The sequence below is a fragment of the Dasypus novemcinctus genome, chromosome 2 (assembly GCF_030445035.2).
Source record: "Dasypus novemcinctus isolate mDasNov1 chromosome 2, mDasNov1.1.hap2, whole genome shotgun sequence".
Classification (NCBI taxonomy): domain Eukaryota; kingdom Metazoa; phylum Chordata; class Mammalia; order Cingulata; family Dasypodidae; genus Dasypus; species Dasypus novemcinctus.
In genome coordinates this window covers 46,914,855-46,986,943 of record NC_080674.1, presented here as the reverse complement: position 1 = coordinate 46,986,943, position 72,089 = coordinate 46,914,855, and the positions used below count along the sequence as shown (strand labels likewise).

Here is a 72,089-nt window from a genome sequence, read left to right as displayed (position 1 = left end):
CATTTGGCCTTTCCAACCATAACAGCCCTCACTCTGCAAGTCAGGGATCCAATGTGGGGATTCTGCCAGTTACTGATTATGTCTATTCCAATTATTCATTCTGGAACTAGGAAAATAACCACAGAATTGTAGCTGGCTAGTAAGATAAGGAATCAATAATGGATCTAGAACCTGGCAACAGGTTCATGTGGACATCAATAACCCCAAGATGGCTGCTGGAAACCCCTCCACAAGATTCTGCCATTCAGAATAAGATTTCCTCTGGAAGCCAGGTGAAGCCCCAGATAGTCCCAAGGACTTTATCATTGGACCCTTCTAGGGGATTGATAGTTGGGGTAATTAATCAAAACAGCAAACAGCTGGAACTCTTCCCCTGCCATTAGCAAAGGGGTGAAATTGTTGTAGAAGATGGCATAGGTTCAATTATTTACAAATAGAAAGGCTAGTACTCAGGAATGATTTTGAGAAGGAAAAAATGATTTATTGATGGCCGGCTGGACTCAGGAGCTTTCTGTTTCAAACCCGAGACACGAACAAGATCTTTGAGTTCCTTTTACACAGAGAGGAAAGGCCAAATGGTTCTTTTGTTTCAGTGCTCAATAGGCTTGAATTAACATATATCTTCCACATCCTAGGTAAGCTTTTAGCATGGACTGCATACATCCAGATAAGCTTTTAGTACATTTGGTTGGCATTTTCCCTGAATATTTAAAGTTTATAGAGTTTCCATTGACAAACTGTTTCTCCCAGACTGGAGTCATTGCTATGGTCACCAAGGGCTGGGCTGCAGCCTCTCACTGTCCCACACCCACAAGTCAGGACACATACAGGTTATCTATGAAGAGATGAACAGCCTCCCACCCATAGCCCACATCAGAACAATTAACGGTTTAAAATGATATAGCCTGTGCATTAAATCAAAATTATTTCCAAGACTACTTAGTCTCCAAGATGGCCAGATAAGTAATATAGGCCCTACAGTCTTTGAATGTTCAGAAGGGATGTGAGACTGAGTGTGTATTCAGGGCTGCCTCCAGACTATGTGGAGCTATGCTAATCCAAACTGGCTTGGATGTGGAGAATATGTAACTCACCTGGAGGAAATAACATATCTGATACTAAGATCAAACACTGAAGATCCTAACCAAAGGTCTGTTTACCATCACTGTTAGTCTTCCTAATCCTATATCCTCTGTATAAAAGGGTCTGGAAAAGGCTGTTCGGGGCTCGGTTTTTATTAGGACAAGAGTCCGCCGAGCCCGGCCGGTTGAAATAAACCAACTTCCTTCTCGGTATTCTTGTGTCCTGGCCTTCGAAACCGCGCATACCCAAATTTCTCCACTACAAAAACATAAGCAAAAAGCCTGAATCTCTCTCTTGCCTTTGGATCCCAATTCTGTCCACTTTCTCCCCGGCATGGATCAACATGAAAGTAAAACCTGAGCATTTATAATCTATAATGGAGAATTGTAGTCTGTAAATCAGCCCACATTATCACTTTTCAGCCCCTTCCTCTCTACCTGGGCATGCATGATCTGTTTTTTTCTCCCATTTGTCTTCCCTCCCTAACTTAATAAATCTGTTATTTTCTCCCATTTCTCTTCCCTCCCTACCTTAATAAACTACTAGCCTAACTTACCCGACATGCTCTTGAAATTCATTTCTGAAGTGTAGTCAAAGAACCTAGACAAAATCCAGTAACAAAATGGGTCCAGGGACCCAGTGTACCCACTGTGAGAAAAACCTGAGCTAAAACTCCATCAATCACCTGACTTCCACAAGCCGCTACTCTTACTGGTGGACCACAGTGATGTTTTGGGTCTCCTGGAATTAACGTCACTTCTGAGCCAGTGTCTCATAATCCCGGAAATGTGTGATCATTTTCTTTTCCCCAGTGCACAGGTACTCTGGTAAAAAGGCTGTAGGTCCCTTGGGGAAAGGTAGGAGGAAGATTAACAGTTAAATTTTTGTCAGTTGAACAGGATCCTTGCCCAAGGGGACCTGGCTTTCTCCTCATTCAAGGGGCTCTAGGTCTGTAAACAGTCTCAAATCTAGGAGTTGATTAAGGGGCCATGATTCTCTACCTTTGTGATTTGAGTTAGAGTTTTTTTCACTCAACCTAGAACTCTTCTGCTTATACAGATCCCAAAGAAATTGAGTAGACAGCCCATGTATTTCACTTCTAGGTACCCCATGATCTATTAGCCAACGCCATAACTCTCCAGACTATTTTGGGTGCTTTTTTGAACCTGCCTCTCATTGCAGTAGCCACACCCGCCTTGTTTTTGGAGATTAACTGCCGATACTTGGCTTTCATCAGACTGAGATCGGATCATCCCCATAATGTTTAAGGATTATAATTCCATCACAGCCCCCCTATTAATATCTGTAAAAAAAGAGAAAAGCAACCACAGGGCTCTTCAGGGAAGGTAATCTTACAAATTTATTCCTCACAGTCCTGATTAAAGGCGTGTCCTCTGGACATCCTGGGGGGTGGGTGGGCAGGTTTCAAATTGTAAAACCATTTTAGCATTCCAATCTCTCTAAGCCTTTGTATTCCCTCTTCTACTGTATACCGGGGCAAATCAGGCATCTCTCAACCTCAGACATGCTAGGTCATCTTTTGGACCATGTTTTAGTCAGCCACGCAAACTGTTAGAGCCCTTTCTAACCCCTCAACCTTGAATCGAGAATTTCTCCTTAGTGGGCCCATATCCATAAATTCAGTCTGATACATCTTTACATTCCTTCCACTGTTATCACAAACTCTTAGTATCCATTTCCACACATTTCCCCTGATTTCTGTCTAGATAAGTGGGAAAACTAGTGCAGTTCTTTCAGAGTATATCTTACTTCTCCCTGAGTCATGCTTTTGTATTTCACCTTTGGGGACTTGCTGTGATTTTAGTTTAGGAACAGTTCTGGAAGAAGTGCGATGGTGGGGGTGGGTGAGGAGAAGAATTAGAATTGTCTTGCAAGCTACTGACCTCAGGGCATTCCTTTGCATTTTCTTCTGGTGAGCTGAGATTAATTCTTCCGGCAGGGTTGGAAGGAAGATTCCTAAGGGCAAAAAGGAGGCTGGGCAGTGCATACTGGAGTTTGACTGGTTCCTGCCTCAGGGCTGGGAGGAGGTCCAGATTCCTTGGGGCAGGACAGAGGCCGGAGAGTGCAGGCTTCAGTTTAGCTGATTCCACCTCAGGGCTGGAAGGAGGTCTGGACTTCCTGGGGCAGGCTGGAGGCTGGATGATACAAGGTTGACAAGGTATGGTCTGGATAGGGCAGGCATGGCAGGCTTATCTGGTAAGGTCTCAGCAGAATTCAGGGTTCCAATGTCTCCACCAATATTATCATTATCCCATAAGTCTCCATCCCAATCCTCAGGGTGTTCTACTCCTTTCTAGCCAATGCCTTCACTTTAACAGCAGAAAGCCTGCAGGGCTGAGATTTTAGTTTCCTTTGCAACACTGCTATGCTTACACTGAGGGTTTGAGTTTGGTTCTCAGATATCTCAAGTCTGTGGCTACCGGAGACAAGATTTTCTTTCAGAGCACATAGAAACTTTCACATCACTCATGTGGTGTTTAGGTTTGAAATTTTTTTTTATTTTTTTATTTTTTATTTTATTTTTTTTATTTTTTATTGACTTTGTAATAATATTACATTAAAAATATATATGTGAGGTCCCATTCAACCCCACCCCCCCACCCCCCCTCTCCGCCCCCCCAACAACACTCGTTCCCATCATCATGACACATCCATTGGATTTGGTAAGTACATCTTTGGGCACCTCTGCACCTCATATACATTGGTTCACATCATGGCCCATACTCTCCTCTATTCCATCATGTAGGCCCTGTGAGGATTTACAATGTCCGGTGATTACCTCTGAAGCACCATCCAGGGCAGCTCCATGTCCCGAAGACGCCTCCACCTCTCATCTCTTCCTGCCTTTCCCCATACCCTTTGTCCATTATGTCCACTTTTCCCAATCCAATGCCACCTCTTCTATGTGGACACTGGATTGGTTGTGTCCATTGCACCTTTATGTCAAGAGGAGGCTCAGATTCCACCTGGATGCTGGATGCAATCCTCCCATTTTCAGTTGTAATCACTCTAGGCTCCATGGTGTGGTGGTTGTCCTTCTTCAACTCCATCTGAGCTGAGTGAGGTGAGTCCAATAAATCAGATTGTAGGAGCTGGAGTCTGTTGAGGCTCAGGGCCTGGTTATCATATTGTCAGTAAAAAGATTCAATCCCCTAAATATATCTGAAACCCCAATACCAACTACAATTCCAGTAAAGTAGCATGATAGTCTTATGAAAAGAGATCCCCTCTGGGTCCAGTTTCATCACGCAGAAACACCAGCTCCAAAGAAGGGCCATCTGACATGGCAGTGAACCCTATCTGCCATGACCATAGAACCCGTGGGTCCCTTTAGCCCTCAAAGGAACCAATACCTGGGGATTGTATCTACCTTATCTGTCTCTTAGATTCTGCTCAGTTGTGCATAAGGGCAATCCTTCTGACAGCCTCCAGACTCTTTTTTTTTTTAGAGACTCATAGCCATATAAACTCATTTCTCCTTTCTATTTCCCCCTTACATTAGATCAAACAGCATTTTAAAGTCATATTATTCTATGTAGACAGGGATATTCTACTGATCTGCATCGAACCTTCAATTCAAGGTCATTTTCCAGTTGCATTATCAGTTGTTAGTTGATAGTGATCCCTCGGTGCCAGGGAGGCTCATCCCCGGGTGTCATGTCCCACGCTGGGGGGAAGGCATTGCATTTAGATGCTGAGTTAGGCTTCGAGACTGGCCACATTTGAGTAACATGAAGGCTGTCAGGAGGAAATTCCCAGGCACAGTGCTGCTCTAGGCCTTGTTCTTATTTCAGGCATATAGGCTCACAAGCATAGTCATTAGTATCAGGGGCTCACTGTTGGACCCTCATTCCTTCTTGGTCCTTGCCGCTGCACTTGGGGGACTGCCGCTGCTCCCCTAGGGACCACGGCACAGCACCCCCGGCCAGGGACCCAGTACCCCCCCAGCTTTAGTTTTTAATTGTTGCCACTATGAGTATATCCAAACATTACCATGCACCCTGGACATATGCCCTGTATAGCTCCCTGTCAGCCATATATCCCCTGTCAATAGTATCCTATACCAGTATTCCTCCGCTGCCATTGTTGGACCACTCTGGGATCCAGAACTTCCTGAATATTGAAGCCCCAATATCATGTCAGGATCTCTTACTAGCAAAATGGGATATAGCGATGGGTTTAAAGGTTAGATATAGAATACGTGTTGACTTGGAAAAATTCTACATCCTATCTTTTTCTTTTCCTTTTTTTTCCCCCCCTAATTATTGAACTTCTCTTCACAAGAGCCCTAGACCACAGCAATTCATGTATGCAATATACAGCACTCCCACACATCCACCACAAAACCTTTTCCCTTCCACAGCGATACTGTAACAGCCTATTCACAACATATTTACTTAAAGTGATGTACAGAGTCTGAGACAATAGCTTTCAAACCAGGTGACATCTGTGCTTACATTGTGGTGCATACTTTAGGACACGCAGTTTTCTAACATTTTTAGTTATCCTATGTTTTACATTATGGTTTACATTATCATTCTGTCATCCCCTATATGTTTATGATGTACTATTACATATTTTATATCCATCCTTGTGTACTCTCACGAAACTCCTCTCTTACCCCACATTTACCTTGGTTTCACACATTTAACATCCGTTTTCCCATCCCCTTGGTGCCCACAGTGACAGCCAACCTCCGTTTCCCGAGGAGCCACGTCCAGAGATACTTGCAACAGTGTTCAGGTCCTAAATTGCTCAGCTGCCCCAATGCCCTGGGAGCCACCCTTTCTCTTGAGAGATACAGTTCCCTCTATTTGATGGCATTAGTCCTCCCCAGGATGTGGGTCCACCCCCACTCTCACTACCTGGGTCTCTACCCAATGGTATCACCCACTCTGGCAAAATGAGCATTCAGACATTCCCCAGGAGCCCGTCCCGCATCGGACCATCCCTTCCGAGCATCCTAAACAGGTAACCCTCTTAATTATATTTTGATACGATTTTCTCAGCATTTTACTCTCAACCAACACCTGACACTCTCCTGTGTTCATATGCTACTCCTCCCTCCCCCCTTCTTGATGTCATTTATCTCTTTAGCTACGTTGTCTTTCAACTCATTAATTTGATTTTGGAAATTTGTGCACATCTTGCTAATTAGTTCTCTCAAATCCTGTGTCTCTTCTGGGGCTTTGATATATTCCTTTTCTTGGTCCATGTCTTCCAGTTTTTATTTATTTTTAAATTTTTAAAATTTTTTAAAATTATTTTTTATTTATTTCTCCCCCCTTCCCTGCCCCCCCCATTGTCTGCTCTCTGTGTCCATTTGTTGCATGTTCTTCTGTGTCCACCTGTATTCTTGTCAGTGGCACCTGGAATCATGTCTCTTTTTGTTGCATCATATTGCTGCATCAGCTCTCCATGTGTGTTACACCATTCCTGGGCAGACTGCACTTTTTTCACGCTGGGCAGCTCTCCTTATGGGGTGCACTCCTTGCACATGGGGCTCCCCTATGCAGGGGACACCCCTGCATGGCACAGTACTCCCTGCGTGCATCAGCACTGCGCATGGACCAGCTCATCACACAGGCAGGAGGCTCTGGGTTTGAACCTTGGACCTCCCATGTGGTAGGGGGGCACCCTATCTGTTGGGCCAAGTCTGGTTCCCCCAGTTTTTATTAATAGTATGGTTTGTAATTTTTTGCTGATGTCTAGGGATCTGCTTAGGACATAGTTTACTCAGATGCTCAATTTCTTTCTCTTTTGCAGAGATGTAGTGGTGGGAAGTTGTGTGTTAACACTGCTCTTTGATTCTTGGCTAGACCTGTATTGTCAGGATTGTGCTTGCTAGTGGCTCAAACCTGGGCTATAAACCCAGTAATTGGTTGCAGACCTGCTTCCTAGGGCCTTGGAGAGGGAAGTTATAAAGGCCAGAAAAAGCCTTTATTACTTATTTTTAATTTTTCCATGTGCACTTCCTTGGTCTGCCAGCAGATGGCACTCTCCGGAAGCTCTCATTTCAGTGCCTGGTTGGAGTGTGTTTGTTGCCACACTGGTGGAATCAAGGAGATAGAGCTTCCTGCCTGGAGGCTAAGAGCCTTGTAATTCAAATTTCTCAGAGACACTTCTTCAGCCTTCTCTAGTAGCTCCCTACCTTTTCCGGGATAGGAAATAATTCCACTCCCTTCGGAGTCCTCAACAATCAGTTCTGATCAGTAGAGAAGGAGATTAGGAGGCTTGTATGTCTTTAGTCCCCTGCTGGCTCCCAAGGCAAACAACGGTGTGGCTCCACCCATCCTGGAAAGGCTCCTGGGACACAGCAGACCAAATTTGGGAGTCAAAAGCTGAGTCAGCCTTAGTCTGTGCCCCACTTTCTCCCCTTTCCTGGGGTGGTGGATGCCTGGAGCCCCCTTTGTCTGTAGTCCCAGGTCTCTTCTAAAGCATCTTTAGTGTGAGCAATGGTGCTGGCAGCAGTAGCTGCTGCTTTCTACTCACAGGTCTGTCCTTGCAGTTCCCCTCCTTTGTCCCTTTCTCCCCTGGGTGGTGTCCAGCCTTCACCTGGTGTCCTAAACCCGAGGAGATCTTTTTTCCAGGCTGTTTCAGCCTGTCCTCTAGCTATTTTTCTGGTTGCGAAGAGAGTCCCATGTGTTTCTAGTTCACCATCTTCCCAGAAGTTCTGGATAGACTTTTAACTAAATAATTTGATTCTCCCTGAAATAAGACGACTCAGTCTCATTTCATAAGGTGACATTAGATTCAGAATAGAGGCAAAGTGTTTGAATACATTTTGAACCTTTATTTTAAAGAAGGGAGCAGTAGAAGAGGAACAGGAATTACTTGAAAAACAAAGAATAAATGGAGAAATATAATTCAGCATTTCTCCCCTAGTTCTAAAGACTGCAAATTAAGCTCTGTTTTCACCCCAATCATTATTACTTTTGTTACTGCTTTTATTTTGTATTGAAAGACCCATGCAGAGTGCTTAAGGAAGTTTCATGTTCACACAGTACTGAAATGGTCTGTTTTGTGTGTGTGTGTGTGGTATCCTTTTTTGAAAGCAGTTTTATTGAGATATATTCACATACCATACATGCCATCCGAGGTGTACAAATCAATGACTTTTACTATAATCACAGAGTTGTGTGTTCATCACCACAATCAATTCTAGATCATTTTCATTGCTCCAAAAAGAAAAACTCCATATCCCTTCGCAGTCACCTCTCAATCTCTCTATCCTTCCCCAACCCTATATAAGCACTAATCCAATTCTTTCTCTAAGAACTTATTTATATTTATGTTTTATACAAATGGAATCACACTATATGTAGTATTTTATGTCTGGTTTCTTTCACTTAGCATAATGTGGTTTTTAAAAAATTATTGTATCATTGATTTTTAAAAATTTATTTTTTTAATTGTCCTTTTTAAAAAGATAAATAGTTCACACAAAACGTTACATTAAAAAGCATAAGAAGGAAGTGGATGTGGCTCAACTGATAGAACGTTTGCCTACCATATAGGATGTCCAGGGTTCAAACTCAGGGCATTCTGGCCAATCTGGTGAGCTGGCCCATGTACGGTGCTGCTGCGTGCAAGGAGTGCCCTGCCACGCAGGGGTGTCCCCTGTGTATGGGAGCCCCACGTGCAAGAAGTGTGCCCCAAAAGGAGAGCGGCCCGAGCAAAAAAAGCACAGTCTGCCCAGGAGGGGCGCTGCACACATGGAGAGCTTAAGCAACAAGATGACACAACAGAAAAGACACAGATTTCCAGTGTCACCGAGAATGCAAGCAGACACAGAAGAACACACAGTGAATGGACACTGGGGCAGGGGGAAGGCAGGGAGGGGAGAGAAATAAATAAAATAAATCTTTAAAAAAAAAGAAAAACCAGAAAACATAAGAGGTTTCCATATACCTCACTCCCCACCCCCCATTCCTGCTTCTCCCACATCAACATCCCCTTTCATCAGTAAGGCACATTCACTGCATTTGGTGAATACACCCTGGAGCCTGCCACACAGCATGGACCACAGTTTACATTGTAGTTTGCACTCACCCCCAGTCCAGCCAGTGGGTTATGGCACGATATACAATGTCCTGTATCTGACCCTGCAATATCATTCAGGACAACTCCAAGTCCTGAAAATTCCCCCACATCACACCTCCTCTTTCCTCTCCCTGCCCTCAGGAACTCCTGTGATTACCATCTCCACATCGATGTGTATCATTGACTTTGGTTAAATGGCTTGTTGATGTGCCTGTTTCTCTTCTAGAGGGTAGTTTCTTAAGGACAGGGACGATATCTTATCTTTGTCCCTCAGAACTAATAAGGGCAGGGCCACTTTCACCTTTGGAGGTTAATTATATATTTTTTAAAAATCAGGAAATACAAAAACAAGGTTCTAAAAATTATGGTTTGTTTTACTTATTTATTTATTTAAAGATTCATTTTACTTATCTCTCTCCCTTTCCCCCTCGTTGTTTGCTCTCTGTGTCCATTCGCTGCACGCTCTTCTGTGTCCACTTGCATTCTTGTCATGCAGCACTGGGACTCTGAGTCTCTTTTTTGTTTGCGTCATCTTGTTGTGTCAGCTCTCCGTGTGTGCGGTGCCACTCCTAGGGTAGACTGCCTTTTTCGCGAGGGGCAGCTCTCCTTGTGGGGCACACTCCTTGCACATGGGGCACCCCTACGCACGGGCGCCCCTGCATGCCACAGCTCTCCTTACACGCGGCAGCCCTGCACTTGGGCTGGCTCACCATAAAAGTCAGGAGGCCCTGGGTGTTGAACCCTTGCACTCTCCACATGGTAGGTTGATATCAGTTGAGCCACAATCTATCAGTTGAGCCACAATCACTTCCTGTTTTAAATATTAACACAACAAATTTCTGCCTTTTTACATACCGAAATACATAATACAATAACTATGCCTTTCAAAAGATAAGTGACAAGATATATTAATATCTTTAGAAAGAATATATTAATTCATAGTGCCCTATAAGGACAAAACTTTGAAGTTGTAGAATTTCCATCTTTCAGTCCATCCCCCTGGCTCGCTATGTGTTTGACGCCATACAGGTATATGATGCCTTTAGTCCGAGACTTTACTGACTCTCCTGACCCCAACTCTTCAAGTGTATTCATCTTTAGAGCATGAGCTTAGCTTAGATTTTGGTTCATAGCAGGCATTCAACAGATGTTTGTTGACATGTTTTTTTTTTTAAGATTTATTTATTTATTTAATTCCCACCCCCACCCCCCCGGTTGTCTGTTCTCTGTGTCTATTTGTTGCGTCTTGTTTCTTTGTCTGCTTTTGTTGTCGTCAGCGGCACAGGAAGTGTGTGCGGCACCATTCCTGGGCAGGCTGCAATTCCTTTCGTGCTGGGTGGCTCTCCTTATGGGCACATTCCTTGCGCGTGGGGCTCCCCTACGCGGGGGACACCCCTGCGTGGCAGGGCACTCCTTGCGCGCATCAGCACTGCGCATGGGCCAGCTCCACACGGGTCAAGGAGGCCCGGGGTTTGAACCGCGGACCTCCCATGTGGTAGACAGATGCCCTATCCACTGGGCCAACTCCGTTTCCCGACATATATTTTTAAACTAAATTCTTTTAAGAAGAATTCATTTGAATTCTTCTGAAAAAATCAAAATACCAGATTGATATCTTATACTAAAGACTACTAAACCTCTATTTCACACATACTTTTCAGGCTTTGCAATTCTGTTACTACACTTCTAATGCACGATTTTCCTTTGAAATGCTTTCCTAGCATGATTCAAATGTCTTATATGGAAAAATCTTAGCTTAATTCAAGGGATATGTGTGTGTCAGTATGTGTGTATAAACTTATTGAAAATCAGTATATCAACTCTTGACCCCATTAACACATTTTATTAGAGGTAAACTCAGGGCTAACTCACTCAGAGACTTCTATTGCATCTCAGGTATATGCTTGAGTAGATGAATGCCCTTAGAATATCCTAGAAACATCCACTCCATCCCAGGGCCCCCAAGATCAGGAAGTCTCCAGCCAAGTTTTTGAGACAATGGGAGTTTCCTCTCATTTGTGACCCTCTTTTTATTCCACTCACTCTAGCTAAATGGTCTCACCTATGTTCTTGCTTAATCAATACAGATGTATATCTCCAGCTCAGACACTGCTGTGCAGCTCTGGGTTGGTGGCTCTTTTGAGATGCTCCTCAGGCACCCCAATACCATATCTTCTGTACATCAGATTTACTCCTCTTACTGAGATCTTAGTCTTGGTTATTGGTACTACATCGAGCCCAAGTCAGAAATAAGAGAAGCATTCATTTTCTTTTTATGCTCTCATTTTTTCTCTCTCAAACACATACACCTATTCAGCATATTACCAAGATCTTTTGATTTTAACCCCTTAATAACTCTCAACCCATTGGCAGCCAATCTGTTTGGAAAGCAATTTGATAATTTTTATGAAGAAGATTTGACAATTTCATATCCTTTCACAAATCATATAACATTACATAAAACAAGGGTAAAATTGCCCCCCAAATTTGTAGACAGTATAGATGTGTGAGTGTATGCATAACAAAAAGTGGGGAAAAAAGTATTCCACAATGTTAACACTGACTTTCTTTTGGTGGTGGAATTGATGTGGGCGATGGGTGGGAGGCTGTTCCTCCCTTCATAGAAAACCTAAGCCATCTGTGTCCTGATCTCTGGGTGTGGGACAGTGAGAGGCTGCAGCCCAGCCCTTGGTGACCATGGCAATGACTCCAGTCCAGGAGAAACAGTTTATCAATGCAAACTCTATAAACTTTAAATATTCACGGAAAATGCCAACCAAATGTGCTAAAAGCTTATCTAGATGTATGCAGTTCAGGCTAAAAGCTAACCTAGGATGTGGAAGGTATATGTTAATTCAAGCCTATTAAACACTGAAACGAAGAATGATTTGGCCCTTCCTCTGTATAAAAGGAACTCAAAAATCTTGTTCAGGGCTCGGGTTTGAAACAGAAACCTCCTGAGTCCGGCAGGATGTCAATAAATCATTTTTTCCTTCTCAAAATCATTCCTGAGTCCTGGCCTTTCTATACGCAAATAACTGAACCTCTCTCATCTTCTACAACAGAATGACAATGTTTTATTTTTCTTACTTAAAAGGTTTAGCATTTTCTAAACATGCTACACCAAGCATGGATTATTAGTGTGGGCTCCATGAAGACCAAGATGCTTGTTTTGTTGACTTATGTATCTGAATGGCTCTGGACAATGCCTCACATATTGTAGGAACTCAATAAGTATTTGTTGAAAATAATGAATCTTTATAATGTAAAAAAAAAATGATCTTAAAAGTAAAGACAGATTAAAATTCACTTCTCCCTATTCCTGGATTGTATTTTATTTTAATATAATCCTCACCCGTTTCTTTAGACTGCTGCTGATAGTGGTTAAGCCAGTCCCAACTGCAGAAGTAACCTTTGGCTCTTGATTTTTTTTGGCTGGACCTTACAAATATTCACTAGCCCTTCTTTCATCTTTCCCATCAGACATGGTCAGGCATACCAGTCTAAAAATGACAATTTTCATTTCCACTTTTTTTTTTTTTTTGGGAGGGGGGCGGTGGAGACAGGGAAGCAGCTCCGCCTCCTAGTACCTGAATTTAGAAAGGCGGCACGGATCAATCCTCTTACTCCCCGTGTGCTGCTTCAGACTTGGCGGGATGCTGCCCCCTAGCGGTGCACTGGCCCCTGTAAAACCCAAAATCTCTACTCTAGAGGCTGCAAAACTTCCAGCCAACAAGTTCTCACGCACTGAGAGTGGTTGGTATTGAAACCAACCAAGTCCACCGTCCTCCCACCAGGACAACCGAAATAATCCAGTCCGGCGGAGAAATCTCTAGGCTCTGTACTGGAAGAGTGGACTGAGACTGTGGTACCTCAAACTGAGATGTGACTTGTTAGCATCTTTGCGCTAAGAAGACCTGGGAAGAAGATAAACCAATTCCCCTGGCCTGCGACCCAGGGCCAAAATGTCTACTTTGCATATTTAGAGGACCGGTGGGGAGGAGGTGGTAGTCTCTGGTGCCTAGAAGATATGTCCATCTTAGTTATTTGACCTCAATTCTCCTGGTTTTTGTTTTGTGTGTTTTTACTTCCAGACACAAGTTTTCTTAACCTCTTGCTTTTTCCTCTTCCAACTTTTTTTTTTGAGAAGTTGTGGGTTTACAAAACAATCCTGCATAACATATGAGATTCCCATATGTCACCCCACCACCAACACCTTGCATTGTTGTGGGATATTTGTTACAAATGATGAAAGAACATTCTCAAAATTACTGCTAAGTATAGTCCATAGTTTACATTTGGTATATTTTCCCCACTAACCACCCTATTATCAATAACATGTATTAGTATTGTATGTTTGCTATTGTTCATGTGAGAACATCCACATATTTTTACTGTTAACCACAGTCCGTCACCTACCACAGGATTCACTGTGCTATACAGTCTCATGCCTTGTACAATTCATCCAAAGTGTGCACTCAGTGGCTCTCAGTTTCACCACAGAGTTGTTCTGTCATCACTTCAGTCAATTTTAGAACGTTTTCATAGCCCCAAGAGCTATGAAAATCCTACAATCCCTTATACTCCCCTATTACTGACCCTTCACATTGACACAGTACCTTCTCTTCAATTGCTGCAAAAATATTATGATTACAATATTACTGTGAACTATAAACCATATGTTAAATAAAGATATGTTTTCCCATGTTATCACATTCTTAACACTTTGCAATAGTGACATACATTTGTTTTAGTTCATAGAACATTCTTCTATTTGCACTATTAATCACAGTCCTCACCCACCACTGAGTTCACTGTATTATACAGTTCCTAGACTATCCTCTAGCTTTCTTTCAATTTACATTTATGTCCAGAGACTACCCCTTTCAGCTACTGTCACCTTCAATCATCAGCAGTTATACTCACAATAATGTGCTACCATCACCTCTACCCATTTCTTCATATTTACAATCAACTTTATTAAAAATTCTACATACATTAAGCATCAGCTTGCCCTTCTCAAAACGCACTCTATCTCTTAGTAACCTATACCCTAGAGTTTAACGCCATGCGTTTACTCAGCATATTTAGTTCATATGGTTCATTAGTAAGAGCATACTGTATTTGTCCTTTTGTGTCCAGCTTATTTCACGCAACATTAATGTCCTTAATTTTTATCTATGTTATCATATGCATCCTAACTTCGTTTCTTCTTACAGCTGAATAATAGTCCACTGTATGCATATACCACATTCTGTTTATCCATTTATTGGTTGCTGGACACTAGGGTTGTTTTCATCTTTTAGCAATTGTAAATAATGCCACTATGAACACCTGTGAGCAAATGTCTGTTGGTGTCCCTGATTTCAGTTCTTCTGAATTTATTCCTAGTAGTGGGATTGCTGGATTGTACGGCAGTTCTATATTTAGCTTCCTGAGGAACTGTCAAACGGTCTTCCACAGAGGCTGCACCATTTATATTCCCACCAACAGGGGAGGGATGTTCATATTTCTCCACAGTCTCTCAAGCACTTGTAGTTCTCTGTTTTTAAAAAATAATGGCCATTCTATATAGAATGAAATTATATCTTATTGTAATTTTGATCTGCATTTGCTAATAGCTAGTGATTTTGAATATTGTTTCATGGGCTTTTTGGCCATTCATATTTCCTCTTTGGAAATATGTCTGTTCAGGTCTTTTGCTCTTTTTTTATTGGGTTGTGTAGCAGTTTGATATAGTTATGAATTCCAAAAATAGATATTGGATTATGTTTGTGAACTGGTCTATACCTGGCCATAATTAAATTATGATTAGGGCTTTGATTGGGCCACTTCAGTAGGGTGTTGATAAAAAGACAGAGTTGGAGGGTTTTTAATGTTGGTGTTTTTGATGTTGGAATTTGATGCTGAAGTCTTAATCTGGAGCCTCAGGAAGTAAGCACACAGAGGAAAGAAAAGTGAGTCCCAGGAAGAGAAGAACTCTGAGCCCAGAGAAAAGCAAGCCCTGGGAAGAGAGCAACCCTGAGCCTGGAGAGAAGCAAGGCCCAGAAAGAGAGGAACCCAGGAAAACTGAACCCTCGCAGACTTTAGCAGTCATCTTACTCCAACACATGAAAATAGACTTTGGTGAGGGAAGTAAATTATGCTTTATGACCTGGTATCTGTAAGCTCCTACCCCACATAAATACCCTTTATAAAAACCAACCAATTTCTGGTATTTTGCATCAGCACCCCTTTGGCTGACTAGTACAGGTTGCTTTTCTTTTTATCATGAGCTGTATACTCTCTTTATATAACATGGATATCAAACCCTCAAACCCTTATAGGGTAAGTAGTTTCCAAATATATTCTCCCATTGAGTATGCTGCCTTTTCATCTTCTTGACAGTCATTTGAAGCACAAAAGTGCTAAATTTTGAGGAGGTCCCATTTATCTATTTTTTCTTTCATTGCTCATGCTTTGAATGTGAGGTTTAAGAAACCACCACCTGTTACCAGATCTTGAAGATGTTTCCCTATGTTTTCTTCTAGGAATTTTATTGTTGTAGCCTTTATATTCAGGTCCTAGATCCATTTTAAGTTATATTTGTTTAAGGTGTGATATAGGAGTCCTCTTTCTTTCGGCTACAGATATCCATTTCTCCCAGCACCATTTGTTGAATAGATGTTCTGACCCAGCTGGGTGAGTTTGACAGCCTTGTAGAAAATCACTTGATCATAGATGTAAGGGTCTATTTCTGAACTCTCAAATTGATTCCATTGGTCAATCTGTCTATCTTTTTGCCAGTATCATGCTGGTGGTGTTTCTTTGTTTCATTTTGTTTCATTTTACCACTGAGGCTAAGCAATATGCTTTAGAGTCAGGAAGTGAGAATCCTCCAACTTTGTTATTCTTTTTAAAAAACATTTTGGCTCTTCTGTCCATGTCCCTTTCCCCTCCAAATGAATTTAATAATTGGCTTTTCCATTTCTGCAAAATAAAGGCATTTGGAATTTCTTTTGGGAATTGCATTGAATCTGTAAATTAATTTTGGTATAATTGCCATCTTAATGCCATTGTCTTCCAATCCATGAACACAAAATGTCCTTCCATTTATTTAGGTCTTCTTTGTTTTGTTTTGTTTTTTTTAACAATGTTATTTACTTGTATTTTTCTCTTTTTGCAATGTTATGTAGTTTTCTGAATAGAAGTCCTTTATGTTGTTGGGTTAAGTTTGTACCTAAATATTTGATTCTTTTACTTGCTATTGTAAATGGATTTTTTTCTGACTTCTTCCTGTGATTGCTCATTAGTATTGTATAGAAACACTACTGATTTTTGCATATTAATATTACATCCCACTGCCCCGGACCGGCGGGGGCGAGTTCTAGGACCTGTGGGGAGGAGCGGGGCAGGGGACGAAATAAGAATGGAGGCAATATAGGTTTCTGATCAAGCCTCGTTTATTGGGGGTAAAACATGGGGATATATAGTGAGGGAAGGGAACGTGTCTATAGGTGATAGGCTGGTCTTGTGGGTGGCAGACGTCCAAGGAGGGGATTGGCCGACAGTTCGCACTGGGTCTGCAGAGTTTCGTGCCTTGCGCATGCGTATTGCTGTGGTCACCTGAGTTGTGGCAGGAAGGGGAGAACAAAGAAGCAGAGAGGAAGAAGAATAAGGAAATGACAGGGCAGATTTGTGAACTCCGCCATGTGTGAGATCCGCCATGTTGTGGGAGGCTGTAAATAGGTCTCACAGTGGGTGGCTCCCTACAGGTCCCCCTTTTCTGTTTAATGTGTTATGAATTGAAGAAAGGAACAGCCGGCGACGGCTCACGATAGAGCAGGGCTTATTTTCAGTAGTGGGATGTGGCTGCAAGGTGCTCCCATGCTGAAAGGAGGGCTGTGCCTCTCTTAGGTCGGGGCTGCACCCAGTAAGCGATTTGTCTTACCCGGTATGCGATCAGTCTTACCTGTCATTGGGAATTGTGGCAGCAAAAGGCCATGTCCCTGTCTTAGGTTGACTGATGGGTTAGCCCAGTTGCCCGTCTTGGCTAACCAGTCCAGCGCCTCAGTGACAGATGGCTTGCAATTACAGCAAGCTATAACAGGGAGCCCTCACAGACCGCGTATGACAAGCATGATGTACTGAGATTGGTGGGTGTGGCCACACCCGCCCTGGTCTTGTCAGGCCAGGGTGCCCGTTGCTTGTTCGAGCCGCTGGATCTTTGTCGAAGCCGTTCAATGATATTGATTAAACAGAGAAGGTTAAGCCGTGATAGGGGACGTGGTGACTGTAAGGGGAAAACAGGCAAAGAAATGCTATTAGGGTACAGGATAACAAATGAGACAACATAAGAAATTTGCATTTTCAAAGGTTGTTTGTTTGTTCTTCGGTCCAGATAGGCTGGTATTGATGAACAGCGGCAAGAAACATCACGTAGGCCGAGATTTGCTTCATCCTTTCTTGGAGAAATTTAAGGAGGTAAGGTGCAAATGCACAGATTAAAAGGAAAGTGATTAGGGGGCTGAGGAGGGGACCTAGCCAGGTCACGAGAGGGGAAGTGAGCCAGGCAGATAAGGAGGAGGTTGATTGGGAGGGCAGTATTCCTTTCCACCATTTTCGCAACTTCTTAACATTTTGCTCAACAATACCAGATTCATTTATATAGTAGCAGCATTCCTCCTGGAGGAAAAGGCAGGTACCCCCTTTTCTCAGCTGTGAGTAAGTTAAGGGCCCTGCGGTTTTGAAAGACTACTTAGGCGAGGGATGTTAGTTGCCGCTGCAGAGAGTCAAGAGACTGCGCACCGGATTCCAGGCTAATTTGTCGTTGTTGTTTAAAGTATTGCAAGCTGATGAGGCCATGACCAAGAGCACCACCTGCTGTGGCAGCTGCAGCGACTGAACTTATGAGGCTAATTTTTTATCAATATAGGGAGGAAGGCGGCTCTCTTTGACACAGATGGGGATAGTAAAAATTTTTAGTTTGCCTTCTCCATAGTATGTTAGTTGCAGGGTAATGGCTACTAGGATGCAAGGTCTCATTTTTATAGAATAGAGCATTTTTGGGTTATAGTTAATTTTCCAACCACAAACACATAAGGATCTCTTACACATGCCTGAAGATGAATTTGATTTAAATGCAGATATTGACCATTCTTACTATTATTTCCAATCCATTCTATAGTAGGAACTATTCCTAGAAAAACTTTCCACAAATTCTTTTGTTTATGTATAAGTGTAATATTACACCATGGAGAAGGGATCCATTTCCCTTTAACATTTCCCTTAAACAAAAATAATATTGTTTCCAAATATTATTTTTAGTAAAAATTATTTTTTGTTGTCCTTTACTATTTAGACCATGCCAAATAAATCTGTCATTATATTCAATGGGACTCCCCATAGGGGCACTTTCCCACACTATTCCATAGGAATCATTAAAAATGACAGATTCTCTTCCTATATGGCATTCTTGCCATCCTTCTTTATCCCTACTGTCTTTTTGCGGACAATCATAAGTAGGATTTTTAGTCATGATTAAATCGTAAGAGGGAAATAAAGTCACAATAAACTGAGTATTATTATTTATAAAGATAGTTATGGCCCGATTTTTAACATACATACAGGAAGGATGGTTACCAATGCATAAGCGTTGATAATCAAATGGTAATATGAGATTATTGATTCTTAATCTTTCTTTATAGGGTTTAATTGGCAATCAATCATCAATTGGTCCAGGGAATATATGGGTTTTATTCAGATATATATGAAAGAATGAATCTTTCCAGGTTAACACTTTAAGTAATGGGGGTTAGGTATATAGGCCTAATAAGTGTAATTACTGGCAGGTTCCTTATTACTTACGATCACCATCATCAGAAGTTGGAGGAGACCCCATCTCTTCATTCCGGGGTTTAATCCTCTTCGCAGATAACTAAATTCGTTCTCCATTTTCTGAAATGATAAGAGCATAGCCTCACCCCCTTACTATAATCCTGCCCTTTTTTCCATTCATTGCTTAAAATATCTTTCCAGAATATTGGTTGATCTTCATTTCCTTGTCCACTGTAGATAATTGACATTTTCCAAAGTGACATTCCGCAGGTGTTAATGAATTATAAACATTAAGAAAATGTAAAGTAAATAAAGCTTTTGCTAATTGATCTTTTGGTGTTATAATACCATTATTTCCCCCTTTTTGTTTTAAAAGCGTAGTTTTCAGGGTATGATGGCTGTGTTTAACTATGACTTAACCTGTAGGATTATAAGGAATATTAGCAACATATTGAATACCATATTTTAAAAGGAAAGATTCAAAGGATTTACTAATGTAAGAAGGTGTATTTTCAGTTTTAATTTTCAGAGGGCATCTCCTTACAGCAAAAGCAGACCAGAGGTGTGAGTGAACATGATGAAACCATTCCCCACTTTGAGCAGTAGCCCACAAAAAATGAGAATAAGTGTTAATATAAACATGAACATATTGTAGTTTACTAAAGGATGGTATGTGAATAACACCCATCTGCCATAATTGATTAGGAGTCGGGTCTCTGGGATTAGTTCCAGCCTGAAAAGGCACCGCTGTTAGTGGTCCACAAGTAGGACAAATGTGAATAATTTCTTGTGCCCGTAGTCTTGTTAACTTTTGATATTTATTTCGCAGGCCTTTAGCATTAATATGAGTTAAAGCATGGTAATCATGAGCACTTTGTAAACACCCTACTAATAAATCAGCTTGAGCATTATTTGCTGTCATAGGACTAGGCAAAGAGGTATGAGAGCATATATGAGTAATGTAAATAGGATGCTGCCTTAACTTAATGAGATGTTGCAAGTCAGCGAAAAGTCGAGATAACTTATTAGTAGCAAAGATATGAGCTGTTTCAATATGCTTAACAGTAAGGCATATGTATTCAGAATCAGAGACAATATTCAAAGGTTCCTTAAATATTGTTAACACCTTAATGATGGTAGCAAGTTCATACGCTGAGCAGACATCAATGGAGTCTGCCAAGCCTGTTCTTTTCAAGAAGTAGCGTATGCTGCTTTTTTATTACTATTACTATCAGTAAATACTGTATGAGATGGTTGGGCTATGCACATAGTCCTGAAAAGTACTGCAAAAGTTTATTGTTGGGTTTTTTTATAGATAGAGGAATGCAGCTAGCTTGATTTGTGTAAGAAGAAACTAAAGAAAGTCTTAGCAAGTTTTAAAACAAAGTGATAGCAATACAGCTGGACTTAACTTTTTGCAACAAACTAGCAGTGTTTGGGATTGCTGCATACTAGTGTTGTTAATTTAATCTATGATAAGAGGTTGTTTCTGTGACACATACTCTTTTATAATAATTAAAACTATAAATAACCACGGTGTACTTTTCTTAAATATTATGCTGAAATATTGGTAACTTTATACACTCTTAAGCATTTATAGAAACCTTTTACTGATACAACTTTAATTAACAGAGGGTTAAAGGAAAGAAAAACTTGTTAATTTTGTAACACTTTTAAACACCTTTCATTTAACTTATAACATATTAAATGAACTCAACCATCACTTTAATTTTTCTTTCAAGGTAAAAGAACAAATCTCTTATAATTAGTTTAGAATAAAAGGCTACTGTTAGATGCTGAACACAAGAAGCTATTTTGATAAAACAGACTTTCTTTGTATACTGATTATTGAGGATAAGAACTTTTACCAAAACAGAGTAATGATGAGAGGCCTTGAGAAAGAATAAAAATTTTCAACTTTGCATCAGCATACTGCTTGATACTAAAGCCTTTAAAATTTTATAGATAGACCCATCAAATCTTATTCAACTTTAACTATAAAATTATTTTTCCACAAACCTTTTGCACTTTTAGTATTCACTGAGGTTTTTTCCCACACTCTACTCTTTCCAATAATCAATCATTTTATCTCAGGACAAAATCATCTTCTGTTTCCTTAATAATAATAAAAACACATTCCATATAGCCTACATACAAAGTTATCAAACAAACCTTTTATAACATAATACCGTGAACACTAAACAAGCTTGTTAAAATAATGAACTTTTCTTTACTTAGTAGCATACAATATCAGAAACAGTTTTCTAGAAGCAAGTTGTGAAGGGAGGCTGGCTGCAGCCAAGCTTCCCTGTTATAAAATTACCTTTTATTGTTATTATTTATTATTATTATTATTAATTCAGGTTTGTTTAATAATGACCTTTTGGAATTAGCCACTTAAACACTTTAATGTAAACGATGCTTCATAAGACTTTTTATAATTATTTATAAGCATATAGACTATAATTATATCATTTTAAGACAAATTTTACCTTTACAGAACACATTCCCTTACTTAAAGTTATTATAATACCTTCTACAATTTGCCACATGCAAATTAAGTTCCAAGAGTTTATGAAAATTAGCCATCCTACTTTAGGACAAAACACCTTTTTGCAAAAACTTGTTAAATTTCAGTTAGCATTGTCACAAACTTTTAACTTTTTAAATATTCATTTAAGTTTTGCATCCTTCATATTGTCCTGTGAAGAAAAATAAGTTATTCATTTCAATCTAGGCAAGAACAACCTTTTATGAAGACTTATAGGTAATTTTGTTAATCAAGACTTACAATTTTTATTATTGTAGATATCTTATTAACATTTAAACTTATGTATTAATATAATAAACTTAAGTATTAATATAAGCACTTATTTAATTTTTGGCCATTTGAATAGAGCTCTTTTAAAAATTTTTACTAATTTATATTTACTAATTTATATTTATATATATGAATATATAAATTCATATATTTAATGAATTTATATATTCATTAAATATAATGAATGAACAGACAGACGTTGACATTGAATGAACAGACAGACGAACACAAAACAATTACAACACATTAACAGAAACATACAATTTATTTACAATCGACTTATAATTCTTACTTTCTTGGTATCACTGCTTTTAAATCATCTGTTATATAGCACATCTTAGATTATACCTTTCAAGATTTCTTCTGGAATTCATGTTGCCTGTAATATGCAAGCTTGTGCTTGGAAACATTATTAGTTATCAGCAATCAGTTAAAATAACTTGAGCAGCATAAATGTAGTTAAGTTTTTATTTTGCAGTTTAGACAGACCATCAACACACATTTTTGGATTATTACTGTAAGACTAAATTGAGACTTGAAGTTCTGGAGAAAACTACTGATTCAAAACCGAAAACTTCCTTTAGACCTTGATAAAAACTTGGTACCAATTTTATTATCTTGGTCAAGCAAGCCCAGTCAAAACTAGAATGGAAACAAAACAAAACACAAATGTTGCCACATTTCTCTCTCTTTCCAGTGGATTAACTATATTAGCATTCACTAGCCCAGAGCTACATTGTCACGTAGACAGCAGGGAGCCTGAAGAGTTGTGAAAGGGGTCGGCGTTTGCCAGAACAGAGTTGATTGCCTTATAAGCTTGTTTGGATTTTGGGGCTTGTGGCTGGCCTTGTTGATAGGCAGGGCCAATTTCACAACAAAGCCTGATGTAACCAGACAAATTTTCCTTCTTTCTATAAGGTCTCACTGTGGCCTGACAAGCTGCATTTGCATTATCAAAGGCAATTTGCTTTACATAGTCTGTTTCTGTGTTGGTATCGCCAAACAGTCTTTCTGCAGCTGTGCACAATCTGCCTACAAAATTTGAAAAGGGTTACTCTGGCCACTGCTTAATAGTAGTGAGGGAGGAAGCAGGGCAGCCTTTTCCAGGCTCTAAGGGCTGCAGTTTGAATTTGGGAGAAAAGGCTGGGGTCATATTTTGCTTGTTGCACAGTGCTTTCATAATCTCCCGAGCCTGTTATGGAGCAGTGGGCCCATAGGTGGAGGCAGCGGTTTTAAGCTCTTTTAAAGATTTAAAGGGGAAAGTGGAATGCACACGAAGTACCTTCACCTCACCATCTGCCTCATTATCTGTCTCATTGTTTTGCCCCTCGGTTTGCCTCTCGGTGGCCGGATATGCAAAAAAGGGGTTTTTTTTTTCCACCGCAGGGGATGCACGCCTGGGTGGCTTTTCTAGGCAGGCGCAGGTGGGCGGGAAGTCAATAAAAGGATTGTGGTTAATTGCCTTTCTGCATTTGTGGTGTTTTAATTCTTTTAGCTGGTCTAGCTCCTTTATGAGTTGTAAATGCTCCCTTCCTGTGGAAACCAGGGACAAACTTCTTTTAGGAAGGCAAAGAATTTAGAGAGTTCTTTAGCATTAACCTTTATTCCTCTCATCTTAAGCGCGGCCTGCAGGCCAGATAGGAAAAGGGAACTATTACTAGAGGAGCCCTGCCCCATGGTAAAGTCGACACTTACCGAGGCCTCGGAAGATAGGCGGTCTCCCAAGGATCTCTATCACATGTGCCCAAGCTGAAGCTCAGGTCTTCTGCCCAAGTCAGTTGCTCAGGTTTTCTGCCCAAGTCAGTTGCTCAGGTCTCCTGCCCAAGTCAGTTGCTCAGGTCTTCTCCCCAAGTCAGTCGTGCAGGGCCTCTGCCCTAGGCAGTTGCTCAGGTCTTCAGCCCAAGAATTCCCAGGTCTTCAGTGTAGTCTCAGATCACCAGCGCTGGCTTTTTCTGCAGTGCCAACTTGCTCCTGTCCCGGGTCCCAGCCCCACGTTGGGCGCCACTTTCTCTGGACCGGCGGGGGCGAGTTCTAGGACCTGTGGAGAGGAGCGGGGCAGGGGATGAAAGAAGAATGGAGGCAAGACAGGTTTCTGATCAAGCCTCGTTTATTGGGGGTAAAACACGGGGATATATAGTGAGGGAAGGGAACGTGTCTATAGGTGATAGGCTGGTCTTGTGGGTGGCAGAAGTCCAAGGAGGGGATTGGCCGACAGTTCACGCCAGGTCTGCGGAGTTTCGCGCCTTGCGCAAGCGTATTGCTGTGGTCACCTGAGTTGTGGCGGGAAGGGGAGAACAAAGAAGCAGGGAGGAAGAAGAATAAGGAAATGACAGGGCAGATTTGTGAACTCCGCCATGTGTGAGATCCGCCATGTTGTGGGAGGCTGTAAATAGGTCTCACAGTGGGTGGCTCCCTACATCCCACCACTTTGCTGAACTCATTTATTAGTGCTAGTAGTTTTGTTTGGATTTTGGAAATTTTCTAGGTGTAGGATCATGTTATCAGCAAATAGTGAAAGTTTAACTTCTTCTTTTCCTATTTGGGTGCCTTTTATTTCTTTTTCTTGCCTAATTGTTCTAGCTAGAACTTCTAGCACAATATTGAATAACAGGTGACAGTGTGCATCCTTGTCTTGTTTACAATCTCAGCAGGAAAGTTTCAGTCTTTACCATTGAGTACAATGTTAACTGTGGGTTTTTCGTATATGTACTTTATCATTTTGAGAGTTTCCTTCTCTTCCTATCTTTTGAACTACTTTATTAAGAAAGTATGCTGAATTTTGTCAAATGCCTTTTCTGCATCAATCAAAATTATCTTGTGATTTTTCTTCCTTGATTTATTAATGTGATGTATTACACTGATTGATTTTCTTGTGTTTAACCCTCCTTGCATAAGTTGGATAAAACCCACTTCATCGTGATATATAATGCTTTCAGTGTGATTTAGGATCCAGTTAGAGAGTATTTTATTGAGTATTTTTGCATCTATATTCATTAGATAAATTGATCTGCAATTTTTTAAAATTATAGTATCTTTATCTGGATTTGGTATTAGGGTGATGTTGGCTTCATTGAATGAGTTTGGTAGCATTCCCTCTTGTTCAATATTTTGGAAGAGTATGAGCATGATTTTATGAAAGCTTCTTTGAATGATTGGTATAATTCAGAGGTAATGCCATCTGGTTCTGAGCTTTTCATTTTTGGGAGGTTTTGATGACTATTTCAATCTCTTTACTTGTGATTGGTTTGTTGAGGTCTTCTATTTCTTCTAGGGTGAGTGTAGGTTGTTTGTGTGTTTCTAGAAATTTGTTCATTTCATCTATGTTGTCTAGTTTGGTGGTATACAGTTGTTCATAATATCATTTAAGATCCTGTGCAGTCAGTAGTAATACCCCTTCCTCATTTCTAATTGTATTTATTTGCCCTTTGGCAAACTAAAACACACATGGATACCTATGTCTTTCAAAAGAGTTGAGAAATTTTCAACCATTATTTCCTTAAACATTTTTTTGACTCTTTTACCCTTCTCTTCTCCTTCTGAGACACCCATGACACCTATGTTTGTGGGCCTCATGCTGTCATTCAGTTCCCCAAGGCTATGCTCAAGTTTTTCTGTTCTTTGCTCTATTCATTCTTCTGTCCAATTGCAGAAGCCCTTCTTCTGGGTCACTATTTCTTCTGCTTCTTCAAATCTGATGTTGTATGCCTCCTGTGTATTTTAATTTCATTTGTAGTGACTTTCATTTCCATAAGATGTTATTTTTCTTTGCATGTTTTCAAATTCTTTGTGCTTACTCAGTGTGTTCTTAATATCCTTAGTATCTTTAGCCATCTCATTGAATTTATTAAAGAGGTTTGTTTAAACACCTATCATTTGTTGCCTCAATTCCTGTATTTTGCCTGGAGATTTAATTTGTTCCTTTGAGCCATATCTTCCTGTTTCTTAGTACAGCTTATAATTTTTTGCATTTTTCCGTGTATGTTCTCTATATGTGTTTATTCTAGGTTCAGGTTTTTTTTTAGCCTTGGACTTTCCTGTTAATAGTTTTTTGCTAATATTCCTCCTTGACTCTTTGTCCAACTTATTTTAGACCTTTATAATAGCTCGTGGTTAACTAATCAGCTTTTTTTAGCCCTTATTCATCTGATTTTTGCCCTGAGTATACTGTACAATTTTTGAGATTGCACTATTTATACCCTAATTTTCATACCTAGGAGAGAGCTTCTCTTCCCATGTTCCTTCTCTGGGAATGTTAATCTGTTCTGATTATTTTTGATTTACTTCTAAGTATTTTTAACACTCCTTTCATTTTCTATAGCTGCTATTTCCTGGAGGGCTAATATTGGCAGTAGGGTCCTCCTGGAGACAGCTTTCCCAGATCCACTTTTCCTCACCAAAACAAGGCCTGGGGTCCACAAAGAGTTTTTTCATAGTTTCCAGTGTACCCAGGGGAGTAGACCTGAAAGGCCACCACACTTCTCTTTGGCTGCTTTCCTGACATACCCAGCAGTGGTGGTCTTCAGTCAGCTGTTCTTATCAGTAATAAGGTGGTGCTGTGCCTTTAATTCTCAGCTGTCTCAGCCCCTGTCAGGGTTGTGGTTGGGACTGAGGCTGCTAACTGAGCCTGGATGAAACTGTTGTACAGATCCCAGCCCTTGTGATCTACTCAACCATCACAACCTTCACTGGGAATTACTTGGGAAAGAGATGCCTGCAGCCAACTGCTCCCCACTGCTTCAAGAAGGTGCTGTGTCTCTAAATCTGCCCCAGACCTTCCTCTACCAGAGGCAGGGTTGAAGCAGAAGTTGCCATTTACTTTTTGGGCTGGGAGGGTTTAATCTGTGCATGTTTCACCAAGAAGCAGATCATATTATACCCACCTTCCCGTCCCTCTGGGGACAGGCTCGGAGGTGCCTTTCTATGATGGGGAGGTTTAGGTGGCCTGTCTTTCTCCAAGAAACTGTTCAAACTTTCACTCCCTCCCTCCCTCACCTGCGTGGGGATGGAACAGGAGCTCCTGGGTGTCTTCTGATCTGGGCTGGCCAAATCTGACTTAGTTGCCCATAAAAACAGTTCATACTCTGCCCACCTACCTCTCCTGCCCAGGGAGCAGACAGAGCAGTGACTGGGGACACCATTCTTCTCTAGATATTTCCTCAAAACCTGGTGTATTAGTCAGCCAAAGGGGTGCTGATGCAAAGTACTGGAAATCTATTAGCATTTAAAAAGTGCATTTATTTGAGATAGAAGCTTACAGTCGTAAGGCCATAAAATGTAAGGTACTTCTCTCACCAAAGTCTGTTGCCACATGTTGGAGCAAGATGGCTGCCGGTCTCTGTGAGGGTTCAGCCTTCCTCCCCCTCCTAAGGCTCTGTGGTCCCAGAATCTTCTGATCTCAGCTGTTGGCTGAAGAGCTCATCTCTCTCCCTGGGGTTCTCCAGGCTCTGCTCTCTCCACAAGGCCAGCTATAAGCTATCAGGCCTCGGCTCTCTCTTCCCAGGGTCTCTGCCATCTGTGGAGCTGTCTTTCTTCCTCTGTGTTCTTCTCCTCTGTGTATTTACACAGGGCTCCAGCATCAAACTCAAATTCTCTCCTCTGTCTGAGTCCCTGCCCAGCAAGGGGGTGTGGACTCCACCAAGGGGGCAGGAGTCAACGTCCTACTGACATGGCCAAATCAAAGCCTTAGTCATAATTTAATCAAGTAAAAGTGAAACCTCTGAATCTAATACAACCTAATATGCCCAGAAAAACAGACCAGTTTACAAACATAACTCAATATCTATTTTTGGAATTCATAAACAATGCCAAATTGCTACACCTGGTTAAAATTCAGCCCTCTCCCCTCTCTGCAGGGGGCAGGGTTGGAGCTAAAGTGACTATGTTTTTCAATGAACAAACTTCTGCTCCTGCTGAGAGAGTAGTTATAATGGAGGATGCAGGCTTCTTTCTGACTCTGTGCTCAGAACTGGAATCTAGCTAGCAGAAAGCCACCAATCAGTAACTGCAGTCTGTATCTAGCCACATCCCACTCCCCTGCTTTTGGTGGATAGAGCTTCCAATTCCAGCCAAGGATTGGCTGTTGAGGTGGCTCACCATGCTAGAGAGGGATGGGCACCAGCCTCTGCAGCACAGATGGACCTAACAAGATTCTTCACTGAGATTGTCAGTCTCTTCCTTCCTCTCTTCCCTGGATGGTGTATGATATTCTTCTGATCTCTGGAACCTCCAAACAGGTGAGTTAGACAGCTTCTGGCTGGTTATTAGCTGCCCTGGAGGACAGGCTGACTTTTAGAGATCCCTACTCTTCTGTCATCTTGCTCTTCTTCCTGCTTCTACCTTTTAAAAATCTCTATCATTCAGGATCTCATTGACTGCCACAGTAAATATTGTCTAAGCAGTTGGGCTTCTGAGGACTCTGGAGACATCCAGACACTATAGGCAGGGCTGGCAGCCTGGGAATTTGGCACCCTGCCAGTGTTCCCTACTTTGGAATTTATGCTCCCCAGTGTAACAGAATTGGGCTCAGTTGTGGTTTCCCTACACATGACTCTTCTACCCCTTATATTTGAATCTATAGTTAGTACTAGAGTTAATAGGTTTATGTCCAAAGGTCTAAAATCTTTGGGCTGTCCATGTGCTAGTTGAGCCCTAGGTCTTGGCAGAGTTGTGGCACCTACTCTCCAGTTTGTTGGACTCGCCCAGGACAACTAAAAAGGTGATGATGATGGATAATGATGACCATCCCAAAGAACAGAGAGAGTCTGCAACTATAGGCATGACAGTCCCATCCATCTGCCCCAGGGGATCTAAGCCCTCTCTCAATTGGAGGTGGAGTGGACATTACCATCCCTGAATCCTCAGGATTGGGGAATGAATGATGGGCTAGAGTAGACTTACTGGTTTTCTACCATAGACTTGTTATTCTAGCAATGGAAGAATATTTATCATTGCTATGGAGGCAGTTGCCACTGGAAGTTCAGAGGGGAGGGAGAGGGGAAAAATAAGTGTAATATGGGGGCATTTTGGGGACACTGGAATTGTCCTGAATGACGTTGCAGTGACAAATAAAGGCCATTATATATCTTGTCTTAACTTACAAAATTGTGTGGGAGAGAGTTTAAACTATAATCCACACTTAGAGGCAATGCTCCAATGTGTGCTCATCAATTGTAGCAAATATACCACACTAATGAAGGATGTTGTTAATGTGGGAAGGTGTGGGAGGGAAAGGGGGTGTGGGGTATGGGAACCCCCTATATTTTTTTATGTAACATTTATGTAATAAAAGTATCTATGAAAAATTTTAGAAAATAGTTTATGATTCTACATTTTTAAAAAAATCTCTGATCCCTGGCTTCACCTGCTCTGAGAGCTCTGAGCCTGTATGCCTGCACCATCTTTTCCAAACCTACAATCAAGGGTCATGAAATCTTTAAGTGATATGGTATAAATGGAGGTGGTATTTAAAATGATTTCCAATCCTCTCTTATTCTTCTCATTCTCTTTTCTTCTCTCACAGATATACTTGAGTCCATTGTCATGAAAGTGGATATGTTCTGTGATATAAATGCCTTAAAAGGGATAGACCAGGGGAGCAGATGTAGCTCAGTGGTTGAACACCTGCTTCCCATGTACAAGGTCTGCGTTTCAATCCCTGGAAGCTCCTTAAAAAAAAAAAAAGGATAGACCAATAGAACAATGGAATAAAACCAACCCACTAATGTGCGAACCAAGGTCTTTCATAGAATCTAAGCACCACTGTTCATAATATGTACTCTGATTCTAAATATGTTAAAATAAGAAAAAGTGCCTTAGAATTCCTCTGTGTATAACCAATCTCCAATCTTAGAGGCCACCTCTTTCCCCTTCCTAATTCCACTGGACCGTAATACTTCATTGCTGGGCCAACCTGCGCCTTTGCATACATTTGGGCTCAGAACCTTGCAACATGAGGTAGGCAGCCTTTGAGATGACCCCAGTGATGTCCTCCTCCTCCTGCTAGTCATGCTCTGGTGTAATCCCCTCCCCTAAAGTGTTGGCTGGACCTAGTGACTTTCTTCCAAATACAGAAAGGCAGTTCCCAGGACTTTATTGTTCTCTCACCACCCCAATGGGAGGAGATCCAGGTTCTTCTCTCCAGGAACTGTGGACGAAAGGTTTGATGCTTCAGATGATCATTTTATGTGAAATGTCCACAAAAGCCTGTGGGCATAAGGACCAAGAGTGCTTGCATATATACCTGGGGGGCATGTGTGTGGCTGGAGGCTTTAGGGAAAATTCAATGTTCTGAGCTGTCTGAAGTTTCCTGGGAGCTGGGCAATGGATTTGGCTTTCTTCCTCTTGCCTTATCTCCTGTTCCCCTTTTTCTTGGTTCCTCCATTTTTAGGCTCTCCCCTGCCCTCTCCACCCCTTGCCTCCTGCATTTTTTTTTCAAAGAATTATTTTGTATTTATTTCTCTCCCCTCCCCCCCTGTTGTCTGCTCTCTGTGTCCATTCATGGTGTGTTCTTCTGTGTCCACTTGCATTATCCAGTGGCACTGGGAATCTGTGTCTCTTTTTTGTTGTCATCTTGCTGCGTCAGCTCCCTGTGTGTACAGCGCCACTCCTGGGTGGGCTGCACTTTTTTCACAGGGGTGGCTCTCCTTGTGGGTGCACTCCCTGCACGTGGGGCACCCCTACATGGGCCCGCTCCTGCATGGCATAGCACTCCTTGGCACATGGTAGGTTCTATCGTGGGCCAACTCACCACATAAGTCAGGAGGCCCTGGGTATCGAACCCTTGGATCTCCTATGTGGTAGGCGGACACTATCAGTTGAGCCACGTCTGCTTCCTGCCTCCTGCTTTTGAAGTCCTACTTGAAATAGAATGCTAAATTTTTTTAAAGTTTTTTTGTTATATACTTGATATACAATAAACAGCATGTATAAAAGTGTATAATTTACAGCATATGATTTAAAATGTATAGTTTGTGAAATTAACACCATAGTCGAGAGACTGAATGTATCCATAACCTCCAAAATATTTCTTGTACTCTTGTAATACCTACATCCTGCCCTTCTCTGTTTCTCTTTCCTCAGTTTAGTTTGATTTTTCCAGTTTTTTATAAAAATGATGTTTTAAAACATTTATAGATTGAAAGTATAATGTCTCTTTAGTTTTATAAAACTCCTCATCTACTTTTTCCTCTGCGAATCAACTTGTGGTTAAATATAGCATGTCCTTCTTGGAAATAAATAAAATTTACCGTGGAATTATGTGAATTATTAAGGTAATATCTCTTAACTCAAAAACCCATTCTTCTCTACTCTGTTTTCTGATGCTGCAGCTGTGACTATTCAAAAACCCTTTCCGCTAGGCTCTTGCTTAGCAGATGCAAGAGGGAGATTGCAAGACTGGAGGGGAGAGCAGGGACTTACTCCTCCCTGGCTACTTCCTGTGAGTTTCCTGTTGGATTGCGCTGAAGCTGCTTTTTTATTTTTTTTTTGGGGGGGGGTCGGACCCAGGACCTTATATGTTGGGAGCCAGCACTCAATGACTGAGCCACCTCAGTTCCCCTGAGTTGGTTTTTTGTTTGCTTGTTTGTTTTCAGGGGGCATTGGAACCCAACCTGGGACCTCCCATGTGGGAAGCAGGTGCTCAATGGCTTGAGCCACATCTGCTCCCTTGAATCTGTTTTTTCATCCCTGAAGTTTTCATTCTCTTCTCATAGCAGTAGCTGAATCCGGTTTGCTCAATTTTTAAATTATGTGTTCAACTAGCTCATGTGGCCTCACCTGAGAGACAACAGCATCAGACAGTGGGTGTCCACTCCTCAGTGACATAGGTCCTAGCTACACGGCCCTTCCTCTGACCTCAGAGAAACCAACACAGAAGAGGCCCTGCCCCAGTCCTCTTTCTTAAGCTTCGAAGTTTAATAGCTCCAAGCATCTTCCCTTTGTACCCCAATTGCTACTGCAGTTGCTATCTCTGTTATTCCTTTGAGTTCTCTTTTTACCCTTTTCAGTTACCTAAGTGATACCTTTGTATTTAGTTTCCAATTCCATATTTTAAATTCTATCTGTTCAAGTAACCGGTGTGATTTCTATCACTTAACCAGATTCTGATTTTGAAAGAAATAAGCAGATAGATTTGTTGGGTTTCTATATTTAAGTTTTCTTGCCTGGAGTTATTTTACTTTCTTTTCTTTTAAAGGAACATAAGGAATTGTATACACAAAGTAGTGGCTTAGTATTTAAGTGGGTTCGTGAAAGACATATCCGTGTCCTAATCCTAGAACCTTAAAATGTTCTTATTTGAAAAACAGGTCTTTGCAGATGTAATTAAGGGTTTTAGGATTTGGAAATTGCCCTGAACTAGCTGAGTGTATCCTAGATCCAATTATAAGAGCTCGTATAAGAGTGAGGCAAAGAAGATGTGACAGATAGAAGAGGAGGAGGCCATGTGACCATGGAGTCAGAGACTGGAGGGCTGAAGCCCCTCGTCATGGAATGCGGACAGCCACCAGAGCTGGAAGAGACAGAAAACAGATCCTCCCCTAGAGCCCTGCTAACACCGTGATTTCAACCAACAGGCTTCCAGAACTAGGACAGAAAGAAGTTTCTATTGTTTCAAGACACCCAGTTTGTGTTAGTTTGTTATAGCAGCCACAAGAAACTAAAACAGGCTATTTCATTTACTATGCCTTGGCCATCTTTTCAATAGTCCATTCCAATTGACTTGTAAGTTGCATAGTATTTCATTATGCACATGGACCATAATCTACCTTTCTAGTGTCTTATTGAACAAATAATCTGTTCACAGTTTTTCTCTAGGATAATTTCTTACTTAGAGCTGCAAGATAAATTCCTAGATGTGGAAGAGCTGGATCAAAAGAGTATGTTCATTAACATTTTAAATCCATATTATTTTCAATTTCTACTAACACTGGGTATGATAAAGATATTGAATCTTTTCTAATCTTCTCGATGAAAAAAGTATCTCAGTATTTTAATTTGCATCTCAGTGATTTAGTGTGATTGGACGTCTTTTTCCTATCATTTTTGAGAAGGAGAAAAGCAGGCTTTAGTGTTGCTAGGAGCTGACCTGGCACTCAAGGTAGGCCTTGGTATTCTTCTGTTTTAATATAAACCGTTTCACAAAACATCAACATCAGACAAGGTCGCTAGCGCCCGTCATGGACTGTGGTGGTTTGAAGCTGTATGTACTCCAGAAAAGTAAGTTCTTAAATTTAATCCATTTCTATGGATGTGGACCTATTGTAAGTAGAGGCTACTTCAGTTCAGGTGTGACCCACCTCATTCAGTATGGGTCTTTATCCTATTACAGGTGTTTATATAAACAGAATGAATAATACAGAGAAAGTAAAAGCCACAGAACCAAGAAGCTGAAATCAACAAAACCTGAAAGAGACCATCATATGCTTTGCCAACTGGCAAGATAGCCAAGGATCACCAGCAGCTGGTCTTCAGGAAGAAAGCATTGCCTTGATGATGCCTTGATTTGGACATTTTCTCAGCCTCAAATTGTAAGCCAATAAATTACTATTGTTTATTAATAATAAGCCAGCCCATTTCATGGTAAATGCTTTAAGCAGTTAAGTAAACTAAAATAGATTTTGGTACCAGGAGAGAGTTACTGCAAATACTAAAAATATGGTTGCAGCTTTGGCATTGGATAGTGGGTAGAGGCTGGAAGAATTGTGTGGTATTTGACAGAAAAAGCCTAAATTGCTTTGAAGAGATTGTTGGTAGAAAATTGGACACTAAAGGTACTTCTGATGAAGTCCTAGAAAGAAATGATGAATGTGTCATTGCAAACTGGAAAAAAGATGACCTTTGTTTTAAAGTGGTAGAGAACTTGGCAAAATTGAGTCCTGATGTTGGATGAAAAGCAGAATTTGAAAGTGACAAGCTTGTATATTTACTTGAGGAGATTTCCGAATTAATTGTGGAAAGTGCAGTCTGGTGTCTCCTTGGAGTTTATAGTAAAATGTGAGAGGAAAGTGATAAGCTGAGAACTGAACTCCTGGAACAAAGAAGCGAGAAATTTATGGTTTGGAAAACTCTGAGCTTCTGGAAAGTGAGTCCCCAGAGAGTAGTGCTCCATCTGAGGGTTTAAATAAACATGGAACCAATCAGTCATTTCAGTGCAAGTCAGGATTGGAATGCAGTTATCCAGAGAGGATTTTTTGAAAGTTTTTTAGTCTGATGGTTTGGATCCCTTGTACTACACGCAAAACTAACACGTTGTTTTTGTGAAATCTATATGAATGGAACCACTGCCAGCCTGGGATAAAAGGGGCAAAATAGGGACAGAGCCAAGGAAAAATCACCCTAAGGACAAAACCATGGAAGTTGTGGTCTGGAATGAAGACATTCTCTTGGGCCAAGAGAGTGGCCCATTCATGTATGTGAAAAAGGTGATTCTTCCCTCTTCCTGGATGGTTGAAGAGCTGGAAGCCTTCACCCCAGTGCTCAGGGAGAGCATGGCCACTGCACACGCACTTGGAAAAGGGTGGGGCTGCCACTCCATCAGGCCCAGAGGATAAAACGTCATTCCACAGATGACTCTCAGACCTTGTAATCTAATGGAGTATGCGCTGCTAGGTTTCAGAAATGTTTGGGATCTGTGACCCTTGTTTTCCTTCCAATTTCTCCCTTCCGGAATGGAAATGCTTATTCTCTGACTGTCCCTCCATTGTATATTGGAAGCATATACCTTGTCCTCTAGGCTTCACAGGTTTGCAGATAGACGGGAATTGTGCCCCCAGACAGACCACACCCATAACCTTTGCTTGCTTGTTTGTTTTTTTGCAGGAGATTCACAGTATTATGTTTAATGTTTTTAAAAATCTGTTTACAGAATAATTTGTAATACATTTCCACATGCCTACATATTTAGGGAATAATATATTTGCATTAAATAATTAGTTTAAGTTAAATATGAGGATAAAAAGCATAGTTTTAAATTTTTCCATACAGCTTTTTCATTTCTTATTCTCTATTCTTCATGAAAAGTGAGTTTCCATCTGGCATTACTTCCCTTTGGCCTAAAAGACAACCATTAATTTTTTTTATTGACAGTATGATGCTAATATCTTTATTACATTTTTATTTCTGTGAATACTTCTTTATTTCAATTTCATTTATGAATAAATTCTTTCCATATGTAATGGAAAAAAAAAAAAAGAATAATTTGTAAACCACAAGGTAATTTCTCAAATATTTGGAAATAAGGAAAAATTTCCTTATCATTAACTTCTTGGTTATTTCTCTCTCACACATACACAATTTCCCTGGCATGCCTTTACCATGTAGCAATAGAGACATGACTTTGTGCAAAGCACAGACATAGAAGGCTGTCCTTCCATCTGACTTGCATCAGGGATTACTGAAACAGTAAGGGCATAGCTGCCACAGCAGAGACGCGCTCAGGTTGTACTCTGAGATGAGCCGACCGAGCCCTTTATCGTCTACAGAAGCAAAGGGGTTCTTTCTCCAGCTGGCTGTTTTTTTTCCTGGAAGAGCCCTTTGATCTAGGTTAATTAGTCATGGAGCCTCTCTCAGTGCAGGGATGTGGTAGCGAGGGTCCAGGATGTTTGTTATTCTGCGCGCCCTCTCTCTCTTCCACATCTTGTATGGGTGGGTGGGAAAACCAGTTGGCGTCTTTCTCTTCAAATCTGTAACTTAATTCCACTTACAACCAACATCCCTCATACTGCCAGGATAATAAAGTCATTAGTTTGAAAAGGCACATTTGTGAAAGCTCTGCGGAAATCCGTGTTGAGTGCTCTCTTGAGTACATTAAAAGTGATGTAGGAAAGGCTTGTGTACATGGAACTGTCAATGACAAATAGGAGCCAATGATTCCACAAGTCAGTATGTTCAGTGTTCTTAGGCAGCCCATGAAAACTGGAATGATAGCAGCTATACAAGAGAAGGTCACCCAGAAAGCACCATCATCACAAAAACCTTCAGGTTTCCCAGTGGGTTGAAGAAAATCAGGAATGCCATGAGGAGGTCCAACACTAGTGCCACACAAGCATGCAGAGCACGAGGAGTCCACAGCGTGACCAAGTGGCCTCCAGGAGAAATCCACCGATGCTTCCAGCTGAGGCTGTTAGAATCAGACGAACATTATTCTTTTGTGTGTGTGTGTGTTTACTTTTAAAATATATATATTTTAAATTTATTTTTAAAAGATACATAGACCAGATAAAATGTTACATTAAAAAATATAGGAGGTTCCCACATGCCCCACTCCCCACACCCCCGCTTTCCCACATCAACAACTTCTTTCATTAGTGTGGTGCATTCATTGCATTTGATGAATACATTTTGGAGCACTGCTACAAAGCATGGATTATAGTTTACATTGTAGTTTACACTCTCTCCCAGCTCATTCAGTGGGATATGGTGGGATGTATAATGGCCTATATCTGTCCCTGCAATATCATTCAGGACAACTCCAAGTCCCAAAAATGGCCCCATATCACACCTCCTTTTCCCTCTCCCTGCCTTCAGCAACTCCCGTGGCCACTGTCTCCACATCAATGATATAATTTCTTCCATGGCTAGAGTCACAATAATTCTATAGTAGAATACCAGTAAGTCCACTCTAGTCCATATTTTATTCCCCCATCCTGAGGACCCTGGGGTGGTGATGCCCACTCCACCTCTCAATTGAGAGGGAGCTTCGATCCCACATGGCTGATGGATCAGACTCTCCTGCCCACAGCTGTAGACTCTCCAGTTCCTTGGTGTGGTGGTTGTTCATTCTCACCTCCATGTCAGCTGACTTGGGTAAGTCCAATGAACTGGAGAGTAGGTGCTGCAACACTGTGGAGGCTCAGGGCCCAGCTGACACCTGGACTTCATAGACATCAGTCTTATAATCGGTATATAAAGGAAGCCTCCCAAGAAGACAGAGAGTATGAAGAATAATTCTGTTTTCCAGAATCTGTATCTGAAAAAACAAACGAAGAGACCAAGCAGGGCAAAAAAAGTGAAGAACATTTTGGTAGATACTCTTTCCAGGGAAGAACCATTGCCCCCCATTGCCTTAAAGCTGCAAGCATACATGTGAACAGGAACGTAAGCAGCAAATGTATTCAGCACCGGGTCCCAAACAATGGCACTCTAGATTACCCCTTGTCCCTGCCGGGAAGAGAAGTAAATCCTGGTGTTACCATTAGCAGTCACTGATGGCACTGGCCTTCACCTGAGGCACCTCAGTCATCCTCTGCAGATGTGTCAGCAAGACCTTCTCAGTGAGGTCATTCTCGGGTGGAAAACACTGATAGACATCACACTGCAGCCCCCGCCTAGAGTCCTGGCCCGCCCCAACGTTACACGGCGGAGGGTCTCTGCCTCTTGCATAGCCCAGGTTTGCTGGGGCAAATTTGATAATTGTTTCAAAGAAATTATACTCCAGATAAATGCTGCAATATCTAAATCAAATCCCAAATTACAGCCTCCAGGGAGAGGATCTCTTTCCGAGTAGGAGAGTGAAACAGCCACAGTTTGGACAGGTTCAGCATCTGAAGCCTCCAAGTACTAAGCACGCATACTTTGCTCTGGTCTAAGAATGAAAACCAGTCCTTTGTCAGTGCCTGTTCCTGAGTTACTGGGAAGGAAAGCCTTAGAAAAATGAACTGTTGTATTCTGATACTGTGAGCGAATTTGGAACATAAGGAAAGTCAAGCTGTTGGAAATATGATGCAAAATGGCTTCCTCTGGAAGGGGCCTCTTGAGCTTGAAGTATTCAATTTTTTCCAAAGAAAATTCTAGGAGACCTTCACTGGCGTTCCTGATGGTGTCAGCTCCACCAGCTGCTGCCCCTGCCAATGCCAGCACCACCAGCACCAGTAGCCCCAGGTGCCCAATTGCGGCCGGCCGAGGTCTGGGAGGCACATTGGTGAGTGTGCTGGGGCCCTGCAGCCTAGCCAGTGCTATCCTGGGGAGCGTGGGCTCCGTGCTATTGGGCTGCCAGGCCCCTGGGCATTCCAGCCCCATAACCAATTTTGATGAGACATTGTGCTCATTATTGCTACAGAAATGACTTAAGGCTTTGGGCTATTATGAGGTAATAACACACCTGGCAGATAGAAAGAATATGTCTTTTAGGAATCCAGAGGGTAGAGTGTGGTGGTTTGAAACTCTATATATCCTAGAAAAGCATGTTCTCAAATTTAATCTTTTCCTATGGGTGTGGACCCATTGTAAGTAAGGCCTTTTTGGTGAGACTATTTCAATAAAGGTGTTACCCATTTAATTTAGGATGGGTCTTAATCCTATTACTGGCATTCTTTATGTAATAAGCAGAGTGATTACAGACAGAGAAAGCAAAAGCCAAAGAAAGCAAGAAGCTGAAATCAATGAAGAGAAAGAGAAGAGAGAAGAGAAGAGAAGAGAAGAGAAGAGAAGAGAAGAGAAGAGAAGAGAAGAGAAGAGAAGAGAAGAGAAGAGAAGAGAAGAGAAGAGAAGAGAAGAAGAGACCTGCTGATGCCACAGTGTGCCTTGCCATGTAGTAGAGGAGCTAAGGATCCACCATCGGTCAGTCTTTGAGAAGAAATCATTGCCTGGATGATGCCTTGATTTGAACATTTTCTCAGGCTCAAACTATAAGCTAGCAAATTCCCATTGTTTAAGCCAACCCAATTCATGGTATCTGCTTTAAGCAACCTAGAAAGCTAAAACATGCACCAAGACAAAGGCAAGGCAAATTCATCATCCTATCACATCCTGGAAAAACATGAACATTGTCCAAGCCAAAAAAAATGACCCTAAATCCCCTATATTGGCCAATATGAGTAACTGCAATTTCTTTATCTATTACTATTTGAGCTTTTGTTTAATTTTGCCTCTGTCTAGAAAAATATATGAGGGTATCCAGTCATGGAACTACCCCTGCTCTCTGAAAGCATAAAGTTCATTAAAAAAAAGGCCTACTTCCTTTAACCTTTCTAACACAAGATCAAATCCTGTAAATCCTTTCCTACCCTTTTTACCCAAAGATTCCACAGCTCCCCATGGTATATTTTCTCCCTTGTACAATGAATAACAAGGCCAACAACTCAAAAGCAGATGTATTCCTGGTAGTCTTTGGCTGTAGGGCCTAGGCAAATTCAATGAACTCTATTAATGAAATTAAACCTTTATCAACAATTTCAACAATTTACATATATTTCCTCTCATTTATTCCATCCAACTTGATTTATGGGTATTTGGCATATGAGGACAAAAATACCTAAAGTTTTAAAAAAATTTATTTCTCTCCCCTTCCCCACTGTCTCCACCCCCCAGTTGCCTGCACTCTGTGTCCATTTGCTGTGTGTTCTTCTGTGGGAATCTGTGTCTCTTTTTGTTGGGTCATCTTGCTGCATCAGCTCTCCGTGGGTGTGCGGCACCATTCTGGGCAGGCTGCACTTTTTTCACGATACGCGGCTCTCCTTACAGGGTGCACTCCTTGCACGTGGGGCTCCCCTATGCAGGGGTCACCCTTGCGTGGCATGGCACTCCTTGAGTGCATCAGCACTGCACATGGGTCAGCTCATCACACGGGTTAGGAGGTCCTGGGTTTGAACCTTGGACCTCCCATGTGGTAGGCAGATGCCCTACCCACTGGGCCAAATCTGCTTTCCCCCTAAAGTTTTATATATTCAAATATATCATTCCTTCCCACCTCAGATTCAGATTTTACATCCAGCTTTGCTTGTGTAGGAATGGTTCCGAAAATTTGGTTACAAACCGAGTTTTCATAAAGTGTTAAGGATAAGAAAGCTAATAATTATTTTTATTGAATGTTACTAATGTAAAACACTGTTCTAACTTCTTCACAGAAATTAGCTTATCTAATCTGCATTAGAGAATTGTGGCTCTGAGAATTATCTAAGCTATCTTCCCAAGATTGCTCTTGTAGGCAGAAATGGGCAAAAGGTATTAGAAACCTTTTTCTGACTTTGATACTCGTGCTCTGAAATGGTACAATATCTTCTGCCAGGTACTCAATTATTGGTGTCTGTTTAAACCCCTGATCCTGAGGTACTGTTAGGACCACTTATGTTTTTCTTTTTTTATAGGGGAGAGCACGAATACAGTCCCCCACTACCACAAATTATGCAGTCGAGTTTCCCAATTTGGGAAACATCTGGAGTGCATTGATTAAGGCTCTCCCGGGAAAACCACCTTCGTGATCACAGTATCTCCCCTGCCAGGTAAGTATCCATTAGGACCATTTAAAAGAAAAAAGATTTTATTTTTAAATTTTATTTGGAAAGAAGCTTTTGATTACATAAACATTACATTGAAAATACAGGGGGATTCCCGTATACCCCACTACCTCCTCCTTCCCCACTCTTTCCCCATTAACAACATCTTTCATTAGTGTGGTACATTTGCTAAAATTGATGAATTCATATTGAAGCATTGCCACTAACCATGATCTATAGTTTACATTAAAAGTTTACACTTTGCACCACACAATTTTATAGGTTTTGACAGTATATGTAATGGCCTGTATCCGTCATTGCTATGTCATGTGGACAATTCCAAAAATGCCCACGTTGCACCAATTCTTCTCTCTCCTTCCCCTCAAAACCTCTAGTGGACGCTGCCTTTAATCAGTGATTCAAGTTCTTCCATTGTTAGAATAATAATGTCTATTTTAGTCTGTAGTTGAATTTCCCCCTTATGTTTGTTCATTCCTCAATCTTGAGGATTTTAGGATTGTGATGCCCATTCTGTTTCTGATTGAGAGGGGGCTTAGATCCCATGGGGCAGATGGATGGAACAGTCTGCACTCAATTATTGATTGAGTAATTGAAGATACTCTGTTTTTTGGGGATGGGCATTGTCCATCATCATCCTTTTAATAGTTGTTTTAATGAAGAATTTACAAGGGCTTTCCTGTGTGTTATTAGTCTTCATTTTAACTTTCATTCTATTTGATTTCATGTGCACAATACTGGATTATGGATTAATCAAAATCCTTGGTTCATGACATGTTCTCATCATTGGTCCAATTACAGCATACATACACACACATATATATATAATATATAATAAAATATTTTCTTTCTGATTCTCATTATTCATGGTAATTATGTCCTAAAAGTTGCTGCAAACAATGAAGCAGTGAACAGTGAACCATTGCTCAGAAGAGAAATACAGGGTTAGGTTCCTATGAGTCTGGTCATAACATTTTCATTAATAATACATAACCTTGTATATGCATATTTCTGTTTAAAGATACCTCATTTAATATGTATTATTAATTCATTAACATTGAACTCACTGCCAATAGTACTATAACTCAAGCTTAAACAAAGCTTATCTAGCACATGTATTTTCTCCCTAGGGAACACACAAGCCTTCTTGTACTTAGGAGTACTAGACAGCACTACATAATTACACTTGGGGGCCATTTTTTTAAGCCAATTTATTTTTAAAGATTTATTTTATTTATTTATTTATCCCCACCCCCTTGTTGCTGTGTCATTTGTTGTGTCTGTTCATTGTGTGCTCATCTTCCTTTTAGAAGGCACCAGGAGCTAAACCTGGGACCTCCCATGTGGTAGAGAGGTACCTAATCACTTGAACCACCTTTGCTCCCTGCTTTGTTGTGTCTCTCATTATGTTTTCTTCCTTGTGCCTCTTGTTGCATCATCTTGCTGCATCAGCTTGCCACACTAGCCAATTGCATCTGCTTGCTGTCTTCGTTGTCTTCTTTAGGAGGCCCTGGGAACCAAACCCAGGACCTCCCATGTGGTAGGCAGAAACTCAATTGTTTGAGCCACATCTGCTTCCCTAAACCAATTTTATTGATGCATATTAATAAAGCATATAATTGATCTAACGTGTACAATCAATGGTATTTACTATAATCACATAGTTGTGGACTCCTCACTTTAATCATTAGAGCATTTTCATTATTTCAATAATAATAATAATAAAAACAGACAAACAAAATTCCTCACCTCTTAATCTCTCTGTTCTTCCCTCACTGTACATAGCTGCTGTTTCTGGCTATTCTACCCAAAGTGTATAATCAATGGCTTTTAATATAACACAATGTTGTACACTCACAACCTTGAAAATTTTAGAACAATTTCATTAATCCAAAAAGAAAGACTCCACACCTCTAGACTTCCTTCCTCAAACCTACATAGCCACTTATCTCCTTTCATCTTTATAAATTGATTTATATTTACATTTTATATAAATGGAATCATACAGTATGTAGTACACTGTGTCTGGTCTCCTTCACTTAGTATAATGGGGTTTTTTTTCCCTGATATTAACATTTTGTACTATTAACTAATATTTGTTCAGCTTCAAAGAAAAATGGTCTTAAACATGTAATTCTACCCATATTCATATTTCACATAATATATTTAGTTCATAATAAGGCAATCATACAGTATTTGTCCTTTTGTGTCTGGCCTGCTTCTCTCAACATAATGTCCTCTAGTTTCAGCCTTGTTGTCATATGTTCCACAACTTCCTTCCTTCTTACTGTTGCATAATATTCCTTTGTTTGTATACTCCACAATTTGTTTTTCGATTCATCAGTTGATGGGCACCTGGGTTGATTCCAACGTTTGACTATCGTGAATAATGCTGCTATGATCATCAATGTGCAGATAACTATTTGTGTCACTATTCTCAGTTCTTCTGGGTATATACCTATCAATGGTATTGTGGGGGCCATTTTAAACAGCAAAATCACCAACAAAACCCACAAAAATGCAAAAAAAAAGAAATGAAGCATTAAACTACCATGAAAAGGACACTTGTTTACACTTTGGGAGCTGAAACAAAAAGACAGAGCATCATCTTGCTTGATCTTAGCTGTGAATATGCACATCAGGCAACGCAAATTTTTTGCTACCCTGTGCATATTTGTAAATGACCACATAAGTGCTGTGAGTATTGATTTTGGGGTTACAAATAAATTTTAACAAGTAGGTGAATTTGCAAATATGGAATCTGTAAAAATAAGGATCAAGTATTCATATTATTATAATATATTATTGTATTACTATATTACATATTATTATAATTTATATAAATATGGGTATATGTTTATATTTACAATATTTTATGTACATGAATAAAATAAGACCTACAAACCTTCTACCCAAAACAAAATCTGGGATTTTTGAGTGCTCTAATTGCCTGTAATTCAGAAGCACAGTTTGCTGTCCAAGTACTTTCACTCCTATCCCCTTCATGCCCCTCTTGTCCTCCATTCTCCATTTCATGTTGTCTTGCCTTTTTTTATTCTTAATTTTTTTATTCCTCAATTTTTGGTTCCAATCATTTACTTCCCTTTCCTGAACTGAGGGAGGCAGTGCGCTGAGGTGTGAGAAGTAGGAAGAAGCAGCGATTATGAGGAATGAAGCTGAAGGAAAGGAACTTGAAATGCATTGTGTAAAGTATGTTTCGGGCCAGTGATTATCTTAGAATGCTGCTTTGATAAATCACCTTGAAGTGATTATCTGGAATAAATTGGACCAATGTTTATTTCATGTGAAATTATCACTTCTTTGCTAAAAAGATTCATAAGCCTCTTCTGGATGTCCTTCAATTCAGTCTGACAAATGATATTTTAAAAAATATGACATAGCTATGCCAGTTTTTGTAGGTATTGTTTTACTGTAGTTGTTATTGTTGGTATTTTCTTGGTTACATATTTCATTAAATTGTAGATTCTCCAATTGTAAGCATCATTTTTATTTTGTGAACTATTAGAGATGAAAAAAATTCCCTGCTAATCAAACAATTTCAAAGGCTGAGACACACATATCCTAAAATCAATGTTTGACAAAAGGATTAGGGTGCAGGTAGTTTATTTCTGAGAAAAGCTTGGGAAGCATAAGTGAGGGAAATGTAAGACATGAAAGAGAGTAAAGTTAGTACACTGTGAGTGAATGAGCTGGTTACCACACTTACATCTGGGACTTAATCTTACTGGAACTCTCTGAGAAAATGTCTAGAATGAACTTCAGCATTGCCCTGTGGAGGACAGGGAGATGGATCATTTATCCATTGTATTTCATTCCTCACTTTAAGAGAAGTGCATCCAGGAGTATTAACTCCTCAGTGCTTAGAGTTGTTCCTGGGCACATCTGAGTAGCCATCTATAGCTTCAGAGAAAACAGAATTCCAGGATCGGTCTTATGTGAGATGCTCGCAAAATGAATGAAACTGTCCGGGACAGCGGTTCTGAAATCAAGTGGGCTCAGGTGATGCGGTGCCATATACCATAAGCATCAAGCCATCCATTCCTTGCGCAAATAAATCCATGCCTGTTCAACTAAACCTGCCACTAAATCTTCAAGGTGGTGGATGCTGGCAACTCTAAAAGAAATTTTTTAACGGAGCCCTTAAACTGAAAGGTCACTATAAAGATATGATTTAATTTTACTTAAAAACAAAAGTCTCAGTGAGATAGTGGAACAATACATTGCCCTCACTACTGGCAGCAGCTCACAAGACTATATGAAGACTTACCTTCTCCCTTTCCACTATACATTCTAGATATTCCTCACCTTTAGGCAACACTTTAGTGGAGTTAGGTTACTAAACTATTTGAGGAATCCTGGTTCTATTATTTTTGAGGGATATGAATTCTCATAAGCCTTTGTTAGATCATAGTTTCTGCAATTGCCTGATTATTGTAACCACCAGGGTGAATTCCCCAAATTCCAGATATGTCTCAGTTATGAAACTCATCATGATAATTGTGATTATTGGTAAAATGGTTCCTTTTTTCCTGATCAGTCTTCCACCACACTTCAGATTTATATCTTCAGATTTAGTGGACTCATTGGTGGTCATGAAAATTAAAATCTCTTCCCAATCCAACAGACCTTTGTCTGCAGGGGAAATTTTATTTTTCCCAACTTTCCATCTATCAGTTTTCCCATGTAGCCCTTCAATGAATAGAAATTCTTCTTGCCATATACTATCCCCTTTTTCACTACAGTTTTGATAATGTAATATGACAAAATTTCCAGGATATATGCATACTACTCTTGCAACCTTTCCTCATTTAATTTTATTTCTACACAGTTCTTAAACTAAAGCTTATACTGAAGCATCTCTAATAATATCTTTCTTGTCTATCCCCTGAATTCCTCCATGCTCATAATGTCTGTAACCTTTGAGCTTAAAGGTCACTAAAAATTCATAATTTAATTTTACTGTTCCAAAATCAAATATGTCCCAGCTATGTCCACTGAAAAGGCCTAAATGCAAAGATCAACCAGATAGTAATGAGCTCACCAATGACAACGCTGTGATCCATCGCTACCTCCCATTTCCCAATAAAAGGAACCAAGATCCTTGTTCTAGGTCTGGGACAAGAAAATTAACAGCTGAGCCTGAGACATTTTATTGTAGCAGAAAGCAAGGGGGAGAGACCCTAGCAGCATCAGCTGATGATGATGAAGAGAGGCAGTGGCAGAGGGGGAACACCTTTTTAATCTATTTTTAAAGGGACAGGACACTAATTTTATCCCACTACAACATTGAATTGAGGGGTGTTAGGGGAAGGAGCTGAGTTCCTCCCCCCACCCTCCAGCCCTGAGACTTGAGAAGGGGATTGAGCCTGAGAGAGAGGAGGAGTTTCTTCTTCTTTGAAACCCCTCATCTACAACTCCTACCCCTTTACCCTCCACTTGCATCCCTACTGAGTCCCTTCCACCCTCCTCCCCTTTGGGCATGAGAGGAGGAGAGAAAGGGAATCCAAAAGCCTCTCAGCGATACAGACCCTACTCTGCTGCTGCTGCTGCTTGGCCCTGGTGGAGTTATCTCACTACATCCAGGAGCAGACACTTCTCCACCTCTCCTGCTCCTCCTTTGTCTCCTCCCCTGTCACTCCCCCCTTTATTATTCTTTGTGCCCTCCTCCACAGCTCCAGGGAAGGCACTCAAAAGTGGGGGGCAGGAAAGACAATTACCAACTTTCCAGTTTTCCATGGATATGAAGAACCCCATGAAGTCAGCCAGAAGGCCTATGTCCAACTCATGTACCTTTGCAAATTTGTCTGGGTGTTAAATTTGTTCATTGAAGACTTCAGATTTGGTGTGTGAGAGGTAGATGTTGAAGATCTTTATCATTTACAGACAAGATTTTACAAAGTTAGACCCTTGTTCTCAAGGAGTTCCAAGTTTGAGGCAAGAATATGCATGGGAGGCAGCTGCAGAGGATGGAAGAGGCAGAAATAGCCACTGTGGCAGGCCCAGGGGACCCCCTTCCCCCAAACAGACCCCACTGATTGCCCTGATGGGCCTCCAACCAACTTCTCTGAAGGAGAGATGATAGGATTAGAGAGAAGATGGAGAGATGTAAAGCAAACACATTATCATATAACCTGACCTGTTCATGTGCCAAAGCAAGATGAGACAAATGTTTTACAAGATGTTCTTATACAATATCACTGCCGAAACAAGCAGTAATAACTACAAAAATCAATTTAAAATGAAACATTTGAATTCCTGTTGTTCACCTAAGCTCTTGTCTGGTATGTGGGTGGGCTGAGCTCCAACACCTCACTGGCCAGATCCATCCAAAGTAAAGGTTAATGCATTGACTTCTGGGAAGATGGTGTCAGCGTAGGCAGGCAGGGTTCAATTCTCTCAAAAAAAATTAATGGAGAAAGGGCAAAAAGCTATGTGAGGGAACTTCTTTGGGGGTTCAGTGTACCAGGACAGTGTGGCACAACCCCCAGAAGGGCAAGGGACAGAGAGATGAAGAAACAAAAACAAAACTGTGTTATTAAACCCCCATGGTGGCTGAGAAAAGTACCCATTCCCCACCCTCAAGGCAGGCGGCTTGGATAAACTCTGTAGCTCACTACAGATGACTGAGAGGGGAACAGATTGTCTTCTTCCCTGGGAAGAGGGAGCCTGCAGCAGAGAGTGCACAGTGGTTTCTCGTAAGGAAATTTGGCCAGAAGGCCTGCTTTGAATCTTGGCTCTGGATGCCTAGACATTAGCAAGAAATTCCAAGCCATACTAAGAAACAGGAAGAAATGACCCATCCAAACAAACACACCAAATACCCTGACAAAATACAGGAAATAAGACAACTAAACATTGATAATCACTCAAATTGCCTAAATAAATTCAAAAATTGAAGGAAAATATGACTGAAGATATTAAGAGGACTGGTGAGCACAAAGAACAAATTGAAAGCCTGCAAAGAAAAGTAACAGAGATTATGGGAATGAGAGATACATGGGTGAGATTAAAAATACGTTAGAGACATATAACAGCAGATTTGAACTGGTGGAGGACTGAGTATCTGAAATTGACCTTTCTAAATTTGTTGAGACTTGCTCTGTGATCTAGCATGTGGTTTATTCTGAAGAATGATCCATGTGTTTTTGAGAAAAATGTATATTCTTCTGTATTTGGGTATAATGTTCTGCATATGTCTTTTAGGTCTAGTTCCTTTAATGTATTATTCAAGTCCTCTGTTTCTTTATTAACCCTTGTAGAGATGTTCTGTCTTATGGTGATCATGGTGTATTAAAGTCCCCCACTAATTTTTTCCATTGTTTCCTTCATGTATTTTGGGCACCCTGGTTATGTGCATAAATATTTATGATTGTTCCTTTTTCTTGATAGATTACCCCTTTCATTAATATATAGAGTCCTTCTTTGTCTCCTACAATAGTTTTGCTTTTAAAGTCTCTTTTGTCTGATATTAGTATAGCTGCTCTGGTCCTTTTTTTGTTATTGTTTGCCTGTAAAATCATTTTCTAACCTTTCACTTGCAACTTCTTTGTGTCTCTGGTTCAAATGTGAGTTTCTTGTAGACAGTATATAAATGCATCATATTTCCTTATCTATTCTGCCAATCTGTATTTTTTGATTGGGGAATTTAATCCATTAACATTCAATGTTTTTACTGTTAAGGCAGTACTTACATTAGCCACTTTTTCTTTAGATTTATATATGTCATATGTTGTTTTTATTTCTCTTTTTATCCTTTTAGTTATTCTTACTAATAATCTTCCTTTCTACACTCTCTTCAACCGTCTCTCACCAATTTTTCCCTTTCATCCTGCATAACTCCCTTTAGTATTTCCTGAAGGGTAGGACTCTTGTTGACAAACTCTCTTAATTTCTGTTTGTGAATGTTTTGATCTGTTCCTCAGATTTGCTGGAAATAGAATTCTTTTTTGGCAGTTTTTTCTTTTAGCACCTTAACTATGTCATACCACTGCCTTTTTGCCCGCCCCCCCCCCCTCCGGTTTCAGATGACAAATCAGCTCTTTAATCTTATTGAGCCTCCCTTATATGTGATGGATCTCTTTTCTCTTGCTCTTTCCAAATTCTTTCTTTGTCTTCAGCATTTGACAATCGGATAAGTATGTTCCTCAGGGTAGGCCTGCTAGGATTTATACTGTTTGGAGTAGCTGTGTTTCCTGGACATGTACACCCATGTTCCTCACAGAGTTGGGAAATTTTCAGCCACTATTTTGTCTAACACTCTTCTGTCCCCTTTCCCTTCTCTTCTCCCTCTCTGATACCTATAATAAGTATGTTTGTGCATTTCATGTTGTCATTCAATTCCCCAAACCCTTGGTGAATTTTTCTATCTTTTTATCTATCTATTCTACTATCTGTGGATTTCAGATGTTCAATCTTTGACATCACTAATTCTTTCCTTTGCGTATTCCAATCTGCTGTTATGTGCCGCCAATGTATCCCACCCCCTACCCCCAAGATAGCTCCCTCATCTGTCTGCTTGTTGTCCGCTCTTGTCTGTTCATCGTCTCTGCTCACTCATGTCAGTTCATTGTGTCTGCTTGTCTTCTTTATGAGGCACCAGGAACCAAACCAAGGACCTCCCAGGTGGGAGGTGGGTGCCCAACTGCTTGAGCCACATCTACTCCCACAACGTATTTTTAATTTCTTGCATTGTGTCTTTCATCATCATCAGATCTGTTATCTTTTTCTGTATGTTTACAATTTCTTCTGTTTATTCAGCCTGTGTCTTCTTAATTTCCTTTATCCCTTCATTAAGTTGATTCATAATATTTCTCTGGACATCTTTGAGTAGTTGTTCCACATTCTGTGTCTCTTCCTGCTGTTTAGTTTATTTATTAGACTGGGCCATGTTTTCCTGTTTCTTAGTATGACTTATAATTTTTTTGCTAGTATCTAGGCATCTGTTTATCTTGATGGGCTTATTCAGTTGAATATCTTCTATTTTACTCTAGGGTTTTATTTCATTTTGTTTTCTGTTATGTTTCCTCTTAAAACTTGGTTCCACTTATTCTATGTCCTTGTAGTTGTCCATGTTCCCCTGAAAAATATTAAGACTATAAAAAAGGAAAGAAAGAAGAAGAGAATAATAATAATAATAATAATAAAGGATGGAAAAGCAAGCATAAAAGAGCCAAGAAAAAAATACATAATAAGATTAAAAATTTATAAAAAATAAAAATGATTAAGAATAAAAAAGGAACAGAAAAAAATAAGACTGGTCAGATGAAAAGAGAAGAAAGAAAATGAAGAGCAAACAAAAGAAGATGTAATGAAAGAAAAGCAATGGAAGAGGGAAAAATGAAAGAAATAATGAAAATATGGAGAAAAAAAGGAAAAAAAAGAAAGAAACAAAAAACAGAAAAAACAAGCTTCCCTGTCAGACCACTAGCAACTGTCTCTGCCTACCAGTGCTTACAAATCAATCACTCTGCACCGCATAAGGTAAGGTAACGAGGTATAGGGAGAAAAAAAGAAAAAAGAATTTTAGAGAATAAAAAATAAAATGAAAAACCCTAATAAAACATCTCAGTCTAAGTTCCCTGTCCTGAGGCTGCTTGTCCCTCAACTGCCCCTCCCCCAGGGAGCCATCTGGATGCCTGACAACACTAGATTACTCTCTGAGTCCCTTCTTTTCAGAGCTGGTTTGGCACCTGACAGCTCGTGGCTGCCCCTCTTTTCTCCACGATTCCTCAGTCCAGTGGGACATCTGAAGCTGTCAGGCTCCCTCACTGCCCCTTTCTCCCTCAGGTCATTTGGGCTTCCAAGGGCTGGCAGGCTGTCTCTCCTGGCTCCCGTCTCTCCTGGGCTGCTAGGCACATCTCAGCCCATCCCTCATGGACCCAGTTTCTCTCTCTCTCAGGGTGGGTGGTTGTGACTGCCCACCGGATCAGCTACCCACTCCCCTCTCACTGGAGCCACTTCAGCACCAGCTGGGGTCTTTCCTGTTCCTGGGAACCAGCTGAGATCTGGTCTGCTCCACTTCTCTTCCCTTCCCCCTACACTTTTCTCCTCCTGTGCTGGCTGGGTGCCAGTCCCACACCTGTTTTCCCTGTGGCTCCTCTACCTCATGAGCGTACTGGGCAGAAAGCCTCCTCCCTCTTTAAATATTTTGTTTATTTTACCTTTCTCATTTTATAAATTAGGATATATTGTTTTGTTCATGGAACAAGTAGTGAAGGCCTAATCCAAATAGGTAATTAAAATATAGTAAGAACTTATAAAGGCATCAGAACAGGGATGCTATATGAACATAAAGAGAGAAATGAATTCATGATTTCTTAATGGAGATTTTTTATCGTAAGTATGTACAGCATTTTAGGTATGTTACAAGTTCCATCAAATATCTACATGCTTACTATGTGTTTGCCATTCTACATTTAATGGGTCAAAAAAAAAATTGATCCTTGCCCACAGAGAGGGTTTAATCCTAATGACCCACAAACAGAATGTGCTTAATGCTTGTAAGGAGATTATGTTTTTTAAAATAATGGACATTAATAGGCATAAACAATTCAACCTAAATTTAATCAGACCTCTAAATCTAACAGTTAATAAAAGTCATGAGGAATTAAGATTAAACAAAAACAGCAAGCATTGGACATAGCCAGAAAGTGGAAAAATTTATGGGGTAAATTACCCAGTTTTTTTTCTTTCTACCAAATAAAGGGTAAGAAAAATTCGAGATAGAAAATTATTACAAATCGCAGGAGTTTTACTAGACATGTCAAACTTATGCAACATGGCCCTCCTTTAAATCCTGATTTACAGAAATCGACTATATAAAGGCATTTTAAAGACAAAGGAGAAATTAAACAGTAATTATTAGATGCTATCAAAGAATTATTGTTAAAAGTGCAAGGCATTATAGATAAATGCAGTAGTTATGATAGGTAGAATGAACAAATATCTGGGATATGCTTTCAAAGAGTCTACCGAAAAGAATTGGGAGATATAGATGAAAGAAGACTGCCAAATGATGATAACTTTTAAAGGCTGGGTGATGGGTACATTAGGGTTTATCAAACTACTTTATTTATGTGTAAATTTGAGCTTTTTCAAAATAAAAATTTAAAATAAAAACAGAACCAAACAAAAGTTGACCAAGATAGGCTTAAAATGTGTCAATCAAAATTTGTTGGTGCTCAAGTGTGTTATAGGGATTATTTGGTGTGACTACAAATAGATACACATACAGCATATGTATATGTATTATGTATTACATATAGTTTTTATGAATTAAAAGTTTTATTTCAAGTGATTTGCAATATATGGTGCATTCCTTGTGAAAAAAAGAATCTTGCCCTAGGTTATATTATACATTAATTTACAAATATAGAATTGTGTTAGAAATAATATTTATAGATTCCATACTATTTCACATACAAAAATATCCATAAAAACCAGTTTTTATATACACACATTGTTGGAGTAGGTAGTCTATTTGGTTTTCTTTCTGCAAGATTTTTAAAAATATAATGCTGATGTAAAGCTGTTTTATAATAGGTATTTTCTACATGTATATTTCGAAATTAAAAAGAAAATTCTTCAGTAATGCTGTCTCAGAATGAAACACATGTGGAAAGTTTTAAATGTTTTAGTTTGTGCTTGTTTTTCTAAAAAAATTTTAAAAAATGAAATAAAACACCAGTAATACACTGAAGACTCAACAACATGATACAAAGGTTATTCAAAAACATTATCTTCACCTTAATGGAATGTTGTTCCAATACATTCAATGGCTAGTCACATTTTAATAAACACTCTGACTTAATTCTTTTCATTCAACATAGAGTGGCTGCATATTTACCATGCTACCACACACTCTGCTTGACACTGGGAGACTAACCATAAAAATCATCATCAAAATGGAGATAATTGTGAGCATTGAGCGTGCTAAAAATAAATTTTGTGTATATTTTAAATTTTTACTGCAAATGGTTTAATTGTATTAAAAGCTATAAAATTTCACTTGAAAACTATTTTCAATGAAATCCTAATACTTATTTTAAAATGAAAAATCCAGGACACATGCTAAAAGAGACAGCACACTAGGCTGTCATAAACCAGAACAACAGTCACCTTGGGAATACGGCAGCAGGAAGAAGACAGATGCAGTGTCCACCCTCGCTACTTAGGGAAACATCTCAAATGGTTTTCATTTCAACCTGAATCTTTGGTCAAGGGAAATCTAGCTCCATTCTTGCCCCTGTACATTTGTTTGCCTGTGGATCCTGGCTTCTTTGGTTTTTAAGAACTAGAACATAGGAGATAGTCACCAGCTCTGTAGTCAGACTGGCTGGATTTGATCCAGGTTCCACAATTCACTCTCTGTGTGGCCTTGGCCAAGTGCCCCAGCATCTCAGAAGTTCGCTTTCCTCACATGGACCATGTCAGTAATACGTCTCGTAAGGTTGTTGTGAGGATTAAATGAGTGAGTACATGAGAAGTGTTTGGAACAGTGACTGGCACACATGGCTTTGTTGGAGTTGACAGTCCATTCATACTAGTGCGTAGATACTTTTGAGTATAAGCAGAGTGGTTCATGAGCTGGGTCTAGCTCAAGGATTGGCAGTGTTTCCCAGTACAGTGTTTTAAAAACTTTAAATAGAGGCAAAGAACAAAAAGCTGGAGCTTTTGTGTAAAAATGCAGATATCTGGCTTTTCTAGAAAAATCAGAACGCTGCTGTGATGAGACAGGCAGCTGCCCACAGCAGAACTCAGGTCTGCCTTCCCTACTATTCCTGACTGCTTCACTGGCCATTTGCCATTGCTGTTACTTTTCCTACCCAACAACTTCACTGGTCCATGCTGATTAGCCTGCCCCAATGCACAGCTGTGCTTGCAACCTTGGTATGCAGAGAAAATAAACATGGTTCCCACCCTTACAAGGCTTATGGGCTGCTGTCCTTGCATTTTATGGAGAGCTTCAGGTGTGCACAGGAAAGTCTGAGAAGCACGGATGTAGACTTGGGGCCCTCCGGTCAGGGTAGATGAGGCTGTTGATCATGCTGAATTCGTAGAAGAGGCTGCTTTGGCCCCTGCTGGTGCTGGCAGGGAAAGGGCTGATAGGAAGCGCTCTCGCTATCCGTCCTGTCGGGGCCCTACTCATCCGCAGTCTGGCAAGACCTGGGAGATGGAGCTGGGGGGAGGAGAACACACCGCTGGAGGACAGCTGGACCCCTGCATCCCTAGGGGGCGCTCCTGCTGCTGCTGCTACTACTTAAGGAGCTGAGGCTGCTGAAGAAAGTGTTGAGGCCAGGCGAGGAGTAAGCATGGTTGAGAGGAGGCAGTACACTCGGTGTCCTCGGGAGCCTCTGGGGACTGGGAAGGCCTTAGCAAGGAGGAGAGGTGGTCCTTTTCTGACTTGACGCTCACGCCAGCCCCCAGTCCTGAGGAGAGTCCGTCTTCTGACGTAGATGTCCCCGTGGCCATCGTGGAGCTGGGTTCGGCCTCAGCACGGCGCTTTCGCGTGGTCGAACATTTTCTCGCAGTTCGGATCCAGGGTCCGGTCATTGCCTTTCCCTGGGTCGTCCTCGTCGCGGGGCACCTTCCCGAAGCAGTCGTTGAGCGACAGGTTGTGGCGGATGGAGTGCTGCCAGGCGGCCTTGCCTGAAGCTTGTGCTCGGACGCGCTCGGGACGGCCAGGGTGGCGAGCGCCGAGGACTAGCAGGGCGGGCGCTCCACCGCCACCAGGTCCTCGCTGCTGGCCAGGGCAGCCAGCTCAGCTCGCCGGTCGCCCCGGGCCCACGGGCGATGCGGGCGCGGGCTGGGCGAAGGGCGGCTGGGCGCAGGCCAAGGTGCTGGCGGCCGGCGGCGGCTGCAGGCGGGGCCCGGCCGTGCCCCCCGCGGAGGGGCGGCGGCGTAGTGCGCCCGCCTGGAAGGCGCGCTGGCATTCCCCGGAGCTGCCGGGCGGTGGCGGCCGGGGGCGGGGCGAGCTGCGAGCACAGGCGGAAGTTGTCTGTGCGGTAGAGGGCTGCGCCGGGGCTTCTGAACAGTCATCGGACGCGTGCTCCTACGTATTTATTTTTTAACGTATTGCACTCACAGCGCCAGCATTGGCAAACATGTCGCATGAATGTGCTGAAGTAATACTCATCAGATTCTCACGGAACATCAGAGGCTTAAGGAATCCAAAGGGAGAGTCATTCACACTGCAGTTAATCCAGATACCTTGTTGCACACAGTTGGTGACGATCATCTACAGATGACTTCAGATGATCATCTACAGTGACTTCTTTCTGGTGCACTTACAAGAAAAACTAGCTGCCTTCACTCCGTGGACTTCAGTTGTCACCGAGGCTCAAATAATTTTGCATCTGGCTCATGTTATTGCCACCAAATCAGATATTTTCTATGTGGAATATCTTTATCCCAATCCTTCACTCAGCTGAGAGCATCCTAAGATGCTCTTAAAAATCTTTCAACTAGCTAGAGCCTGTAGTCTTCTACAATGAGCACTGTTAATTCTGTTTTCTTTTTTCCTACGTTATTTTTCATTTATTTTATTACTGTTGTTTTTCCTCTCAGCACAAATGAAGACAGAAACAAAGCCATGGCTTTCAAGGAAGGCTCATCTTTGTGTGCATTTCCAATCATAGCACCTGGCATGTGATAATAGAATATAAAAAAAGGTTGATAATAATCAGAATTTATTACAGTACAAATAAATGTCTAATCAAGGAAATCTATACCTGTATCTATTGAGGTTTTGTCAAGAGAATCTTTGACACAGATGAAGATATATAATGCAATTTCACCAAAAATATGCTATCAGAAGGAAAATAATTGGCACATAGAGAAAGAATACACATACAAATCAAAATCCCATACCATTTAACATTAGTTCTCATAAGAACCATAATTCTATCCATGTTAACATCAATAATAATGTCAATAATAACAACAGCAGATTATTTTCTACTAGGAGCTATCTAAAGATTTACTTTTTCTATCCTATAGTCATGAAAGCTACCTAGTGAAAGCAAAGCTAATGTGGCTTCCATTGCAGAGATGATAAAATAAGACCTGGTGCTTAAGGAGCTAATGCAGGGTCAGTCACAGACAGAAAGGGATGGAACTGCACTTTAACCCAGTCTGCTTCTGGAGCTTCTTGCCGTTACATACAGTCTAAAGTCTTTTTTCTTTTCTTTCTTTCTATTTTTTTCAGCACTTCTCCAGCAGAAGATAAAATTGGGAAGGTGAAGTTCAAATTAAGAATTGAGCAGTACTCATGCCCTATCCCTCCCCCACATACTCAAAATCCATTACGTGTTCCTCCAAGCAGAGGAATGCTGCAGACCTGGGTTTCAGCCTCCGCTTTAGCACTGGTAGCATGATTTTTTAGTAATAATCAGCTTCCTACAAACCACTGTGCTTCTCCAGGCCTAGGAACGCTTTTTACTTTAAACCACTAATCCCCTCTATCACCAGTGCAGTTTAACTTTGGGCAACTTCATCAAAGATGATTTAATTTTTAGGTTAATATCATCAGGTCCTGCCTTTTGATGTAATTTACTCTTGGAATGAAGGTCACCACCCAGTCTCCTCCCTTCTACTGAGGCAGGCTGAGCGGTAAAAAACACACTCGCTGGTCACACCTGAATCCCAGATACCTCTGCCTCCTGGTCTGAAAAGGACGCGATGGAGCAGCATTTTCTCTTCTGCGTACAGCAGGCCTGGGATTCTGCAGCCGAGGCGCCCGGGTCACAGACATTGCCAGCCCTGAGTGTGGAATATTCTAGGCCAGGACAGCTCCCTCTCTATCCCCAGCTGGGGCAGCCTTCTTGGGACAGCCAGGACTTCAATTGGCTACTGCTTTCCAGTCCGTGCGGGCTACTGCACTGGGACTGCCCACGACATGGACCCAGAGCCCAGAGCACCTCCAAGACTGATGCTCACCCACTGCTTACCCACCTGCTTCAGACCCACCACCAGCTGCCCATAGCCCAGAGGGACCCAGAGGGGCCTGCAGGAGAAGCAACCACCATCCAGGAGACCAACCTGAGCCCACCCGGCCAAGAGCACAGACAACAATCCTGAGACCTCTGGCAGTGGGGTACCCTCCTGAGCTTAGCTCTCCTCCCACCCCCTCTGCGCAGAGCCACCACCCAAGTTTCCAGGGCATCTGGAAGTGGATCTGATGCCCTGTGTCCTGCAGGATGCTGTGGCAAGAACTTCATCTTCTGTAGGCTTTTTGAGTAGGAATTTCAGTTTGTCTTTGGACGATCCTCTTCAGAAAAATTGATGTTACTTTAACATCTCTCCCTCTACTCAATAGTGACCTAAAAAATTTGCCTTCAAAATTCTTTGTAAAAATTTCTCTCACTTCTTCAATAAAAACATGTCCCAATGCCAAAGCCTTTACTGTTCCTGAGTCTGGCTCTTGTGAAATGATGAGAGGCAGGAGAGGGTCAGTGGGTGGTGATTCTGGGTGGAATTCTTAGATACCTCTCTTTGATCAGCACTGGAGGTGTTCTGGTGGGTGGGGGGAAGTTAATGGTTGAAGGGCTTGAAGCAAAAGGGGCTGAGGTGTGGAACGTATCAAGGATATCCATCTCCAGATCACGTGGAGAAATTCATTTAGCTCAGGCAACTTTCCTGTTGGCTTGGCCTGGATCCTCTTCCCTCTGTCCTCCTAGTATACCACATTGATTTGCAGTCTCCACTGCATTTCCCCCTCTACAAACTTTGGCATTGGGGAACATTTTTACTGAGGAAATGAGAATTTTTTTTTACAAAGGCAAAACTTCTTAGATCCTATTGAGAAGAGGGAAAGGGGTTATTGTAGCATCAGTCCCAACAAGAGTCTGCCATTGAAATGCTTTGCTTAGCAGGAGATTGGCTGACAAGAGCCTGTAAGTGCCAAAAGTGAGCTAGAGAGAGAGATAAGGAGCCCCCTTTTAGATGTCTTTCAGGGGTCTGAATAGTGTAAGGACTGGGTTTGGTCAAGAGCTCCTTGACCATTATTTGGAACTTAGGACATTGTCAATGACCTTTTTTTTTAACATTTTTTTTTAAGATTTATTTTTATTTATTTCTCTCCCCTTCCCCCCATTGTCTGCTCTCTGTTTCCATTCACTGTTTGGTCTTCTGCATCTGCTTGTATTATCTGGTGGCAGTGGAAACTGCATTTCCTTTTTTGTGCATCATCCATCATCTTGCTGCATCAGCTCTCCATGTGCGTGGCACCACTCCTGGGTGGGCTGAAATTTTTTCGCGCGGGGCAGTTCTCTTTGTAGTGCACACTCCTTGTTCATGGGGCACCCCTACACGGGGGCACCCTGCATGTCACAGCACTCCTTGTGTGCAGCAGCACTGTGTATGGGCCAGCTCACCACAAGGGTCAGGATGCCCTGGGTATCGAACCGTGGACTCTCCATATGGCAGATGGATGCTCAATCAGTTGAGCCACATCTGCTTCCCTCAATGAACTTTTACATAACATGTTGAAGCCTTTTATTTTTCTTTGTTTTTATGTTTCTTTGTTGTTTTTTAGATCCCTCATATCTCTCCCAATTGATACAGTATTATACCACAGGCAAGGGTAGGAGGAAGTGCAGGGAGGGAGCTGGCACAGGCTGAATGGGTATGAGGAACCTCCTGGTTCCTGGAGGAATTCTGGGGGCCTTACAGCAATAATTAAGCCAGTTATTTTCTGCCTGGCCAAAGAATGGAGACACCAGTGGTATGGCCTTGACCTATGACCCCACCATAGCTCTTCAGAATGGGTTTTATCCAACCCCTTATAGCATCAACCTCAGTAGGATGCTCACTCAGTTTGCACTGTCCCCACATCTTCCATTTCCTGTGACTTCCTGTCAGACAGTGACTCAGATAACTCCTCCACAAGGACCCAACCCAGCTTGGATACACTACCAGTCATACCTCATTTGGCTTCAGGTTCAGTTCTGACACCAGGGCTGCATCACCCTATTTCTCTCCAGCCTGCCTCCATGATGGGACCTCTTAATGAGCAACTGGACCACCTCTCCCTCAGTAGCACAGGCACATATATGCCAACAGCTCAGCTATGCAAGGAGCTACATCTCCCAGTACACCTCTGTGCCTTCTTCCAATGTTTCAGTTGAGGGGAGCAGTGGCCAGCAGAATCAAGTGATGGTGGACATGCCCTCAGACCATGGGTTCTTTCCTGTTCAACAAGGAACAAGTAACAGTGGAAAGAATTCTTGGACATGCTGATGCTCCCAGACTTCAAAGGTCTAAGGAGGAATACAGACCATCTGTGGGTCCTCTGAGGACTGACGCTAGGCCATCGTTTGTCCCAGTCAGGCCTGGGCCTGGAAAAAAGGACTTCTCTACACGCCTGCCCTCTGCTATTCCTTCATTGCTGATGGAGCCTAGGGAAACCACCACTTTTTTGTGTGCTACAATCAGGGAGATCAAGAAAACTTTTTCTCTTTGTTTTTTAAAGAAAGTTGTTTTGTTTTGTTTTGAACTACAATATACACTTTCCCTATCCCAAAGAATCTTGGTAGCTGGAGCTTTTATTCACCTGTATAAAAAACATTTTTTGATGTATTGGAATTATTTGGGGGACTTTGAAACAATTTTAAATTTATTTTTTAAAAAGAAAACAATGTATGGTGTCAGAACATTGATGAGGGAGTCCTACTGTGGACCCTTCTTAAGGGAATTTACTTACGGACTTTCTTTTGTTATTAATATATGTGTTTGTTTAAGAAAATTATGTAAACATACTCCAACTCTTCACACATTTTATTGTGTCTCTCATCTAATCGTTCTTATTCTCTTTACCTCACAGCAAAGCCTGCTTACTTCACTCTTCTTACAATTTTTGATTTTGTGAATTTCTTTTTTGAATGAAATGTCTTATGGAATTTTGGGGGGACTGGGCAAGGAACAAGGTAGAAATTAAACAGGCAACGTGGAATTGACGTTTCCTCCTTCTGCCCTGCCACATCCTGGAGACAAATCTAGACTTTGGCTTGAGGAAGCCAAGATGTGACCTAAGCTCATTAAAGAAGCCTTCCTTGAACCAAACGTGGACGAAGATTATGTCTTCCTTGGCAAGTTCCAGAAGGATGTACTCAAGCACTTCTCACTCTTCTTACTGCTGGGGCCAACATCATCTGAGGAAGTATCTTTCCCAGCTAAAGCTCTTCAGGAATACTTGCTGTCCTGCCTCCTGGAGGATGTTCTTTTCTGCCTGAGTTCCATGGCAGGTCACTTCCCTATTGTACATTGTTGTGTTCAGACCCTTTGCAGCTGTGAACATAAGAATAGAAATAAGGATATGATTTCTCAATTGAGATGTTTATTTTATTGTGAGTATACAGTGCATTAGGTTTGTTACATGTTCTATCAAATATTTGCATGCTTACTATGTGTTTGCCATTGTACTAGGCTTATTTAGAGGGCCAAAAGAAATATAAAAATTGATCCCTCCTCACAGAGAGGGTTTAATCCAAATGACCCACAAAAAGAATGCGCTTAAAGCTTATAAGGAGATCATATTCTTTAAAATAAAGGATATTAGTAGACATAAAACAATTCAGTCTAAATCTAATCAGACCTCTAGATCTAAAAAGTTTAAAAAAGCCATGAGGAATAAAAGAACTATTAAACAACACAACAAACAACCAGACAAATCCAGAAAGTGGAAAATTCTACAGGGGAAATTACCCAGTTGTTTTTTTTTTTTTTCTCACCGAAATAAGGGTAAGAAATGTTTGGGATGGAAAATTACTACAAATCATAAGAATTTCAAGGGACATATCAAATGTATGCAATGTGGCCCCCCTTTGAATCCTGATTTATAGAAATCAACTATATAGAAACATTTTTAAGAAAAGTAGGGAGAAATTACACATAGTGACTGTTAGATCCTATTAAAGAATTATTGTTAAAAGTGCAAGGGATTATAGATAAATGCTGTAGTAATGTATGAACATCTGGGGTACGCTTTCAAAGAGACTATCGAAAAATATTGGGAGGTATAAATGAAATAAGATTACCAAATGTTGATAACAAATCCTAGGTGATGGATACATTAGGGTTTATCAAACTATTTTCTCTATTGATGTGTAAATTTGAGCTTTTCCATAATAAAACCTTAAAATAAAAATATCACCAAACAAAAGTTGCCCAAGATAGGCTTAACTGTATCAGTGAAAACTTGCGGGTGCCCAACAGTGTGTTTATAGCGGTTATTTGGTATGGATACAAATAGATGCATGTACAGCATATATATATATACATATACATATGTATTGTTTTTACCAATTAAAACCCTATTTCACATGATTTGCAGCATGTAGTGTGCTTTCTTGCAAAAAAAAAAAACTTTGCCCCAGTTTACATTATAAATTAATTTGCTGATATAGAATTGTTTTAGAAACTATATATATAGAAAGCCAGACAATTTCATGTACAAAAATATCCACAAGTCGTTTTTTTAAATACATAGTGGGCTTAGGAAGCCTCTTTGGTTTTTTCTTTCTTTTTTTTAAGATTTATATTTTATTTCTCTCCCCTTTCTGCCCCCCGCCTCCAGTTGTCTGCTCTCTGTGTCCACTGCTGTGTGTTCCTCTGTGTCTGTTTGTATTCTTGTCAGCAGCACCGGGAATCTGTGTCTCTTTCTTTTGCATAAGCAGAGTGGTTCATGAGCTGGATCTAGCTCAAGGATTGGCAGTGTTTCCCAGTACAGTGTTTTAAAAACTTTAAATAGAGGCAAAGAACAAAAAGCTGGAGCTTTTGTGTAAAAATGCAGATATCTGGCTTTTCTAGAAAAATCAGAATGCTGCTGTGATGAGATAGGCAGTTGCCCATAGCAGAACTCAGGTCTGCCTTCCCTACTATTCCTGACTGCTTCACTGGCCATTTGCCATTGCTGTTACTTTTCCTACCCAACAACTTCACTGGTCCATGCTGATTAGCCTGCCCCAATGCACAGCTGTGCTTGCAACCTTGGTATGCAGAGAAAATAAACATGGTTCCCACCCTTACAAGGCATATGGGCTGCTGTCCCTGGATAGAATGAGATGAATGTCTTTCTGAGCAGGCCCTTCATCCAGAGAACCCTGTGAAATCTTGCTGGGTTGCAGAAAGAGCTATTATCCACGACCTTGCTACTCTAAGTGTGGTCACAGGGGCTCCATAGATATGAAGACCTTCAGGGTCTCACCCTGGACCTACTGAAACGAAATCTGCAATTTTTTTTTGATTATACAAATCAACTTAATAGATACATCTTAATAAAGCATTCAATTCATCCAAAGTTTACAATCAATGGCATTTGGTATAATCATATAGTAGTACATTTTTCACTTCAATCATTATTGGAGCATTTTCATTATTTCAGTAATAATAATAATAAAAACCAAACAAACAAGGAAACTCTTCACCTCTCAATCTCTCTATGCATTCCTTGCTGTATAAAGCTGCTATTTCTGGACATTCTTGCAGATTATGTATTTGTTTATAAGCAGTTTTATTGAGATATATTCACATACCATATCCAAAGTGTATAATCAGTGGCTTTTAGAATAATCAGTGTTTGCATTCATCACCACAAAAAATTTTAGAACCCTTTCATTACTTCCAAAAGAAAACTCCATACTCCTTAGCAGTCTCTCCTCAGCCCTAAATAACCACTAATCTAATTTCATTTTTATAAACTGATTTATATTTATATTTTATATAAATGGAATCATAAAATATGTATTAGTTCATGTCTGGCTTCTTTCACTTAGCATAATTTTTTTTTTGGTTTGATATTAACATCTTGTAGTATAAACATACATTTGTTCAGTATCATATTCATATTTCACATGCAGTTTCACCATGCTATACAGTTCCATGTTACATTTTTTAGCTTTCCTTTTAGTAATATTCATAACCTTAGACTTTGCCATTAAACCACTTTTATACCCACTTAATAGTACTGCTAGTTACAACTATATTAGGCTTTCACCTTATCTATTAATTTCAAAGATTAACGCACATCTTTTTTACCAGTTCTGAAAAGTTAACCCTCAGGTTTCCATTCTCTAACCTCATTCTGTTTTCTGGTGGCCCATATTCAAGTTATTAACTCCATGAGGTTCCACAATATATTTAGTTCATAACAGCGTGGTCCTACAGTATTTGTCCTTTTGTATCTGACTTGCCTCACTCAACATATTGTCCTCCATGTTCATCCATGTTGTCTTATGCTTTATGGCTTCATTTATTCTTACAGCTGCATAATATTCCATCGTGTGAATACACCACAGTTTCTTTATCCATTCATCAGTTGATGAACCCCTGGATTGTTTGCAACTTTTGGCAATCATGAATAATGTTCTATGAACATCGGTGTACAGACATCGGTGTACAGACATCACTGCTGTCAGTTCTTCTGGGTATATACCCAGTGGTGGTGTTGCCAAGTCAGGTGGCAAATCTATATTCAACTGATTTAGGAAATTCCAAACAGTCCTCCACAGTGGTTGTACCATTCTACATTTTCACCAACAGTGAATAAGTGTTCCAAATCTTCACATCGTCTCCAACACTTGGAGTTCTGTCTTTTTAATAGAGGCTGTTCTGATAGGTGTGAAAAGATCTCGTATATTTAAGGAAATCTGCATTTTAAGGAGAGCTTCAAGGGTGCGTAGGAAAGTCTGAGAAGCATCCCTGTAGACGTGAGAGCCCTCCTGGGGTAGATGAGATATTGACATGCTGAAGTTGTAGAACGGGCTGCTTTGGCTCCCGCTGATGCTGGCAGGGTAAGAGGTGTAATCGGAAACTCCGGTTGTTGCTAATGTCGCTCCTGTTACTCAGCTGCAAGCAGTCTGGTAAGACCTCAGAAGCTGGAATTGGGGGTTGGGTACATGCTGCTGGAGGGCAGCTGGACCCCCTGCATCCCTAGGTGGCGGCTCCTGCTGCTGCTGATACTTAGGGAACTGAGCTGCTGAAGAAAGTGTTGAGGCAAGGGGAGGAGTTGAGCAAGTTGGAGAGGAGGCAGGATTCTTGGTGCCCTCTGGAGGTTCTGAGGGGCTGGGAAGGCCTTAGTAAAGAGGAGATGCTGTCTACTTCTGACCTCATGATCACGCCAGCCCCCAATCCTGAGGAAAGCCGGTCTTCTGATGGATGTCCCCGTGGCCATCGGGGAGCTGCCATCGGCCTCAGCACGGCGCTTTTGCTTGCTGGGGAAGTTCTCATGTCAAACATTTCTCGCAGTTTGGATCCCGGGTCCAGTCATTGCCTTTCCCTGGGTCGTCCTCGTCGCGGGCACCTTCTTGAAGCAGCCATTAGGCGACAGGCTGTGACGGATGGAGTGCTGCCAGGCGGCCTTGCTGCGCTGGAAGGAGGAGAAGCTGCCCGCCACCCCCTGGTAGACGTGGCTGGGCGGGAGCTTGCGCTTGGGCACGCTCCGGATGGCCATGGCCACCAGCGCGGAGTCCTAGCAGCGCGCGCGCACCACCTCATCAGGTCCCCGCGGCCGGCCAGGAAGAGCCAGCTCGGCTCGCGGGTCGCCCCCGGGATCCGGGGCCCGGCGGGAGCGAGCGGCTGGAAGGGCGGCTGCGCGCAGACCCAGGTGCCTGAAGCGACTGAGGCTGCAGGAGGGGCGTAGATGTGGGCGGGGGCAGGGCGGAGGCAGCGGGGCCTGGTGCCCTGGCCTGTAGGTCACCCTGGCGATCTGCGGGCGCCCTGGCTCGCGGTGGCCACGGCCTGGGGCAGGCCGGGCTGTAAGGACAGGCCCAAGTCGTCGCCGCAGTAGAGGGCTGCATCGAGGGCTCCGGACCGCGGTTGGGCGGGGCGCCAACATCTATTTTTTAATGTATTGCTCTCTTTATCAGAATTGGCACATCTACCTAGCATGAACGTGGTGGAGTAATACTCATCAGATTCTCACAGACCATCAGAGGCTTAAATAATCCAAAGGGAGATTCTTTCGACATTCAGGCCCAAGCATCCGATGCCTGATGCCTCATTGGTTCTTGATTGCAGTCAATAGCAGATAAACTTTGTTGCGCACGGTTGGTGATTGAGAACGATCATCTACAGACAGGCTCGCAGCTGGTTCTAACAGTGACTTCTTTCTGGTGCGCCTCCAACGCAAACTAGCTGCCTTCACTCTCAGTGGACTTCAGGTCAAACTAAGGCTCAAAAAATTGTGTCTGGATCATGCTATTACCACCAAATCCGAGGTTTTCTGTGAGGAACCTCTTTATCCCAATCCTCAATTCAGCTGAGAGGACCCAAGTTGCTTTTAAAAACTAGCCAGAGCTTGTAATCTCCACATTCTGGAACTGTTAATTTTGTTTTCTCTTTTTTCTGCAGTATTGTTATTTTTCAGTGTCTGTTGTTTTTCCTTACAGGGCAAGCAAAGAAAATAAATAAGTCATATCCTTCAAGGAAGGTTCATCTTTGTCTTTCCAGTCACAGCACCTAACATTTTAATAGGATATAAAAAAAATGCTTGCTAAATGTTGAGAATAATCAGAATTTATTACAGTAAAAATAGATATCTGATCAAGGAGATCTGTACCTATAGCCACTGATGTTTTCTCAACAGAATGTTTGACACAGATTAAAATATACATATAATGCAACTTCACCAGAGGTGTATGAGAAGGAAACTAAATCCACTTAAATACAGATTAAATGCACAAATCAAAACCACACACCAATTAACATTAGTTCTTATAAAAAGCATATTTCTATCCATGATATTATCCACGATAATATTAATAATAATGGTATTAATATAAACAACAAATTATTTTCTGCCAGGCACTGTCTAAACAATAACTTCTTCTGTCATGTAGTCACGACAGCTACCTAGTGAAAGCAAAGCTAATGTAGAAATGATAAAATAAGACCTGGTGCTTAGCAAACTAAGTAGAGTCACTCATACAGAAAGGGATGGAACTGCACTATAACCCAAACAGTCTGATTCTGGAGCTTCTTGCTATTAATACAGTCTAAACTCTTTTTTCCCTTCCTTTCTTCCTCCCTCCTTCCCTCCCTCTCTCCCTTTCTCCCCTCCTTTTTTTTTTTTCCTAGCAATTCTCCAACAGAAGACAAATTTGAGAAGGTGAAAGTTCAGATTAAGAATTGAGCAGGACCCATGCCCTGTGCCTCACCCACATACTCAGTATCCATTAGGTGTTCTCCCAAGCAGAGGAAAACTTGGGGACTTGGGTTTCAACCTCTGCTTTAGCACTAGTAGCATGATTTTGAGGAATAATCAGTTTCCTAAAAACTGGCTTTGCTTCACCAAAACTAGTAGTTCATTTTACTTTAAACCACTAATCCCATCTATCATCATTGCAGTTTAACTTTGGATAATTTCATCAAAGATGATTTAATTTTTAGGTTAATATCATCAGGCCCTACCTTGTGATGCAATTATCTCCAGGAATGAACGTCACCACCCAGTCTCCTCCCCTCTACTGAGGGGGCCTGAGGGTTATAAAAGCACACTCACTGCTCCTACCTGAATCCCAGATACCTGTGCCTCCTGGTCCCAAGAGGACGTGATGGAGCAGCATTTTCTCTGCTGTGTACGATGGGCCTGGGATTCTGCAGCTGAGGCGCCCGGGTCCCAGACATTGCCAGCCCTGAGTGTGGAAGATTCTAGGCCAGGACGGCTCCCTCTCTATCCCCAACTGGGGCAGCCTTCTTGGGACAGCCAGGACTTCAATTGGCTACTGCTTTCCAGTCCGTGCGGGCTACTGCACTGGGACTGCCCACGACATGGACCCAAAGCCCAGAGCACCTTCAAGACTGACGCTTACCCATGCACTTCGGACCTACCACCCGCCGCTGGCCACCTGAGGGAGCTAGAGGGACCTGCAGGAGAAGCAGCCGCCATCCAGGAGACCGACCTGAGACAGACAACTGGATCCGGAGACTCTTGCAGCGGGCAACCCTTTTGAGCTTCGCTCTCCTTCTGCCCCAGCTGCGAAGAGCCACCACCGGAGTTTCCACGACATCTGGCAGTGGATCAGATGCCCTGTGGCCTGCAGGATGGGCGGCAGGAGCTTCATCTGCTATAGGATTTTGAGTTGAAATTTCAGTTTATCTTTGGATGATCTTCAGAAGAATCAACGTGACAGTAACATCTTTACTTTTGCTCAATGGTGATCCTAGAAGTTTTGCCTTCAAAGTCCTTTGTAAAAATTTCTCTTGCTTCAGTAAAAATGTGCCCCAATTCCAAAGGCTTAACTTCTCCTGTGTCTTCCTTTTGTGGAAGGATGAGAGGCCGAGTGGGTCGGTGGTGGTGATTCTGGAGCAGAATTCTCGGGTGCCTCAACTTGCTGGACCTTGGAAGATGGAGTTTCAGCGAGAAGGGGGTGGTTAAAGGTGGAAGGGCCCAAAGCAAAAGTGACTGATGTGTGGAGGGCATCAAGGAAATCCATCCCCAGACCACAGTGGAGAAATCCATTTAGCCCAGGAAAAAAATGTCCTGCAGACTTGTCCTGGACCTTCTTCCTTCTGTGTCCATCTCAAGGACCCTCCTTTCCTGCCATATTGATCTGCCAACCCCACAGCCTTTTCCCCTCTACAAGCATACATGTACGTTTAGATCTTCTGTGGTGCACAGTTCTGTTTCCCTCAGAGGTGGATGAAATCTCAGAAAGTGTTCCTTCTGCTTCAGACCCTCCCCAGCTCTCATTCCCAGAGTCTGAAAGTGAGCCTGAGGGGTGTGCTGGTATGGGAAGGCAGAGTTGGTCTAGAACTGGGATGTGAGGAACTTTAGGATTTGCCTTACATTGTGTTACAACAAGCCCTGGGATTCTACAGTGGGGGAGCTTGGTTCCCATGCCAGCTCCAAGTTGGCAACTTTCAAAAGCCTGTTACCCCTCAATGGTAAAAGAAGTTGAATAATAGTAGCCATGGTATCTGGGGTTGGGAGGAAGGACTGACTAAAGAATAATATCCAGCGGGATGTTTAACTACAACTCTTCTTAAATCCTTCTCCTTAGGCTGTTTCTCTGGGGCAAAACAATTCATAGGGATTTAGCACTGAGGTATCAGAATATTTGCACTTTCTTCCCAGGGACCTATTTCTGATATTTTCTTCAGTTACTTAATACAACCTGGAAATAAGGAATAAGGTTATCCTGATGAGGGGGAAAATGTAGGTAGCCTCGAACCTCTGCACACCCTGAAAACTACAAGATAGTTGAGCAGCATCTGCAAGTTCTCAGAAAAAAATAGTGTCCCCCAGGACTTTTATAGCCAGCCCAACCCTTATCTTAGTATAAAAGCAACATATATTTCTAAACCTGCAGCTCAGTCAAAGAAGAGATACATAAAGCATTGTGGTAAAAAGAACCATGTTATGGTCATGCCAAAGCAGTAATACATAAAATAAAGCTTCAGTTATTATACTCAGTCTCCTGCAGTACTGGGGCATACTGTATTGGGTAATGAATGAAGAAGAAATCAATTCCACATTGCAACATCCTCAGGAAAATGGGCCCCAAAGGGCCATTGAAATATCAGTTTCCAGACCAAAATAAAATCTGCCTGGGATAGTGCTAAATATCTAGAAAACCATTAAGCCTGAGCTAGCGAAAGCAGAAATCCCAATCCGTGTAATTGAGAAGTGTTGTTCCTGCACTAGCCTTTCTGATAACCTCCAGAATAAGGTCTGGACCTGCCTGAGCATCAGCATGGAGCCATACTCCTGGGACCATGGCAGTTGTTCTCCCACATGGGAAAGGGGTGATTTTAAGTAGAACAGGTCAAGATACGATGGATTTATGCAACTTGTAAGGAGTGTGTCATAACTGTACACATTTTTTAATGTGTTTTAATGCTGTCATTCTTTTCATTATTTTCTCTTCCCCATTTACAGATACACTTGAGTCCACTGTTCTTGAAGAAGATAGAAGATAGACCAACAGACCAATGGAACAGAATATATGATATAGAAATAACTGCACAAATATGGCACCTACAGTATTTCATAGAGTATAAACCCTATCATATATAAGGATATATATATCATATATATATCCTTATTCTAAATATATTAAATTCAAAAATATGCCTTCGAATCGCTCTGCATTTCATAAATCTCCAATCTTCTATGCAATCCATGGCCCTGGGATTTCATCTAGGTCTGAGGGAAGATAGAAGTTTTGGGCCATAAGATGCCTAAATTTGTACCTTTGGAGAAGAGAAAATGTGGCAGAGCAACATGAAAATTAGGAGGACAGAGAATTGGACTTGGGGTTGGGGAGAAGGGCCATACTGTCCAACAGGGGCGTTTCCCAGGCTAAGTCATGTCTGCAGGACGTCTCTGAGGGCCACCAGGTGTCAGCCACTTTGAACAACGGATCCAGCCTCCAGTGGACAGCTCTGCAAAACAACAGAGGATTCCATGACAGAACCAATACCCACTGCTTCCACTCCTGCCTCTACTCCTTCCACAGCACCCAGACACAGGAGAATAAGGGCACGTTTTTATTGAGGAAGGGAGAGAAATTTTTAGAAAGGACTTTGAAGGCAAAACTTCTTAGATCCTATTGAGCAGAGGTAGAGGCGTTATTGTAACATCGATTTTTCCAGGAGTTTGCCATTGGAGTGTTTTGCTTTGCATTAATTAGGCTGCCAAGAGCCTGGAAGGCCTAGAAGAGAGCTAGAGAGAGCGATAAGGAGCTCTCTAGTTAGATGCCTGTCAGGAGCCTGGATACTATAAGGGCTGAGTGTTGGGTTAGGGGCCTAGAGTCAGGAGAAATCTGTGTAGAGTTCAGTCAAATGTAGGGGAAATTAAGGCAGTTTTAGACACTCTGAATATACACACATTCTCTTAACTCCCTTTCCTATCAGGATGCTGATGAGTGAGGTGGGAAGAAAGGAAAAGGAGCTAAGGGTCTCTTTACCTTTCCTTTCCGTGTAATAATTTTTAGCCTAAGTGTTTGTCTTGTAGAGGGAACTTATAGGAAAAAGAAAGGATATATAAGGGTTCCTTGGCCATTTAGGCTTTGTAGGGCCCTGCTTTCCTTTTCTCAGTGATAACTTGCTTTGTTTGTACCTGTTTTGAGTCTCTCTGCACTTCTAGATATTGAGGGTAAAATGTAATTCTCTGTTCCTTGACCTTACCAACATTTGTGAGTAGACACAAGAAGTGCAGATAGGCATATTGAGGTATTTCCTCTGCTCATATCCACGTTTCATTGTCTCACTGATATTCACTTGTAAACATAGTTCAAAGACAAACTTATTAAGAATTTCCATGCAGGGACAGCCAATCACAAAACCAAGCATGGGGCCCCTCTGATTCCAGCACCCTGTGCCATTGGATGTGTGTCCCATCCATGAAGTCAACCCTGCTCCCACAACCTCCATGCCCCTATTGGTGAGCACAGAAGGCCTGGCACAGGGGGTTCACTGTATGAGATAGCCCTTCAGGATATGGCACATGCCAGGATGGGAGAGCAGATGGAAGCCTGAGCACCAAGACTTTCCATGCTACTCCTTTTCCTTTGAAGGCATTCAGGAATCAATTGCCTTTGTTTTTTGTCTTGATCATTATTTGGAACTTGGGTCATTTCTTGTCAATGAGCTTTTATGTAATATGTTGAACTCTTTCTTTTTAAATTCCTCATATCTGTCCCCATTGATACAGAATTAGACCACACAAGAGGGTAAGAATAATGGCAGAGAGGGAGCTGGTACATGCTGAATGGGTGAGGAAGAACCTCCTTGGACCTGGAAGAGTTCTGGGGGTCTAACCCCAATGATTAAGGAAATGATTTTCTGCAGGGCACTGCATAAACATTAACTTTTATTATTAATGAACTGTCTTGTGAAATCAGTGCTAATCTTATTTCAAAGATGATAAAAAACAGTGTAGAGTTTCCAGAGAACTTGCTTTTGTCACTCATGTAGAATGGGATGGAACTGTGATGTAACCCAAGCTGTCTTCTGTATAAACTTGCTCTTACAAAGATCCACATGCAGTCACAAGTTCTTTCATTTTAGCCATTTTCAAGCTGAGGATGAAACTGGCAAAGAGAAGACCTGTGTTCAGAGTTGGGGTACCCCTGTGCCATTCCTTAGGCTTTTCCCAAACCATTCTTCTGCTTGGTCAGCTTCAGCTCCTCTCCTGGCAGTATGATTTGGGGCAATAATCAGCTTTCTACAAGCTAGTGTCCTAACAAATCACCTTCTTCACCTAAGCCTACTAGTACTTGGCATTTTCCAATGCTAATCCAAACTATCATCAATACATTTTGCCACGGATAATTCCATCCAAGTTGATTACATCATCAGATTAATATAATGAAGTCCCGTCTACTGATGTAATTTGCTCTTAAGACAATAACCCCCATCCAGTTTCCTTGTAAGGTCATAAAAGATGCAGGTTGGTAATTTATGAATCCCAGATACTCTTTGTCTCTGTGACTGAGAAGGTCATGATGGAAGGGTCTTTGCCTACATTGTTAGCTGGTTTGGAATTCCATAGATGGGGTGCCCAAGCCACAGACAATGCCAGCCATGAGCACAGAAGATTCAGGGTCAAATCGCAACTTTTGTATCCTGGGCGAGCCTTCTTGGGACAGTCAGGACTTCAATTGCATCTGCTTTCCGGTCCCGGCGGTCTACTGCACTGGAAATGCCCACAACACAAACCCAGAGCCCAGGGCACCAAGAATCCAGGAGCACATCTGCTGGATAGGAATCTGGAGCCCGTGACTCTGAAAGAGCCAGAGACACTCCTAGGGGAAGCAGATAGGAGCCTGCCCTGCCTGACTCCTTAGGCATGTCATCCTGCTTCATGCAGACAACTGGGATCAAGACTTCTGATGGTGGGAACCTTTCTGAGCATTGCCCTTGTCCTGTCACCAGTGGGTGGAGCCACCACATGAATTTCAAAAGCTATTGTGTGGGGAAACGGACTTTGGCCCAGTGGTTAGGGCGTCCGTCTACCACATGGGAGGTCCGCGGTTTAAGCCCCGGGCCTCCTTGACCCGTGTGGAGCTGGCCCGTGCGCAGTGCTGATGCGCGCAAGGAGTGCCCCCATAAGGAGAGCCGCCCAGCGCGAAGGAGGGAGCAGCCTGCCCAGGAATGGCGCCGCCCACACTTCCCGTGCCGCTGACCGACAACAGAAGCGGACAAAGAAACAAGACGCAGCAAAAAGACACAGAAAACAGACAACCGGCGGAGGGGAGGGGAATTAAATAAATAAAAATAAATCTTTAAAAAAAAAAAAAAAAAAAGCTATTGTGGATTCCACTTGCCCTAGCCCTCAGTTTCCCAGAGCAATCCCCTGCTTCTGCCATTTGGCACCAAGAAGACCTGACTTTTCAGCTGATACCCTTAATGGGATATCATTAGAACAAATGATGTCACAGTAACACATCTCTGATTGCTCAGTAATGACTTAAAAACATTCACCTGCAGATTGTAAACATTTTGATCACCCTCTCAATAAAGTTGTCCTCAAATACCAAAGTCCTTATTTTTCCAGTGAGTTCCTGGTCTGACTGTTAGGAAGGTGAGGGGTAGAGGTAGGTGTGCTGGGTGTTGGTTCTGGAGCAGAATCCTGCGTAGTTTAACATTGCTGTGCTGGGGCCATTGGATCTGTGGTGGAAGGAGGGGCATATCATGGTTGAGGAGGGTCTGTAAATTGTCTATAACTTTGCAGGACTCAAAGAAGTCCAGCATATGTGTGAAAGCCTGGGAAAAAAGGACCATGGCCAAAAACTGCATTTAGACCCTGAAGTCCACCACTGGCTTCATCTGGTCCTCTCAGCCCATCTCAGGGATTCGCCCATAATTATTGCCTTACTCTGCAGCTTCACTGCATTTCCTCCACTTCAAATACATCTTTGAGTTTAAGTCTCTAATGCTCCAAACCTTCCATCTCTTTGCTGCAGATGAGACTCCAGAAAATGTTCCTTTGCCTTATACTCAATTCTAAGTTACCCTCATTGTGGCAGTGAGCAATGAACTCATCTGTTACATAACGTTGCTTGGGAGTGGCAAGGCAGTGCTGGTCTGGACATGGGGAGAAAATCCATGAGCCCCTT

General features: G+C 41.6%; 4 pseudogenes; all 4 read right to left on the bottom strand.

Moving 5' to 3' along the window:
- Nucleotides 1-35,256: 35,256 nt before the first annotated feature.
- Nucleotides 35,257-37,798, bottom strand: LOC101411417 (transmembrane 7 superfamily member 3 pseudogene; annotated as a pseudogene).
- Nucleotides 37,799-39,861: 2,063 nt separating this feature from the next.
- Nucleotides 39,862-40,007, bottom strand: LOC111766902 (U1 spliceosomal RNA; annotated as a pseudogene).
- A 10,776-nt stretch (nt 40,008-50,783) lies between these two features.
- Nucleotides 50,784-54,268, bottom strand: LOC111766901 (forkhead box protein I3-like; annotated as a pseudogene).
- Nucleotides 54,269-60,539: 6,271 nt separating this feature from the next.
- Nucleotides 60,540-63,862, bottom strand: LOC111766900 (forkhead box protein I3-like; annotated as a pseudogene).
- Between the last annotated feature and the right edge of the window lie 8,227 nt (nt 63,863-72,089).